General features: G+C 44.2%; 1 protein-coding gene and 1 long non-coding RNA gene across 2 annotated transcripts in view; both read left to right on the forward strand.

Moving 5' to 3' along the window:
• Positions 1-16,889: 16,889 nt before the first annotated feature.
• On the forward strand, positions 16,890-45,926 carry LOC140458805 (scavenger receptor cysteine-rich domain-containing protein DMBT1-like). The gene is made up of 12 exons (XM_072553455.1): positions 16,890-16,941; positions 17,524-17,838; positions 19,128-19,442; positions 20,622-20,936; positions 23,447-23,761; positions 24,997-25,311; positions 26,600-26,914; positions 32,201-32,515; positions 34,027-34,341; positions 34,847-35,131; positions 36,521-36,790; positions 44,619-45,926. Coding segments are annotated over exons 2-12 (2,877 nt in total). The 5' UTR covers positions 16,890-16,941; positions 17,524-17,723; the 3' UTR covers positions 44,621-45,926.
• Positions 45,927-62,490: 16,564 nt separating this feature from the next.
• Positions 62,491-72,089, forward strand: part of LOC140458807 (uncharacterized) — a 10,577-nt gene continuing 978 nt past the window's right edge. Inside the window, exons 1-2 of the long non-coding RNA XR_011953712.1 lie at positions 62,491-62,650; positions 63,116-63,238. This is a non-coding gene — a long non-coding RNA (uncharacterized lncRNA). The remainder of the gene's footprint in view (positions 62,651-63,115; positions 63,239-72,089) is intronic.

Consider the following 72,089-nt stretch of genomic DNA (forward strand, 5'->3'; position numbering starts at 1 on the left):
AGCCCTCCACACTATCAACCACTCCACCAACCTTTTTGTCATCGGCAAACCTACTAACCACCTTCCACGTCCTCGTCCCTTATGAAAATCACAAACAGCAGAGGCCCTAGAATTGATCCCTGCAGAACAGGGCGGCACGGTGACACAGTAGTTAGCACTGTTGCCTCACAGCACCAGAGACCCGGGTTCAATCCCTGCCTCAGGTGACTGACTGTGTGGAGTTTGCACATTCTCCCCATGTCTGCGTGGGTTTCCTTCGGGTGCTCCGGTTTCCTCCCACAGTCCAAAAATGTGCAGGTTAGGTGAATTGGACATGCTAAATTGCCCATAGTCTCACGTGAAGGGGTAAAATGTAGGGGAATGGGTCCAGGTGGGTTGTGCTTTGGCGGGTCGGTGTGGACTTGTTGGGCCAAAGAGCCTGTTTCCACACTGTAAGTAATCTAATCTAAAAAAAAACACTGATCCCCGAGCTCCAGGCTGAATACTTTCCATCTACGACCACTCTCTGTCTTCTATAGGCCAGCCAATGTTGTATCCAGGCAGCCAAATTTTTCTGTATCCCATGCCTCCTTCCTTTCTGAATGAACCTACCATGGGGAACCTTATCACACATCTTGCTAAAATGCATGTACCCCATATTCACTGCTCCTACCTTCGCCAACGTGTTTTGTCACATTCTCAAAGAATTCAATGAGGTTTGTGAGGCATGTCCTGCCCCTCATAAAGCCATGCTGATTATCTCTAATCAAACTATGGTTTTCCAAGTAATCACAAATCATGTCTCTCAGAATCCTCTCCAATAATTTGCCCACCACAGACGTAAGACTGACTAGTAATTCCCAGGATATTCTCACTGATATCTTCTCAGAAAGTTCAAAATGACACAAGTAGACACTTTGGCAAGTGTTCTTTTTATTGAATACACTATATGATTTTGGTAGGTTTAATTGTACATTTTTCAACAAACTTTTCTTATTTTTCACAGAGATTAGCGGCCACTTTTGTCTGATATTTGGGACATCCAGCAATAGCTAGGGAAGCTCAGAGCGACAGACTGATCCTGGAGATCCCTGAAGACAGTAGGACAAGTTATTAGGGGAGTTACAAAGGCAGGTGGGACACTGGAGGATGTCTGGTTATGGAGGGAGTGCACCAAAGGTTTACCAGACCGATTCCTGGGATGGAAGGACCAACATATGAGACAGACTGGATCCATTAGGTCTATACTCACTGGAGTTTAGAAGAATGAGAGGGGATGTAATAGAAACTCATGAAATTTGATCAGAACTAAATGCAGAAGGGATGTTCCGGATAACCAGAGAATCCCAATAATGTTGAAGCAGGCCATTCGGCCCACTGGATCCACATGGACCCTCTAAAGAACACTTGTCAGTCCCTGTAACTCTGTATTTTCCATGGCTAACCCACCAAGCCTGCACATCTCTAGACACTTTAGCATGGCCAATCCACCCACACCTGCACATCTTTAGGAGGAAACTGGCGGACTTGGAGGAAACCCACACACACATGGGAAGAAAGTACAAACTCCACACAAAGAGTTGCCCGAGACTGGGATTGAACCTGGGTCCCTGGCACCGTAAGGCAACAGTGTTAACCACAAGAGTCATTGTGCTGTACAGGGGGAGTGCATAATCAGGTTGTCACGTTCTGAAGGAGATGGGAGAGGACTGAGATGTGGAGAACTGTCTTCAATCAGAGAGCAGGGAACGTGTGGAATTGTCTGCGACGGAATGTGGTTGGGGTTAAAACACTGAATTTTGTTCAAGAAGACATGGGTTAGAATTCTTGGGGCTAAAAGGATCAAAGGGAAATACACAAGCATAAGGGACTGAGTTGGATGGTCATTCCTACTGAATGAGTTGACCAGGCTTGAAGCACTGAATGGCCTTCTCCTGCTCCTATTTTTCATGTTTCCTTTCCCAATAACTGCTGTCCTCCCAGGAATTCTCCCTCAATCTTCTAAACTGCACTGATTGAAGACATTCCTCCTCATCTCAGTCCTAAATGGCTGACCCCTGTGTCATTAGACTGTAACCCCTGGCTTTGGACTCTCCTGGTCATCAGGAATACTCTTCCCGCATTTACCTTGTGTAGTACTGTTTGAATTTTATCGGTCTCCATGATATCAGCCCTCCTTCTTGTAAACTCTGGTGAATATTGGCTTAAATAATCCAGTTTCCCTTCAGACACCAGTCCTACCATCTGAGAAATCAGTCTGGTAAACCTTTGCTGCACTCGCTCCATCGGCAGGACATCCTTCCTCAGATAAGGAGACCCAAAAGCCCAGGGTGCTCTCACCATGTACAATTGCAGGAAGACATTCATACCCCTGTGCTCAAATCCACAGGCCAAAATCCCATTTGCCTTTTTCACCAATTGCTGGTCCTACAATGCTTATGTTCAGGAATTGGTGATGGTGGAAATGCCTCCATCGGCCAGAGGTCAATATGGAATATATGAAATGTAAGTGAGGGGAAGTCAAAGGAGATGTGAGGGATGAGTTTTTTTTACACAGAAAATGGTAGGTGCCTGTGACACATGGCCGGGGTGGTGGTGAAGGCAGATACGATAGGAGCATTTAAGGGGCTTTTCGATAAGCACATGAGTATGCAAGAAATGGAGGAATATGGATCAAGATTGGCATAAAGGATTAGTTTAACTTAGCTTCATGGGGGGCAAGTCCATTCCTGTGCTGTACTGTTCTATGTTCTAAGAAGATGTTGGAGGTCTCATCTTCTACGTGAAGTACTTTTTCTCCTGACTCCCCAAATCATCTGTAGCATCATTGGCAATTGTGTACTGCTTCCCAAAGGGCATTGTGGGTCTACCTATAGTACATGGACTGCAGTAGTTCAAGAAGGTAGCTCAACACCACCTCCTCAAGGGGCAACTAGGTACAAAGGGAGCGCGGTGATAAACGATGGGCCCAGTCAGTGACGGTCATGTCTCATGAGGGTTTGAAAGAAATGAGTATCCTACGGTTGCCAGATGGATTGGGTATCCAACTGCAGTATAGAGAACAGTCCAACTACCCAGCAGAGCATTGAGACCATTTGATCACTACAATTTGGTCCCCAGTAGAAAAATAACAGTGAGTATCACACCTAATATGCAAACTGTCCAAATGACCTAGACAACAACTCCAAAACCATCAATCTCTACCAACTGTAGAAAACAGGAAAGCAAGTACAATACCCCAAAGGGCTTGCACTGAATTGGACACTGTTCTATTGCCTCAAAACTTTTAGGTTTAAGCAAAAGGTCAGGAAGAATCGTTAGAGTCGAAAAGTGTGGCGCTAGAAAGGGACGGCAGGCAGGTAGCATCAGAGGAGCAGCAGAGTCGACGTTTACGATGACAAGCTTATGCCCGAAATGTCGATTCTCTTGCTCCTCGGATGCTGCTTTTCCAGCACCACACTCTCGACTCTGATCTCCAGCATCTGCAGTCCTCACTTTCTTCGACATTGTTATAACTTACTGTTTACGACGATAAACTATATACAAGTAGATGGAATTGTCCTGGAGTGAGCAATGCTTAATAATGAAAAAAAAGACACGGTGGCACAGTGGTTAGCACTGCTGCCTCACAGCGCCAGAGACTGGGGTTCAATTCCCGCCTCAGGCAACTGACTGTGTGGAGTTTGCACATTCTCCCCGTGTCTGCGTGGGTTTCCTCCGGGTGCTCCGGTTTCCTCCCACAGTCCAAAGATGTGCAGGTCAGGTGAAGTGGCCATGCCAAATTGCCCATAGTGTTAGGTAAGGGGTAGATGTAAGGGTATGGGTGGGTTGCGCTTCGGCGGGGCGGTGTGGACTTGTTGGGACGAAGGGCCTGTTTCCACACTGTAAGTAATCTAATCTAATCAATGATGTTCTGTTATTTTCTGTATATCAATTTAAAACATGTGTGCGTCAGTAACAGAAATGTGAATGGCCAACAAAGGGAAATCAAAGACAGCATGATTTGGAAAGGTCCGCTCTCATTCTCAGTAGGAGTAATGGATCCACTATGTTCTCTCAGGATCGGATGTGAGATTGGTCAATTCAGACGATCGTTGCTCTGGAAGAGTGGAAATCTTTCACGATGGAAGTTGGGGCACGATTTGCGATGATGGCTGGGATTTGACAGATGCCACTGTTCTTTGCAAGGAGCTCCAATGTGGACCCGCCCTGTCAGTGCATGGTAGCGCTTGGTTTGGTGAAGGTACTGGCAAGATTTGGATGGATGATGTTTCCTGCGGGGGGACAGAGTCCCATCTCCGGTCTTGCTCCTTCTCTGGTTGGGGAACCAACAACTGTGGTCATGGTGAGGATGCAGGTGTAATCTGTAACCCAGGTAAGACACAGCCGTATAAAAAAATGAATAACATCTGTACAACTCAGTTTCCTTAACAGGATTAGAAATCAGAGAGAGGATATCTCTATTTTTATAAACTAAAATTAAAGACTCTTGTACTGTTTTACTTATCATATAAAGCTCCCACGAAACCTGTCTCTCATCAAACACTCCCAGGACAGGGGCATCATGGCGTTAAAGTTACCTTTACACAACCCTCATCTACTCTTCCCAGGATAGAGACAACTAAGGACGATACAAATATTGAAAGATATTTGCTTTTGCTTAACTGAAAGAATATTTGTTGGGGAAAATATAAAGAAATCTTTACTTTGTATGTACCCGTGTCCTGGGGGTTTAAATGAGGGATGTCTCTGCCCCCGTTCTGTCCCTGTCCTGGGAGTGTTTGATGGGGTCAGTGTCAAGGACACATAACACAGTATCTTCCTTAGTTGTCTCTATCCTGGGAAGAGTAGATGAGGATTGTGTAAAGGTAACTTTAACACCATGATGCCCCTGTCCTGGGACTGTTTGATGGAGACAGTGTAGAGGGAGCTTTGTACTGTGTCTAACCCCGTGCTGTTCTGGACTGGGAGGGTTTGATGAGGTCAGTGTAGAGGGATCTTTGTACTGTGTCTAACCCAATGCTGTCCTGTCCAGGAAGTATTTGATGGGGACAGTGTAGAAGAGCTTTACTTTGTATCTGTCAGATTACATCAAGATTCAAACAGCAAAGGGAGATTTAATCTGAAAATACAAATAACACATAAAATAAAACAAAGGCTTAGTATTGCCTTCCTAAGGTTGGCTGGTTGGTGGTTTTCCGATACACAGACACACACCCAGTGTAGATTCATTTCATTCACACAGGCTGAGATTAAAGAAAACACTCCAGTTTCTCACCTTATCCATCGTTTGCTCCCTCTAATACAAGAGCAGAAACTGGGATTGTGCCGCACTTACGTTTTACCTGTGCATCATTATAACTTACAGTGATTAATGATGGAAAGTACAACTAGTCAATGGTGTTCTGTTCTCTACATCTATATAAAGCGTATGTGTATCAATCAGAATCATGAAACAACAACGGGTAATCAAAAGGGAATGATTTGGAAAAGTCCGTTCTCATTACCAGTAGAAGTAATGGATCCACTCTTCTCTCAGGATCGGGTGTTAGATTGGTCAATTCAAACGATCGTTGCTCTGGAAGAGTGGAAATCTTTCACGACGGAAGTTGGGGCACGGTTTGTGATGATGGCTGGGATTTGACAGATGCCACTGTTCTTTGCAAGGAGCTACAATGTGGACCCGCCCTATCAGTGCATGGTAGCGCTCGGTTTGGTGAAGGCACCGACAAGATTTGGATGGATGATGTTTCCTGTGAGGGGACAGAGTCCCATCTCCGGTCTTGCTCCTTCTCTGGTTGGGGAACCAACAACTGTGGTCATGGTGAGGATGCAGGTGTAACCTGTAACCCAGGTAAGAGCCCAGCCGTACAAATGAATGGATACCTTCTGTACAACTCAGTTCCCTTAACTGGATCAGAAATCAGAGCGAGGATATAGGAAAATATTGAAAAATGTTTGCTTTTGCTTAACTGAAAGATTATGTAAAGAAATGTTTACTTTGTATCTGCCTGTGTCCTGGGGTTTTTTAAATGGGGGTTGTCCCTGCCCACGTTCTGACCCTGTTGTGGGTGTGTTTGATGGGGTCAGCGTCGAGGATGCAAAACAACATATCTTGCCTGAGTTGTCTCTATCCTGGGAATAGTAGATGAGGTTGTTTAAAGGTAACTAACGCCATGATGGCCCTCTCCTGGGAGTGTTAAATGAGGGACCATTTATTGAAGGTTTATACTTTAACTAAAACAGTACAGGAGTCCTTAAGTTTAGTTTATAAAACTGGAGGTAGCATTCCTCTGTATCTAACCCCATGTTGGGTATGCCGTCACAGTGTTTGATGGGGGACTGTGACAATGGCAGGTTTTCTTTGAAGTTAAAAGTGGAGAGGCTTTTTACATCTAAACCCACGTTGTCCCTGTCCTGGGACTGTTTGATGGGGACAGGGCAGAAAGAGCTTTACTCTGTATCTGTCAGATTACTTCAAGATTCAAACAGTAAAGGGAGCTTTAATCTGAAAATACAAATAAAGCATAAAGTAAAACAAAGGCTCAGTGTTGTTGTCCTGACTGGGATCAGTTTGCAAGTTTGGCTGGTTGGTGGTATCCGATACACAGACACACAACTAGTCTGGGTTCACTTCATTCACACGGGCTGAGATCAAAAAAAAAATTCCACTTTCTCACCTCATCAATCGTTCGCTCTCTCTAATAGAAGAGCAGAAACTGGGATAGTGTTGCCCTTAAGTTTTACCTGGGCATCATTATAACTTAAAGTTAACAAAATAAAATGTGCACATGTTGACAAATTTGCCAATGAGTGAGCAATGATTAATGATGCAGAGTACAACTAGTCAATGGTGTTCTGTTCTATACATCTAAAATGTATGTGCGTCAATCACAGAAACAACAACGGGCAATCGAAAGGGAAAGATTTGGAAAGGTCCGTTCTCATTATCAGTAGAAGTAATGGATCCACTCTGTTCTCTCAGGATCGGGTGTGAGATTGGTCAATTCAGACGATCGTTGCTCTGGAAGAGTGGAAATTTTTCACGATGGAAGTTGGGGCACAGTTTGTGATGATGGCTGGGATTTGGCTGATGCCACTGTTCTTTGCAAGGAGCTGCAATGTGGACCCGTCCTATCAGTGCATGGTAGCGCTCGGTTTGGTGAAGGTACCGGCAAGATTTGGATGGATGATGTTTCCTGTGAGGGGACAGAGTCCCATCTCCGGTCTTGCTCCTTCCCTGGTTGGGGAACCAACAACTGTGGTCATGGTGAGGATGCAGGTGTAATCTGTAACCCAGGTAAGAGACCAGCTGTACAAATGAATGGATACCTTATGTACAACTCGGTTTCCTTAATAGGATCAGAAATCAGAGGGAGGATACAGGACAGTATTGAAAGAGATTTGCTTTTGCTTAACTGAAAGAATGTTTGACGGGGATTATGTAAAAAGATCTTTACTGTGTTTCTACCTGTGTCCCGGTTTTTTTTTAAATGGGGGTGTCCCTGCCTCCGTTCTGTCCCTGTCCTGGGTGTGTTTGATGGGGCCAGTGTCCAGGACGCATGATGCTGTACCTTGCCTCAGTTGTCTCTATCCTGGGAATAGTAGGTAAGGGTTGTGTAATGGTCACTTTAACTCAATGCTACTCCTGACCTGGAAGAGTTTAATGAGAGACACTTTAGTGGGAGCTTTACGTTTTAACTAAAACAGTAGAGCAGTCCTTAATTTTAGTTTATACAACTGGAGGTATCATTACCCTGTATCTAACCCCATGTCGTGCATGCCTTCGCAGTGTTTGTTGGGGGACTATGACATGGCAGCTTTTGTTTTAAGTTAAAAGTGGAGAGATTCTTTACTCCACATCTAAACCCATGTTATCCCTGTCCTCGGAGTGTTTGATGGGGACAGTGTCTAAAGAGCTTTACACTGTATCTATCCCATGCTGTCCTGGCCTGGGAGTGTTTGATGGGGACAGTCTTGAAAGAGTTTTACTCTGTATCAGTCAGATTACTGGGAGAAAGTGAGGACTGCAGATGCTGGAGATCAGAGTCGACAGTGCAGTGCTGGAAAAGCACAGCAGGTCAGGCAGCATCCCAGCAGCAGGAGTATCAACGTTTGGGGCATAAGCCCTTCATCAGGAATCTTCATCCTGAGGAAGGGTTTATGCCTGAAACGTCGATACTCCTGTTCTTCAGATGCTGCCTGACCTGTTGTGCTTTTCCAGCACCGCACTCTCTCTGTCAGATTACTTCAAGATTTAAACAGTAAAGGGAGCTTTAATCTGAAAATACAAATAAAGCATAATCTAAAACAAAGGCTCAGTGTTGTTGTCCTGACTGGGGTCAGTTAGTAAGTTTGGCTGGATGGTTGTTTTCTGACACACAGACAAACATCCAGTGTAGATTCACTTCATTCACACGGACTGATTACAAAGAAAGCACTCCACTTTCTCATCGCATGAATCATTCGCGCTCTCTAATAGAAGAGCAGAAACTGGGATAGTGTTGCCCTTAAGTTTTACCTGGGCATCATTATAACTTACAGTTAACAAAATAAAAAGTGCACAGATTGACTACCTTGCCAATGAGTGAGCAATGACTAATGACGGAAAGTACAACCAGTCAATGGTGTTCTGTTCTCCACATCTATGTAAAATGTATGTATGTCAATCACAGAAACACGAACAACAGGCAATCAAAAGGGAATGATTTGGAAAGGTCTGTTCTCATTCTCAGAAGTAATGGATCCACTCTGCTCTCTCAGGATTGGATGTGAGATTGGTCAATTCAGACGATCGTTGCTCTGGAAGAGTGGAAATCTTTCACGACGGAAGTTGGGGCACGGTTTGTGATGATGGCTGGGATTTGACAGATGCCACTGTACTTTGCAAGGAGCTGCAATGTGGACCCGCCCTGTCAGTGCATGGTAGCGCTCGGTTTGGACCAGGTACCGGCAAGATTTGGATGGATGATGTTTCCTGCGAGGGGACAGAGTCCCATCTCCGGTCTTGTTCCTTCCCTGGTTGGGGAACCCACAACTGTGGTCATGGTGAGGATGCAGGTGTAATCTGTTACCCAGGTAAGAGACCAGCTGTACAAATGGATGGATACCTTCTGTACAATTCAGTTTCCTTAATAGATTCAGAAGTCAGAGCGAGGATTCTGGACAGTATTGAAAGAGGTTTGCTTTTGCTTAACTGAAATAATATTTGATGAGGAAAATATAAAGAAATCTTTACCCTATATCTACCTGTGTCCTGAGGTTTTTTTTTAATAGGGGTTCTCCCTGCCCCTGTCCTGCCCTATCATGGGTGTGTTTGATGGGGTCAGTGACAAGGATGCTAAGTTGTCTCTATCCTGGGAATAGGGGTTGAGGCTTGTGTACAGGTAACTTCACGCCACCCCTCTCCTGGGAGTGTTTAATGAGGGACACTTTAGGGAGAGCTTTATATTTTAATTAAAACAGTACAGGAGTCCTTATTTTTTAGTTTATAACAATAGAGGTAGCATTACCCTGTATCTAACGCCATGTCTTCAGAGTGTTTGATGGGGGACTGTGACATGACAGCTTTACTTTTAAGTTAAAAGTGGAGAGGTTATTTGCTCCACATCTAAACCCATGTTATCCCTGTCCTGGGAGTATTTTACAGGGACAGTGTGGAAAGTCTTTACTCTGTAATCTGTCAGATTACTTCAAGATTCAAACAGTAAAGTGAACTTTAATCTGAAAATACAAATAAAGCATAAAGTAAAACAAAGGCTCAGTGTTGTTGTCCTGACTGGAGTCAGTTTACAAAGTTGGCTGGATGGTGGTTTTCCGACACACAGACACACACCCAGTGTACGTTCACTTCATTGAATTGAATTGAATTTACCAAGGCAGAGTGAAAAGCTTTGTCTTGCCAGCAATATAGACAGAATTAAGAAGCATAGATAAGTAAATAATTCACACAGGCTGAGATCAAAGAAAAGATGCCACTTTCTCATGTTATCAATCATTCGCTCTCTCTAATAAAAGAGCAGAAACTGGGATTGTGTTGCCCTTAAGTTTTACCTGGGCATTAGCACTGCTGCCTCACAGTGCCAGGGACTCCAGTTTGATTCCCGCCTTGAGCGAATGTCTGTGTAGTGTTTGCACATTCTCCCGTGTCTGCGTGGTTTTCCTCTGGATGCTCCGGTTTCCTCCCGCAATCCAAAGATGTGCAGGTCAGGTGAATGGCTGTGCTAAATTGCCCATGGTATTAGATGCATCATATAAATATGGGGTAGGGGAATGGGCTTGGGTGGGTTGCGCTTCAGAGTTTCGGTGTGGACTTGTTGGGCCGAAGGGCCAGTTTCCATGTTGTAGGGAATCTAATCTAATTAAAGTTTACAAAATAAAGTTTGCACACATTGACAGACTTGCCAATGAGTGACCAATGATTAGTAATGGAAAGTACAACCTGTCAATGGTGTTCTGTTAGACTAGATTAGATTCCCTACAATGTAGAATTCTATATAAAAGGTATATGTGTCAATCACAGAAACAGGAAACAACAATGGAAAGGTCCGTTCTCATTATCAGTAGAAGTAATGGATCCACTCTGTTCTCTCAGGATCGGGTGTGAGATTGGTCAATTCAGACAATCGCTGCTCTGGAAGAGTGGAAATCTTTCACAATGGAAGTTGGGGCACGGTTTGTGATGATGGCTGGGATTTGACCGATGCCACTGTTCTTTGCAAGGAGCTGCAATGTGGACCCACCCTGTCAGTGCATGGTAGTGCTCGGTTTGGAGAAGGTACCGGCAAGATTTGGATGGATGATGTTTCCTGCGTGGGGACAGAGTCCCATCTCCGGTCTTGCTCCTTCCCTGGTTGGGGAGCCCACAACTGTGGTCATAGTGAGGATGCAGGTGTAATCTGTAACCCAGGTAAGAGCCCAGCCGCACCTTCTGATACCTCCTGAGCAACTTATTTTCCTTCATAGGATCAGAAATCAGAGTGATGATACAGGAAAGAATTGAAAGATGTTTACTGCTGAACAAAGAAGAACAAAGAACAAAGGAAATTTACTGCCCAGGAATATGCCCTTCGGCCCTCCAAGCCTGTGCCGATCCGAAACCACTGATTAAACCTATCGCCCAATTCCTATGTATCCCTCTTCTCCTCCCCCCCGCCCCAACTTATGCATCTGTCCAGACGCACCTCAAATGAATCTACCTTGCCTGCGTCTATTACCTCTGCTGGCAATGCATTCCAGGCACCTACCACCCTCTATGTAAAAAATGAAAGAATGTTTGATCTAACCCCATGTTGTGTACGCCGTCACAGTATTTGATGAGGGACTGTGACATGGCAGCTTTTAAGTTAAAAGTGGAGAGATTCTTTACTCCACATCTAAACCCATGTTGTCTCTGTCCTGGGAGTGTTTGATGGGGACAGCGTAGAGGAATGCCTTATACTGTATCTAACCCCATGCTGTCCTGACCTGGGAATTGTTGATGGGGACAGGGTAGAAAGATTAGTGCCTGTCAGATTACTTAAAGATTCAAATTGTAAAGGGAGCTTTAATCTGAAAATACAAATAAGGCATAAAGTAACACAAAGACTCAGTGTTGTCTTCCTGTCTGGGATCAGTTAGTAAGTTTGGCTGGATGGCAGTTTTCTGACACACAGACACACACCTAGCGTGGGTTCACTTCATTCACACAGGCCGAGATCAAAGAAAACACTCCACTTTCTCACCTCATCAATCTTTCACACTCTCTAATACAACAGCAGAAAGTGGGATTGTGCTGCCCTTAAGTTTTACCTGGGCATCATTATAACTTACAGCTATCAAAATGAAGTGTACACACATTGGCTAACTTGTCAATGAGTGAGCAATGATTAGTGATGAAAAGTACAACTAATCAATGCTGTTCTGTTCTATACAACGATATAAAACGTATGTGTGTCAATCACAGAAACATGAAACAACAACGGGCAATCAAAAGAGAATGATTTGGAAAGGTCCGTTCTCATTATCAGTAGAAGTAATGGATCCACTCTGTTCTATCAGGATCGGATGTGAGATTGGTCAATTCAGATGATCGTTGCTCTGGAAGAGTGGAAATCTTTCACGATGGAAGTTGGGGCACGGTTTGTGATGATGGCTGGGATTTGACCGATGCCACTGTTCTTTGCAAGGAGCTGCAATGTGGACCCGCCCTATCAGTGCATGGTAGTGCTCGGTTTGGACCAGGTACTGGCAAGATTTGGATGGATGATGTTTCCTGCAAGGGGACAGAGTCTCATCTCCGGTCTTGCTCCTTCCCTAGTTGGGGAACCCACAACTGTGGTCATGGTGAGGATGCAGGTGTAACCTGTAACCCAGGTAAGAGCACAGCTGTACAACTGAATGGATATCTTCTGTAGAACTTAGTTTCCATAATGGGATCAGAAGTCAAAGCAAAGATACTGGAAAATACTGAAATATGTTTGCTTTTGCTTAACTGAAAGATTATGTAAAGAAATTATTATCTACCCATGTCCTGGGTGTTTTTAATGGGGGTTGTCCTTGCTCCTGCTCTGCACCTGTACTGGGTGTGTTTGATGGGGTCAGTGTAGAGGAGACATAACTATCTATCTTGCCTGAGTTGTCTCTATCCTGGGAATAGAACATGAGGGTTGCGTAGTGGTAACTTTAACGCCATGAACCCCCTGTCCTGGGAGTGTTTAATGAGGGACAGTTTACAGGGAGCTTTACATTTTAATTAAAACAGTACAACAGTCCTTAATTTTAGTTTATACAACTGGAGGTAGCATTATTCTGTATCTAACCACATGTTGTGTACGTTGTCACAGTGTTTGATGGGGGACTGTGACATGACAGCTTTTCTTTTAAGTTAAAAGTGGAGAGATTCTTTACTCCACATCTAAACCCACATTGTCCCTGTCCTGGGAGTGTTTGATGGGGACAGCGTAGAGGAAGCTTTGTACTGTATCTAATCGCATGCTGTCCTGTCCTGAGGGTGTTTGATGGGGACAGTGTAGAAAGAGCTTTACACTGTATCTAATCCCATGCTGTCCTGGCCTGGGAGTGTTTGATTGGGACAATTTTGAAAGGATTTTACACTGTAACTAACCCTACGCTGTCCTGGCATGGGAATGTTTGATGGGGACAGTTGGCAAGAGCTTTATACTGTATCTAATCCCATGCTGTCTGGCCTGGGAGTGGTTTACGGGGACAGGGTAGAAAGAACTTTACTCTGTATGTGTCAGATTACTTCAAAATTCAAACAGTAAAGGGAGTTTTAATCTGAAAATACAAATAAAGCATAAAGTAAAACAAAGACTCAGTGTTATCTTCCTGTGTGAGGTCAATTAGTAAGTTTGGCTGGATGGTGGTTTTCCGACACACAGACACACCCAGTGTGGTTTGCTTCATTCACACAGGCTGAGATCAAAGAAAACACTCCACTTTCTCACCTCATCAATTGTTCACTCTCTCTAATAAAAGATCAAAAACTGGGATTGTGTTGCCCTTAAGTTTTACCTGTGCAGCATTATAACTTACAGTTAACAAAATAAAGTGTGCACACATTGACTACCTTGCCAATGAGTGAGCAATGATTAATGACGGAAAGTACAACCAGTCAATGGTGTTCTGTTCTATACATCTAAAACGTATGTGTGTCAATCACAGACACAGGAAACAACAACAGGCAATCAAAAGGGAATTATTTGGAAAGGTCCGTTCTCATTTTGAGTAGAAGTAATGGATCCACTCTGCTCTCTCAGGATTGGATGTGAGATTGGTTAATTCAGACGATCGTTGCTCTGGAAGAGTGGAAATCTTTCACAATGGAAGTTGGGGCACGGTTTGCGATGATGGCTGGGATTTGACAGATGCCACTGTTCTTTGCAAGGAGCTGCAATGTGGACCCGCTCTGTCAGTGCATGGTAGCGCTCAGTTCGGACAAGGTACCGGCAAGATTTGGATGGATGATATTTCTTGCAATGGGACAGAGTCCCATCTCCGGTCTTGCTCCTTCCCTGGTTGGGGAACCCACAACTGTGGTCATGGTGAGGATTCAGGTGTAACCTGTTACCCAGGTAAGAGACCAGCTGTATAACCGAATGGATATCTTCTGTACGACACAGTTTCCTTAATGGGACCAGAAATCAGAGCAAAGATACACAAAAATATTGAAAGATGTTTGCTTTTGCTTAACTGAAAGATTATGTAAAGAAAATTTTACTCTGTATTTACCCATGTCCTGGGGGTTTTTAATAGCGATTGTCCATGCCCACTTTCTGTCCCTGTCCTGGGTGTGTTTGATGGCATCAGTGTAGAGGACGCATAACTTGGTATCTTACCTGAGTTGTCACTATTCTGAGAACAGTAGATGAGGATTGTTTAAAGGTAACTTTAACATCATGATGACCCTGTCCTGGGAGTGTTTAATGAGGGACAGTTTACAGGGAGCTTTACCTTTTAATTAAAACAGTACAGGGATCCTTACTTTTAGTTTATAAAAATAGAGGGAGCATTACTCTGCATCTAATGTCATGTCGTGCATGCATTCACAGTGTTTGTTGAGGTATTCTGACTTACCAGCTTTTCATTGAAGTTAAAAATGGAGAGGTACCTTGCTTCACATCTAAAGTTATCCCTGTCCTGGGGACAGTGGGGACAGTGTAGAAAGAGCTTTACACTGAATCTAACCCCATGCTGTCCTGGCCTAGGAGTGTTTGATGGGAAAAATGCTGAAAGAGCTTTCCACTGTACCTAACCCCATGTTGTCCTGGCCTAGGAGTGTTTGATGGGGAGAGGGTAGAAAAAGGTTTCCACTGTATCTAGGCCCGAGCTATCCTGACTTGGAAGTGTTTGACTGGGACAGTGTAGAAAGAGCTTTACTCTGTATCTGTCAGATTACTTCAAGATTCAAACAGTAGAAGGAGCTTTAATCTTAAAATACAAATAAGCATAAAATAAAACAAAGGCTCAGTGTTGTTTTCCTACTTTAGCTGGATAGTGGTTTTCTGATACACTGCTACACACCCAGTCTGGGTTCACTTCATTCATACAGGCTGAGATTAAAGAAAATATTCCACTTTCCCACCTCATCAATCGTTCACATTCTCTTATAAAAGAGCAAAAACTGTGATTGTGTTGCCCTTAGTTTTACCTGTGCATCATTATAACTTACAGTTAACGAAATAAAGTGTGTACACATTGACAAACTTGCCAATGAGTGAGTAATAATTAATGAAAGTACAACCAGTCAATGGTGTTCAGTTCTATACATCTCTATAAAACGTACATGTGTCAATCACAGAAACATCAAACAGCAACGGGCAATCAAAAGGGAATGATTTGGAAAGGTCCGCTCTCATTCTCAGTAGAAGTAATGGATCCACTCTGCTCTCTCAGGATCGGATGTGAGATTGGTCAATTCAGACGATCGTTGCTCTGGAAGAGTGGAAATCTTTCACAATGGAAGTTGGGGCACGGTTTGCGATGATGGCTGGGATTTGACAGATGCCACTGTTCTTTGCAAGGAGCTGCAATGTGGACCCGCTCTGTCAGTGCATGGTAGCGTCCGGTTTGGACCAGGTACCGGCAAGATTTGGATGGATGATGTTTCTTGCAATGGGACAGAGTCCCATCTCCGGTCTTGCTCCTTCCCTGGTTGGGGAACCCACAACTGTGGTCATGGTGAGGATTCAGGTGTAATCTGTACCTCAGGTAAGAGCCCAGCTGTACAAATGAATGAATACCTTCTGCACAGCTAAATTTCCTTAATAGGTTCAGAAATCAGAGCAATGATACAGCACAGTATTCAAACAGGTTTGTTTCTGCTTAACTGAAAGAATATTTGACGGTTAAAATATCAAGAAATCACTACTCTGTATCTACCCGTGTCCTGGGGGCTTTTAATGGGGGATGTCCCTGTCCCTGTTCTGCCCTGGTACTGGGAATGTTTGATGGGGTCAGTGACGAGGACGCATGATACTCTATTTTGCCTCAGTTGTCTCTATTCTGGAAACAGTAGGTGAGGGTTGTGCAAAAATAACTAATTCCATGCCGTCCCTGCCCTGAGAGAGTTTAATGAAGGATAGTTTAGAGAGAGTTTTACATTTCGATTAAAACAGTACAAGAGCCTTTATTTTTAGTTTATACTAACAGAGGTAGCATTATTCTGTATCTAACCCCATGTTGTGCATGCCTTCACCGTGTTTGATGGGGGTATGTGACATGGCAGCTTTTCTTTTAAGTTAAAAGTGGACAGATTCTTCACTCCACATTTAAACCCATGTTATCGCTGTCCTGGGAGTGTGTGATGGGGACAGTGTAGAGATAGCATTACACTGTATCTAACCCCATGCTATCCAGGCCTGGGAGTGTTTGATGGGGACAATGTTGAATGAGCTTTACACTACACCATGCCCCATGCTGTCCTGGCAGGGGAGTGTTTCATGGGGACAGGGTAGAAAGAGCTTTACACTGTATGTAACCCCATTCTGTCCTGGTCTGGGACTGTTTTACAGGGACAGTGTAGAAACAGCTTTACTCTGTATCTGTCAGATTATTTCAAGATTCAAATAGTAAAGGGAGCTTTAATCTGAAAATACAAATGAAGCATAAACTAAAACAAAGGCTCAGTGTTGTCGTTCTGACTGGGGTCAGTTTGCAAGGTTGGCGGGTGGTGATTTTCTGACACACAGACACACACCCAGTCTAGGTTCACTTCATTCACACAGGCTGAGATTAAAGAAAACATTCCACTTTCTCACCTCATCAATCATTCACACTCTCTAATACAACAGCAGAAACTGGGATGGTGTTGCCCTTAAGTTTTACCTGGGCATCATTATAACTTACAGTTAACAAAATTGGTTAACAACGTTGGTCGGTGAGCTCAGATTGTCAGAGCGTGGTGCTAATAACGCCAATGTCGTGGGTTCAATCCCCACACTGACCAAGTATAAGGCCGAGGTTGGCAAGCGTGTGATGTTTACGGTGCCGTGTCAGGGTTGGTGATTACTTTAAAAGTGGCAGCACGGTGGCTCAGTGGTTAGCACTGCTGACTCAAGTACCAGGGTCCCAGGTTCAACTGCAGCGTCGGGTGACCGTCTGTGTGGACTTTGCATATTCTCCCCGTGTCTGCATGAGTTTCCTCACACAGTCCAAAGATGTGCAAGTCAGGTAAATTGGCCATGCTAAATTGCCCATAGTGTTAGGTGCATCAGTCAGAGGGAAATGGGTCTGGATGGGTTACTCTTCGGAGGGTTGGTGTGGACTTGTTGGGCTGAAGGGCCTGTTTCTACACTGTAGGGAATCTAATCTAATCTAATCAAAATAAAGTGTGCACACATTGACTAACTTGCCAATGAGTGAGTAATGATTAATTATGCAAAGTACAACCAGTCAATAGTGTTCTGTTCTATACAACTATACAAAACGTTATGTGCATCAATCACAGAAACATGAAACAACAACGGGCAATCAAAAGGGAATGATTTGGAAAGATCCGCTCTCATTCTTAGTAGAAGTAATGGATCCACTCTGCTCTCTCAGGATCGGATGTGAGATTGGTCAATTCAGACGATCGTTGCTCTGGAAGAGTGGAAATCTTTCACAATGGAAGTTGGGGCACAGTTTGTGATGATGGCTGGGATTTGACAGATGCCACTGTTCTTTGCAAGGAGCTGCAATGTGGACCCGCCCTGTCAGTGCACGGTAGCGCTCGGTTTGGACAAGGCACTGACAAGATTTGGATGGATGATGTTTCCTGCGGGGGGACAGAGTCCCATCTCCGGTTTTGCTCCTTCTCTGGTTGGGGAACCCACAACTGTGGTCATGGTGAGGATGCAGGTGTGATCTGTTACCCAGGTAAGACCTAGCCGTACAAATGAATGAATACCTTCTGTATAACTCAGTATCCTAAATGGAATCAGAAATCAAAGCAGGGCTGCAGGTAAGTTTGTAGGATGTTTGCTTTTGCTTAACTGAAAGAATACATAAAGAAATCTTTACTCTGTACCTGCCCGTGTCCTTTTTAATGAGGGTTGTCCCTGGCCCCGTTCTGTCCCTTTTCTGGGTTTGTTTGATGGGGTGAGTGTTGAGGAGGCATAACTTGTCTGACTTGCCTCTAACCTGAGAGAAGTAGACGAGGGTTGTATAAAGGTAACTTTAATGCCATGCTACCGCCTGACCTGGGATGGTTTAAATGAGGGACAGTTTCTTGGGAGCTGTTCATTTTACTTTAAACAGTGCAGCAATAAAGGTAGCATTACTCTCCATCTAACCCCATGTTGTGTACACAATCACAGTGTTTGATGGGGGATTGTAACAAGGCAGCTTTTCTTTGAAGATAAAAGTGGAGAGGTTCTTTACTCCACATCTAAACCCATGTTGTCCATGTCTTGGGAGTGTTTGATGAGGACATTGTAGAGACAGCATTACACTGTATCTAACCCTATGCTGTGCTAGCCTGGGAGGTTGATGGGGGGAACATTGAAAGAGCTTTACACTGTACCTAAGCCTATGCTGTCCTGGCCAGGGACTGTTTGATGGGGACTGTGTATCTAACCCCATGCTGTCCTATCCTGGGACTGTTTGATGGGGACACGGCAGAAAGACCTGTATGTGTCAGATTACTTCAAGATTCAAACAGTAAAGGGAGCTTTAATCTGAAAATACAAGTAAAGCATCAAGTAAAATAAAAGCTAGGTGTTGTCTTCCTGACTGGTGTCAGTTAGTAAGGTTGGCTGGATGGTGGTTTTCCGATACACGAACACACACCCAGCGTGGGTTCGCTTCATTCACACAGGCTGAGATCAAAGAAAACACTCCACTTTCTCACCTCATCAATTGTTCACTCTCTCTAATAAAAGAGCAGAAACTGGGATTGTGTTGCGCTTAAGTTTTACCTGGGCATCATTATAACTTACAGCTATCAAAATAAAGTGTGCACACATTGACTAACTTGCCAATGAGTGAGCAATGAATAGTGATGGAAAGTACAACCAATCAATGATATTCTGTTCTATACAACGATATAAAACGTATGTGTGTCAATCACAGAAATTCGAAACAACAACAGGCAATCAAAAGGGAATGATTTGGAAAGGTCCGCTCTCATTGTCAGTAGGAGTAATGGATCCACTCTGTTCTCTCAGGATCGGATGTGAGATTGGTCAATTCAGACGATCGTTGCTCTGGAAGAGTTGAAATTTTTCACAATGGAAGTTGGGGCACGGTTTGTGATGATGGCTGGGATTTGACAGATGCCACTGTTCTTTGCAAGGAGCTGCAATGTGGACCCGCTCTATCAGTGCATGGTAGCGCTCGGTTCGGACAAGGCACCGACAAGATTTGGATGGATGATGTTTCCTGTAAGGGGACAGAGTCCCATCTCCGATCTTGCTCCTTCCCTGGTTGGGGAACCCACAACTGTGGTCATGGTGAGGATGCAGGTGTAATCTGTTACCCAGGTAAGAGTCCAGCTGTACAACTGAAATGATATCTTCTGGGATCAGATATCACAGCAAGGATACAGGAAAAAAATGAAAGATGTTTGCTTTTGCTTAAATGAAAGATTATGTAAAGAAATCTTTACTCTGTATCTGCCCGTGTCCTGGAGAGTTTTAATGGGGATTGTCCCTGCCCACGTTCTGTCCCGGGCCTGGGTGTGTTTGATGCAGTCAGTGTAGAGGATGCATGACTCTGTATCTTGCCTGAGTTCTCACTATCCTGAGAATAGTAAATGAGGATTGTGTAAAGGTAACTTTAATACCAGGTTGCCCCTGTCCTGGGAGTGTTTAACGAGAGACAGTTTAGTAGGAGCTTGACATTTTAATTACAATGGTACATGAGTCCTGAATTTTGGTTTATAAAAATAAAGTTAGCATTACTCTGTATCTAACGCCATGTTGTGCATGCCTTCACCGTGTTTCATGGGGGACTGTGAGTGGTAGCTTTACTTTTCAGGTAAAAATGGACAGATTCGTTTACTCCACATCTAAACCCATGTTATCCCTGTCCTGGGAGTCTTAGATGGGACAGAGTAGCAAAAGCTTTCCACTGTATCTAACCCGATGCTATCCTGGCCTGGGAGTATTTGATTGGGACAGTGTGGAAAGAGTTTTACACTGTATCTGTCAGATTACTTCAAGACTCAAACAGTAAAGGGAGCTTTAATATGAAACTACAAATAAGCATAAAGTAAAACAAAGGTTCAGAGTTGTCTTCCTATAGTTGGCTGGATGGTGGTTTTCACACACATAGACAGACACCCAATGTGGGTTCATTTCATTCACACAGGCTGAGATCCAAGAAAACATTCCACTTTCTTATGTCATCAATCATTCACTTTCGCTAATAAAAGACCAGAAACTGGGATTGTTTTGCCCTTAGGTTTTACCTGTGCATCATTATAAGTTACAGTTAACAAAATAAAGTGTGCACACATTGACTAAGTTGGGAATGAGTGAGCAATGACTAATAACGGAAAACTACAACCAGTCAATGGTGTTCTGTTCTCTACATCTATGTAACACATATGTATGTTAATCACAGAAATATGAAACAACAACAGGCAATCAAAAGGGAATGATTTGGAAAGGTCTATTCTCATTCTCAGGAGAAGTAATGGATCCACTCTGTTGTCTCAGGATCGAATGCGAGATTGGTCAATTCAGACGATCGTTGCTCTGGAAGAGTGGAAATCTTTCACAATGGAAGTTGGGGCACGGTTTGCGATGATGGCTGGGATTTGACAGATGCCACTGTTCTTTGCAAGGAGCTGCAATGTGGACACGCCCTATCAGTGCACAGTAGCGCACGGTTTGGACCAGGTACCGGCAAGATTTGGATGGATGATGTTTCCTGCAATGGGACAGAGTCCAATCTCCGGTTTTGTCCCTTCTCTGGTTGGGGAACCCACAACTGTGGTCATGGTGAGGATTCAGGTGTAATCTGCACCTCAGGTAAGAGCCCAGCTCTACAGAAGAATGAATACATTCTGCACAACTCAGTTTCCTTAATAGTTTCAGAAATCAGAGCGAGGATATATGACAGTATTGAAAGAGGTTTGCTTTTGCTTAACTGAAAGAATGTTGGAAGGAGAAAGTATAAAGAAAATTTACTCTGTATCTACCCGAATCCAGGGGCCTTTAAATGGGGGATGTCCCTGCCCCCATTCTGCCCCTGTACTGGGAGTGTTCAATGGGGTCAGTGTCGAGGACGCATAACACTATATCTTGCCTCAGTTGTCTCTATTCTGGAATAGTAGATGAGGGTTGTGTAAAGGTAACTTTAGATCCATTCCATCCCTGTCCGGGGAGTGTTAAATGAGGGACAGTTTAGAGGGAGCATTTCAATTAAATCAGTACAGGAGTCCTTATTTTCAATTTATAATAACAGAGGTAGCATTACTCTGTATCTAACCCCATGTTGTGTACGCTTTCACAGTGTTTGATGGGAGACTGTGACATAGCAGCTTTTCTTTTAAGTAAAAAGTGGACAGAATCTTTATTTTACTTCTAAACCAATGTTATCCCATGTCCTAGGACTGTTTGATGGGGCAGCGTAGAAAGAGCTTTAAACTGTATTTAACCCCATGCTGTCCTGGCCTGAGAGTGCTTGATGGACAAGTGCAGAAAGAGCTTTACTCTGTACCTGTCAGATTATTTCAAGATTCAAACAGTAAAGGGAGCTTTAATCTGAAAATACAAATAAACATAAAGGAAAACAAAGGCTTAGTGTTGTCTTCATAAGGTTGGCTGGGTGGTGATTTTCCAATACACAGACACAAACCCAGTCTGGGTTCACTTCACTCACACAGGCTGAGATTAAAGAAAAGATTCCACTTTCTCACCTCATCTTATAAAAGAGCAAAAACTGGGATTGTGTTGCCCTTACGTTTTACCTGTGTATCATTATTACTTACAGTTAACAAAATAAAGTGTGCACACATTGACTAAATTGGCAATGAGTGAGCAACAATTAATGATGGAAGTTACTAGTCAATGATGTTCTGTTCTATACATAGAACATAGAACATAGAAGAATACAGCGCAGTACAGGCCCTTCGGCCCTCGATGTTGCGCCGATCAAAGCCCACCTAACCTACACTAACCCACTATCCTCCATATACCTATCCAATGCCCGCTTAAATACCCATAAAGAGGGAGAGTCCACTACTGCTACTGGCAGGGCATTCCATGAACTTACGACTCGCTGAGTGAAGAACCTACCCCTAACATCAGTCCTATATCTACCCCCCCTTAATTTAAAGCTATGCCCCCTTGTAATAGCTGACTCCATACGTGGAAAAAGGTTCTCACTGTCAACCCTATCTAACCTCCTAATCATCTTGTACACCTCTATCAAGTCACCCCTAAACCTTCTTTTCTCCAATGAAAACAACCCCAAGTGCCTCAGCCTTTCCTCATAGGATCTTCCTACCATACCAGGCAACATCCTGGTAAACTTCCTCTGCACCCGTTCCAGTGCCTCCACATCCTTCCTATGGTATGGCGATCAAAACTGCACACAATATTCCAGATGCGGCCGCACCAGAGTCTTATACAACTGCAGCATGACCTCAGTACTCCGGAACTCAATTCCTCTACCAATAAAAGCCAGTACGCCATATGCCTTCTTCACTGCACTATTTACCTGGGTGGCAACTTTCAGAGATCTGTGTACATGGACACCAAGATCCCTCTGCTCTTCCACACTACCAAGTAGTCTACCATTAGCCCAGTAATCCATCTTTTTATTACTCTTACCAAAGTGAATCACTTCACACTTAGCTACATTGAACTCCATTTGCCACCTTTCTGCCCAGCTCTGCAGCTTCTCTATATCCCGCTGCAACCTGCCATATCCTTCCTCACTGTCTACAACTCCTCCGACTTTCGTATCATCCGCAAACTTGCTCACCCAACCTTCTAACCCTTCCTCCAGGTCATTTATAAAAATGACAAACAGCAATGGTCCCAAAACAGATCCTTGCGGAACACCGCTAGTGACGGCACTCCAAGATGAACCTTTGCCATCAACTACTACCCTCTGTCTTCTTCCAGAGAGCCAATTCCTAATCCAAACCTCCAACTCACCCTCAATGCCATATCTCTGTATTTTCTGCAGTAGTCTACCATGGGGGACCTTATCAAACGCCTTACTAAAATCCATATATACCACATCTACCGCTTTCCCTTCATCTACCTCCTTAGTCACCTTCTCAAAGAATTCAATAAGGTTTGTGAGGCACGACCTGCCCTTCACAAAACCATGCTGACTATCCTTGATCACATCATTCTTATCCAGATGTGCATAAATCCTATCCCTTACAATTCTCTCTATATCTATACAAAACGTAAGTATGCCAATCACAGAAACATGAAACAACAACAGGCAAGCAAAAGGGAATGATTTGGAAAGGTCCGTTCTCATTATCAGTAGGAGTAATGGATCCACTCTGTTCTCTCAGGATCGGATGCGAGATTGGTCAATTCAGACGATCGTTGCTCTGGAAGAGTTGAAATCTTTCACAATGGAAGTTGGGGCACGGTTTGTGATGATGGCTGGGATTTGACCGATGCCACTGTTCTTTGCAAGGAGCTGCAATGTGGACCCGCCCAATCAGTGCATGGTAGCGCTCAGTTCGGACAAGGTACCGGCAAGATTTGGATGGATGATGTTTCCTGCAAGGGGACAGAGCCCCATCTCCGGTCTTGCTCCTTCTCTGGTTGGGGAACCCACAACTGTGGTCATGGTGAGGACGCAGGTGTAACCTGTTACCCAGGTAAGAGTCAGCCATACAAATGATTGAATATTTTCTGTACAACTCAGTTTCCTCAAAAGGATCAGAAATCAGAGGAATGTTACAGGAAAGTATTGAAAGATGTTTGCTTTTGCTTAACTGAAAGAATGTTTGATGGGGACTATGTAAAGAAATCTTAAGTCTGTATCTACCCGTGTCCTGGGGTTTTTTAACGGGGGTTGTCCATGTCCAACTTCTGTCCTTCTCCTGGAAATGTTTGATGGGGGTCAACGTTGAGGAAGCATAACTCTGTATCTTGCCTGAGTTGTCTCTATTCTGGGAGTAGTAGATAAGATTGTGTAAAGGTAACTTTAATGCCATGCTGTCCTTGTCCTGGGAGTGTTTAATGAGGGATTATTTACAGGGAGCTTTACATTTTAATTAAAACTGTACAGGAGTCCTTATTTTTAGTTTATACAACTGGAGGTAGCATTACTCTGCATCTAACGCCATATTGTGCATGCCTTCAGAGTGTTTGATGGGGGACTGTGACATGACAGCCTTACTTTTAAGATAGAAGTGGAGAGATTCTTTACTCCACATCTAAACCCATGTTATCTCTGTCTTGGGAGTGTTTGACGAGGACCGTATAGAGGGACCCTTGTACTGTGTCTAATCCCGTGCTGTCCTAGCCTGGGAATGTTTGATGGGGCCAGTGTAGAAAGAGCTTGACTCTGTATCTGTCAGATTACTTCAAGATTCAAACAGTAAAGGAAGCTTTAATCTGAAATACAAATGAAACATAAAATAAAACAAAGGCTCAGTGTTGCCTTCTTGACTGAGGTCAGTTAGTAAGTTTGGCTGGTTGGTGGTTTTTCTGACACACAGGCACGCACCCAGTCTGGGTTCACTTCATTCACACAGGCTGAGACTAAAGAAAATACTCCACTTTCTCACCTCATCAATCATTCGCATTCTCTAACAGAAGAGCAGAAACTGGGATTGTGTTGCCCTTAAGTTTTACCTGGGCATCATTATAACTTACAGTTAACAAAATAAAGTGTGCACACATTGACAAACTTACCAATGAGTGAGCAATGATTAAAGAAGGAAAGTACAACTAGTCAATGGTGTTCTGCTCTATACATCTATCTAAAGCGTATGTGTGTGTGTCAATCACAGACACAGGAAACAACAACAGGCAATCAAAAGGGAATTATTTGGAAAGGTCCAAGCTCATTCTCAGAAGATGTAATGGATTCATTCTGTTCTATCAGGATCAGGTGTGAGATTGGTCAATTCAGACGATCGTTGCTCTGGAAGAGTGGAAATCTTTCACAATGGAAGTTGGGGCACGGTTTGCGATGATGGCTGGGATTTGACAGATGCCACTGTTCTTTGCAAGGAGCTGCAATGTGGACCCGCCCTATCAGTGCACAGTAACGCTCGGTTTGGAGAAGGTACTGGCAAGATTTGGATGGATGATGTTTCCTGCGGGGGGACAGAGTCCCATCTCCGGTCTTGCTCCTTCCCTGGTTGGGGAACCAACAACTGTGGTCATGGTGAGGATGCAGGTGTAATCTGTAACCCAGGTAAGACCCAGTTGTACAAAGGAATGAATATCTTCTGTACAACTCAGTTTCCTTACAAGGATCAGAAATCAGAGCAAGAATATAGGAAAATATTGAAAGATGCTTGCTTTTGCTCAACTGAAAGAATGCTAGATGGAGATTATGTAAAGAAATCTTTCCTCTGTATCTAACGTGTCCCAGGGGTTTTTAATGGGGTCTGTCCCTGCCCATGTTCTCTTCCTGTCCTGGGATTGTATGATGTGCTCAATTTCAAGGAGGCATAATTCTGTACCTTGCCTGAGATGCCTCTATCCTGGGAGCAGGAGATGAGGATTGTGTAGAGCTAACTAATGCCATGCCTGTCCTGGGGCAGTTTAATGAGAGACAATTTAGTGAGAGCTTTACATTTTAATTAGAACAGTACAGAGTACTTAATTTTGGTTTATAAAAATAGAGGTAGCATTACTCTGTATTTAACCACATGTTGTGTACGTCGTCACAGTGTTTGATGGGGGATTGTGACATGCCAGCTTTTCTTTTAAGTTAAAAGTGGAGAGGTTCTTTACTCCACATCTAAACCCACATTGTCCCTGTCCTGGGACTGTTTGATGAGGACAGTGTAAAGAAAATATTGCACTGTATCTAACCCCATGTTTACTGGCCTGGGAGGCTTTCATGGGGATAGGGTGGAATGAGCTTTACACTGTATCTAATCCCATGCTCTCATGGCCTGGCAATGTTTGATGGGGACAATATAGAAAGAGCTTCACACTGTATCAGTCAGATTACTTCAAGATGCAAACAGTAAAGGGAGCTTTAATTTGAAAATACAAATAAAGTATGAAGTAAAACAAAAGCTCTATGCTGTCGTCCTGACTGGGATCAGTTTGCAAGGTTGGCTGGATGGTGGTTTTCCGACACACAGACACACACCCAGTGTACATTCACTTCATTCACACAGACCGAGATCAAAGTAAAAAATTCCACTTTCTCACATCAGCAATCATTCACTCTCTCTAATAAAAGAACAGAAACTGTGATAGTGTTGCCCTTAAGTTTTACCTGTGCATCATTATAATTACAGTTAACAAAACAAAGTGTGCACACATTGACAAACTTGCCAATAAGGAGCAATGATTAATGATGCAAAGTACAACTAGTCAATGGTGTTCTGTTCTGTACATCTATATAAAACATATGTGTGTCAACCACAGAAACATGAAACAACAACGGGCAATCGAAAGGGAATGATTTGGAAAGGTCCGCTCTCATTCTCAGTAGAAGTAATGGATCCACTCTGTTCTCTTAGGATCGGGTGTGAGATTGGTCAATTCAGACGATGGTTGCTCTGGAAGAGTAGAAATCTTTCACAATGGAAGTTGGGGCACGGTTTGTGATGATGGCTGGGATTTGACAGATGCCACTGTTCTTTGCAAGGAGCTGCAATGTGGACCCGCCCTATCAGTGCATGGTAGCACTCAGTTTGGACCAGGTACCGGCAAGATTTGGATGGATGATGTTTCCTGCGAGGGGACAGAGTCCCAACTCCGGTCTTGCTCCTTCTCTGGTTGGGGAACCCACAACTGTGGTCATGGTGAGGATGCAGGTGTAATCTGTAACCCAGGTAAGAGACCAGCTGTACAAATGAATGAATATTTTCTGTCCAACTCAATTTCCTTAAAAGGATCAGAAATCGGAGGGATGTGACAGGAAAGCTTTGAAAGCGGTTTGCTTTTGCTTAACTGAAAGAATGTTTACAGGGATTATGTAAAGACGTCTTTACTCTGTATCTATCTACGTCCTAGGGGTTTTTAATGGGGATGTCACTGTCCACGTTCTGTCCATGTCCTGGGAGTGTTTGATGGGGTCAGTGTAGAAGATGCACAATGCTGTATCTTGCTTGAGTTGACTCTATCCTGGGAATAGTAGATGAGAGTTTTGTTAAGGTAACTTTAATGCCTGTCGAGTGAGTGTTTATTGAGTTTAGAGTGGACATTACATTTGAATTAAAACAGTAGAGAAATCCTTATTTTTAGTTTATAAAAATAGAGGTAGCACTACTCTTTATCTAAACACATGTTGTGCATGCCTTCAGAGAGTGTTTGATGGGGGACTGTGACATGACAGCTGTATTTTTAAGTTAAAAGTTGAGAGGTTCTTTACTCCACATCTAAACCCATGTTGTCCCTGTCCTGGGAGTTTTGATGAGGACAGTGTAATGGGACTTTGTACTGTATCTAACCCAGTACTGTCCTGGCCTGGGACAGTACAGAAAGAGCTTTACTCTGTATCTGTCAGATTACTTCAAGAATCAAACAGTAAAGGGAGCTTTAGTCTGAAAATACAAAGAAATACAAATCCTCTGACCAAAAAAAAGCACTCATGTGTTGCTAAGGTAAGGCATTTCAACTGATATTTTTTGTGTATAGTGTGATTGATTAAAGGTTTAGTGTTAGTTGATTAGTTGAATAAGACCATAGAGAAGTACTAGAAAATATTTATTTAATTAATTTGTACAAATTTATGAGTGAAGTAGAGACGGATGGACAGGTGAAGTGCTGTAGCTGTATGATGTGGGAGCTGGCTGATCCCATTGTGAATGGCAGTGACCACATCTGCAGCAAGTGTAGGTCCTGGATCAGAATTGATGATCTGGAATTTGAGCTTCAAACACTGCGACACATCCAGGAGGGGGAGAGGTACCTGGGCACTTTGTTTCAGGAGGCAGTCACACCCAGTAGATTAAGTAATTCAAATTCACTTAGTGATCAGGGACAAACAGGGCGTGACTGTATGTGAGGCATGCAGGGGGATCCTGAGTTCAGAAGTGGAGGAGCCTCAGTCCTTGACCTTGTCCAGCAGTTATGAGATTCTTGCTCCCTGTACACATGAGGGAAAGGGCTATGGACAGGATGACCCAGCTGACCATGGCACCATGGTGCAGAAGGCCATTCAAGGGGAGGGAAAGCAAAAAAGACAAGTAGTTATTATAGGGGATTCCATGATTAAAGGGACAGAGTGCAGGCTATCGCCTACTATCTTGAAAGGATATTGGAGCGGGAGGGAGAAGATCCAGTTGTTGTACTCCATGTTGGCACTAACAACAATGGCAAGGCTAGGAGGGAGGACCTGAGGACTTTTTTGGGGATTATCAAACACTCAGAAGGAAACTGAAGAACAGGTCCTTGAGCGTCATAATCTCTCGATTACTGTCTGAGCCATGTGCTAATTGGCACAGGGATAAGAAAATTAGGGAAGTCATCATGTTGCTAAGAGATTGGAGTGGGAAAGAGGGGTTACATTTCAAGGAACGGGGGAAGTCTGTACTGATGGGACAGTCTCCACCTGAATCGATCTAGAGCCAGTGTTCTAGCGAAAAGGATAAATAGGATAGTCACTAGGACTTTAAACTTATGAGTTGGGGGGAAGGGAAGGGAAATGGAAGGCAACAGGGAGTATGGAGTGAAGTAGAAAGATAAGCAGCAGGTGACCATGTGCAGGGTTTAAGTTCAAGGCAGATTAGGAAACAAGCAAAAAGGAAGGATAATTTAGGATCTATCACTCGTCATGCTGGAAATCATGAGGATAAGAAAATTAGCATTGGGGTACTTTACCTGAATGTTTGTAGTATTTGTAACAAAGTAGATGAATTAACAGCACAAATCAATGCGAATGATTATGATATGGTAGGCATCACAGAGACGTGGTTGAAGGGGCTTCAGGATGGGCAGTTAAACATCAAAAAGACAGGGAGGTGGGCAGAGGGGGTGGGGCTGCCTTGAGTTAAGATTGAAATTAAATCTACGGCACTGAATGACATTGGGTCAGAGGATATGGAGTCTGTGTGGGTGGAGTTCAGGAACCACAAGGGCAAAAAAAACCATAATGGGAGTTATGTACAGACCTCCTAACAGTGGTCAGAATCACGAGCGAAAGATGTACCAAGAAATAGATACGGCATGTCAGAAAGGCAAGGTCATGGTGATCATGGGGGACTTCAATACACAGGTAGACTGGTGGATTCAATGTTGCTGGTGGATTCAAAGAAAGGGAATTCATGGAATGCTTACAGGATAGCTTTTTGGAACAGCATGTGATGGAGCCCACAAGGGAGCAGGCTATTCTGAACTTAGTGCTATGTAATGAGCCAGACTTTAGAAAAGATCTTAAAGTAAGGGAACATTTAGGAGGCAGCCACTATAATATGGTCGAGTTCGGTCTGCAGTTTGAAAGATAGAAGGCAAAATCAAATGTAATGGTGTTACAGTTAAATAAAGACCATTACAGGGGCATGAGAGAGGAACTGACGAAAATCGACTTGAAGCAGAGCCTAGTGGGTAAGACAGTAGAGCAACGATGGCAGAAGTTTCTGGATGTAATAGAGGACACAGTACAGAGTTCATCCCATAGAAAAGAAAGATTATACGGGGTGGAGAGGGTGGGTGGGTGGGGAGTTAGACAGCCATGGAAGGAAGTCAGGAAATGTATCAAAGAAAAAAAGAGAGATCCTATAAAGTGGCTAAGAGCACTAGGAAATCAGAAGATTTGGAAGGCTACAAAATAAAACAGAGGATAACAAAGAGAAATTAGAAAGGAGAGGATCAAATTTGAGGGTCGGCTAGCCAGTAATATTAGAAATTATAGTAAAAGATTCTTTCAATACATAGGAAACAAACAAGAGGCAAAAGTAGACATTGGGTCGCTCCAAATTGATGCAGGAAGGTTCGTGCTGGGAGATAAGGAAATAGCTGAAGAACTTAATAAGTACTTTGCGTCAGTCTTCACAGTGGAAGACATGAGTAATATCCCAACAATTAAGGAGAGTCGGGGGGCAGATTTGAGTATGGTAACCGTTACAAAAGAGAAAGTGCTAGAAAAGCTAAAAGGTCGAAGAATTGATAAATCTCCTGGCCCCGATGGACTACATTCTCAGGTTCTGAGGGAGGTGGCTGAGGAAATAATGGAGAAGTTGATTGTGATCTTTCAAAAGTCACTGGAGTCAGGGAAAGTCCCAGATGATTGAAAAAAAAAACACTATTGTAACACCCTTGTTCAAGTAAGGATCAAGACAAAAGACAAAAAATTACAGGCAGATTAGCCTAACCTCGGTTGCTGGTAAAATTCTAGAATCCATCGTTAAGGATGAGATTTCTAAATTCTTGCAAGTGCAGGGTCGGATTAGAACAAGTCAGCATGCATTAAATAAGGGAAGGTTGTGCCTGACAAACCTGTTAGAATTCTTTGAAAAGGTAGCAGGTAGGTTAGACCAAAGAAACCCACTGGATGTTATCTATCTAGACTTCCAAAAAGCCTTTGGTAAGCTGCCTCACAGTAGGTTGCCGAATAAAGTGAGGGCCCATGGTATTCGAGGTGAGCTACTGGCATGGATTGAGAATTGGCTGTCTGATTGAAGGCAAAGAGTTAGGGTAAAAGGTTCTTTTTCAGAATGGCAGCTGGTTGCAAGTGGTGTCCCACAGGGTTTATTGTTGGGGCCGTAGTGTTCACTTTATATATTAATGATCTGGATGAAGGGACTGGAGGCATTCTGTCGAAGTACATCAATGATACGACATTAGGTGGACAGGCAGATAGTACTGAGGAGGTGAGGAGGCTGCAGAAAGATTTAGACAATTTAGGAGAGTTGTCCAGTAAAATGTCTGGTGAAATTCAACATGAGCAAATGTGAGGTCTTGCATTTTGGGAAAAAGAATACTTGCATGGACTACTTTCTAAATGGTGAGAAAATTCATAAATTTAAAGTAGAAAGAGAGTGAGAGTCCAGGATTCTTTAATGGTTAACTTGCAGATTGAGTCTGTGATTAAGAAAGCAAATGTAATGTTGTTATTTATCTCAAGAGGGTTGGAATATAAAAGCAGCAATGCATTTCTGAGACTTTATAATGCCCTAGTTAGGCCCCATTTAGAATACTGTGTTCAATTTTGGGCCCCACACCTCAAGAAGGACAGATTGGGACTAGAGAGTGTCCAGTGGAGATTTATATGGATGATCCCTGGAATGGTAGGCCTAATATACGATGAACAGCTCAGGATCCTGGGATCGTATTCATGAGAGTTTACAAGGTTGAGGGGAGATCTAATAGAAATTTACAAGATAATGCACGATTTAGAAAGGGTGAATGCTGGGAAGTTGTTTCCATTAGGTGGGGAGACTAGGATCAGTGGGCACTGCCTTAGAATTAGAGGGGGCCAATTTAGAATGGAAATAAGGAGACCTTTCTTCAGCCAGAGTGGTGGGCCTGTGAAATTCATTGCCGCGGAGTGCAGTGGAGGCCGGGAAGTTAAATGTCTTCAAGGCAGAGATTGACAAATTCTTCATCTCGCAAATGATTAAGGGCTACGTGGAGAGTACGACTAAATGGAGTGTTGAAATGCCCATCAGCCATGACCAAATGGTGGAATGGACTTGATGCGCCAAATCTACTCCTGTGTCTTATGGTCTAAATAAAGCATAAAGCAAGGCTCAGTGTTCTCTTCCAGACTGGGGTACATTAGCAAGGTTGGCTGGATGGTGCTTTTCCAATCCACAGACACACACCCAGCATGGGTTCACTTCATTCACACAGGCTGAGATCAAAGAAAAGATGCCACTTTCTCACCTCATCAATCGTTCACATTCTCTAATAAAAGAGCAGAAACTGGGATTATGTTGCCATTAGGTTTTAACTGTGCATCATTATAATTACAGTTAACAAAATAAAATGTGCACACACTGACAAACTTGCCAATGAGTGAGCAATAATTAATGATGGAATGTGTCTCTACATCTATATAAAATGCATGTGTGTCAATCACAGAAACACGAAACAACAATGGGCAATCAAAAGGGAATGATTTTGAAAGTTCCATTCTCATTCTCAGGAGAAGTAATGGATCCACTCTGTTCTCTCAGGATCGGATGTGAGATTGGTCAGTTCAGACGATGGTTGCTCTGGAAGAGTGGAAATCTTTCACAATGGAAGTTGGGGCACGATTTGCGATGATGGCTGGGATTTGACCGATGCCACTGTTCTTTGCAAGGAACTGCAATGTGGACCCGCCCTATCGGTGCACAGTAGCGCTCAGTTTGGACCAGGTACAGGCAAGATTTGGATGGATGATGTTTCCTGCAAGGGGACAGAGTCCCATCTCCGGTCTTGCTCCTTCTCTGGTTGGGGAATCCACAACTGTGATCATAATGAGGATCCAGGTGTAATCTGTTCCTCAGGTAAGAGCTCAGCCATACAAGTGAATGAATACCTTTTGTATAACTCTGATTTCTGATCCTGTTAAAGAAACTGAGCGAGATACAGGAAAGTATTGAAAGAGGTTTGCGTTCGGTTAACTGAAATAATATTTGACGGGGAAAATATAACAATATCTTTATTTCATATCTACCCAAGCCCTGGGGGTTTTTAATGGGGGGGTGGGGGGTGTCCCTGCCCCTGCCCCTGTTCAGTCCCTGGCCTGGGAGTGTTTGATGGGGTCAGTGTCAAGGACGCATAACACAGTATCTTCTGGAGTTGTCTCTATCCTGGGAATAGTAGATGAGGGTTGTGTAAAAGTAACTTTAATGACATGCCGCTCCTGTCCTGGGAGGGTTTAATAAGGGTCAGTTTAAAGGGACAGGAGTCCTTAATTTTAGGATATAAAAAGAGGTAGCATTACTCTGAATCAAACCGCAATTTGTGCATGCCTTCAGAGTGTTTGATGGGCCACTGTGACTAGATCACTTAGTGTGGAAACAGGCCCTTTGGCCCAACAAGTCCACACCAACCCTCCAAAGAGCAACCCACCCAGACCCATTCCCCTACATTTACCCCTTCACCTAACACAATGGGCAATTTGGCATTGCCAATTCACCTAACCTGCACATTTTTGGACTGTGGGAGGAAACCAGAGCACCCAGACGAAACCCATGCAGATACAGGGAGAATGTGCAAACTCCACACAGACTGTTGCCTGAGGCGGGAATTGAACCCGGGTCTCTAGTGCTGTGAGGCAGCAGTGCTAACCACTGTGTCACCGTGACATAACAGCTTTATTTACAAGGTAAAAGTGGAGAGGTTCTTTACTCCACATCTAAACCCATGTTGTTCCTGTCCTGAGTATGTTTGATGAGGACAGTTAAGAGGGAGCTTTGTACTGTATCTAACCCTGTGCTGTCCTGGCGTGGGAGTGTTTGATTGGGAGAGTGTAGAAAGCTTTATTCTGTATCTGTCAGATTAATTCAAGATTCAAACAGTAAAGGGAACTTTAGTCTGAAAATACAAATGAAGCATAAAATAAAACAAAGGCTCAGTCTTGTCATCCTGACTGGGGTCAGTTTGCAAGGTTGGCTGGATGGTGGTTTTCCACACACACCCAGTGTACGTTCACTTCATTCACACAGGCCGAGATCAAAGAAAAGATTCCACTTTCTCACCTCATCAATCATTCGCGCTCTCTAAATGAAGAGCAGAAACTGGGATTGTGTTGCCCTTAAGTTTTACCTGGGCATCATTAAAACTTACAGTTAACAAAATAAAGTGTGCACACATTGACAAACTTACCAATGAGTGAGTAATGATTAATGATGGAAAGTACAACCAGTCAATGGTGTTCTGTTTGCTAAATCTATATAAAACATACGTATGTCAATCTCAGAATCATGAAACAACAACGGGCAATTAAAAGGGAATGATTTGGAAAGTTCCATTCTCATTCTCAGTAGAAGTAATGGATCCACTCTTCTCTCAGGATCAGGTTTGAGATTGGTCAATTCAGACGATCATTGCTCTGGAAGAGTTGAAATCTTTCACAGTGGTAGTTGGGGCACGGTTTGCGATGATGGCTGGGATTTGACCGATGCCACTGTTCTTTGCAAGGAGCTGCAATGTGGACCCGCCCTATCAGTGCATGGTAGTGCTCGGTTTGGACCAGGTGCCGGCAAGATTTGGATGGATGATGTTTCCTGCAAGGGGACAGAGTCCCATCTCCGGTCTTGCTCCTTCCCTGGTTGGGGAAGCCACAACTGTGGTCACGGTGAAGATGCAGGTGTAATCTGTTACCCAGGTAAGAGCCCACCTGTACAACTGAACGGATATCTTCTTTAAAACTCAGGTTCCTATATAGGATCAGCAGTCGCATTGAAAGAGAGAGAGAGAGAGGCAGAGAGGCAGAGAGAGAGAGAGATAGAGAGAGAGAGAGATTGGACGCTATTTAATCTCGAATTATGTAGTACTAATTTGGGTGCAGCTAAAGAAACAGCAAGGGAATAAAGGCACATAAGAGCAAAGAGATTAAGCTAAATGATCAGCTTGATCATTATGAATGTTGGAGCATTCTAAAAAGGCCAAATGGTCTACTCCTGCTCCTAATTTCTGTCATTCTACATTCCTAATATTTCAGTAGACTTGAAATACGGAGACATTTTAAAAAAATGGCAAACGGGTCTCCAATCACACAATTGAGACGCTACCCTTTATAGTTGGCAATAACAAGAACAACCCACACATTAATCACACAGAATACAATTGCAGATTTCTGAAATCTACCTTGCTGATTTTATTCTTTTTAGATTCTTCAATGGAGCCAACAATCTCGGTCAGCCCTTCATTCACACTCTACGTGGCTGGAGATTCACTCACTATTAATTGCACAGTTCCACAGAGCAACTTGACTGGACATCTGGAGTTGCTGAAGGACTCGAATTCTGTCACCATTGGACAAGGAGCCCTGACATATGTCATTGAAAATGTCTCCACCAGTGACCAAGGGAGCTACCAATGTTCCTATCGGATTGAAGTGGCAAAGCAATGGTCACCCAGCTCTCTGAGTCAACCTGTTGAAATTGTTGTTACAAGTGAGTGAGTCTTGTGTCAGTTTTGGAGAAAGTGAGGACTGTAGATGCTGGAGATCAGAGTTGAAAAGTGTGGTGTTGGAAAAGCACAGCTGGTCAGGCAGCATCTCAGGAGCCAGACAGTCAACGGTTTTGAGCAGGAGCTCTTCATCAGGAATTAAGATGCTGCCTGACCAGCTGTATTTCTCCAGCACCACACTTCTCAAACTGTGTCAATTTTGTCAAATTTCCAATTCTTAAACTGTTCCAATGTTTTTCAGACCTATTCTGGGGCGGGATCTCCAAGGTAGGACTGGAATTCATTTTCAGCTGTGCTTTATTTAAGCACACATTGTTCAGAAAATGAAACATTTACTTCTTTTGCTTTATGGTTTCCATGTTTTCTGAGATCGTGACCCCTTGGTTCTTGACTGCCCCTCCATCCGGAACACCATTACTAGGTTTACCCTGTCTAGTCCTGTTATAAGATTTACTAGCTTTTGTTCAAACACCTTATTGCTGGGTCATGTAGTCACATTACAGAAAGATGCCATCACACTGATACTCAGTTTGTCCAAGTCACGCTGAATGTAAGTGGCAAATGTACGGCAGATGCAGTTTAATGCGGATAAGCGAGAGGTTATCCAGTGCGGTGTAAAGTGACAGGAAGGTGGATTATTATCCAAGTGGTGATAGATGGGGAAAGCAGGGAGGTAATAATGAACCTGGGTGTTCCTCCTATACCAATCGCAAATAGTAATCGTTGCCAGTGCAGCAGGCAATGAAGAAAGCAAATGGGATATTGTTCTTCATAGCAAGAGGATTCAGAACCAGGACGGGATAGCTTGATACCACACCTGGACTTGTGTGTGCACTTTGGATCTCCTTATCTGCAGAAGGGTGTTAAACAATCTCTGCAGCCAGAACAAAGTTTTACCAGATTGTTTGCTGGGATGGCAGGACTGATGTATCAGGAGAGACTGGATTGGTTAGGACTATGATCATGGAGTTTAGAAGAACGATGAGGAATCTCATGGAAACTTACAAAATTCTAAAACAACTAGATAAGGATAAACCACAGGAAGGATGTTTCCCGATCACTGGCGGAGTCCAGACCCAAAGTCTAAAGAAGACAGAGTGGAATTGAGAAAAGGACTCATGTCTTCACTCAGAGTGGGGAGTTTATGGGATTCTCTGCCACAGAAAGCGGTCAAGGCCAAAATATTGAAAGCCATTCCAGTTGGAGTAGAATAGATGTTTTAGAGATTACAGTGAGAAAGCAGGGAGCAGTAGACGGAGTTAAATGATGACCCATAATTTTATTGAATTAGCGAAGTAAACTTGAAGGGCTGAATGGCCTATACTTGCTCCAATGTTAAATATTAAAATGAGATTAAATGTTTTATTCGTCAGATCCTGCAGCCCAGCCGAACATCTCCATGACAGCTAACAGCAAATCAGTCAACATCAGCTGCACAGTTCCAGACGGTGTCCCCACTGGCCGCTTTCAGTTGCTAAAGGACACGATTCACATCATCAATAGCACCATTAGCCAGCAGTCTTTCACGTACACCATTCCAAACATTACTGTCAGCAACCAGGGCCAGTACACATGTTCCTACAAGATCCAAGTTTCAGATCGTTGGGTACCATCATTTCAAAGTCGCCCAGTAATTGTCGCATGTGAGTAAGGCTTCCAGTGGCTCTGTTAGATGTTAATATTCGGAAACCATTTCCCAGACCTTGCCTAACTGTGTAAGGTAGATACTTACAATGTATTTCCAACATGAGAGTAGCTTTCCTGTGAAAGATGGAACAGTAACAGTATGTTTGCCTTTCCTACTACCTGCTATCTGAATAACTCTCCCCACATGTCTACAATATATCAGCTGGCAAAGTCTCGATGTTCTGCTTTTGACCGAGATGGGTTAGCAAAGTTGGCTGGATAGCTGGTTTGCAATGTACAGGGGCACCCAATCCGTGGTTTTACTTAGGTCAAAGTGAGGATTCAGCCTTCTCAAACTTTGACTGTAGTAATCCGCCACCGGTCAGATGCCACTCTTCTTTAAAAGGACCTGCAGTGTGGTCACCCCCACCACATCCCCAACCCCATCAGTGCATGGTAGCGCTCGGATGAGGTACCAGCAGCATTTAGATGGATGATGTTTCCTGCAAGGGGACAGAGTCCCATCTCCGGTATTGCTCCTTTCCCGGTTGGGGAATCCACAACTGCAGTCATGGTGAGGACGCAGGTGTGATCTGTTACACAGGTAAGACCCAGCTATAGAACTGAATGGCCATCTGATTTTGTTATAGGTTCACAGTGTATTACAGCAAAATACACTTTGGCCCATCAACTCCACACCGATGAAAACGTCCATCTATTCTAATCACCATGTCCTCAGTACCGAGACCGTATTCTTCTTCAATGTGGTGAGGGTTTCTGCTTCTCCCACCCCAGCAGGCATTGAGTTCCAGATTCCCCACCATTTTTTGGGTGAAAATGGTTTCCCTCACATCCACCTCTAAACCTCCAGCCTCTTACAAACAATCCATTATGCCTCTTCCTTTGACACTGATCCCTCTATCAAAGAGGAAACATTTCTTCTGGTCTGCCCTATTTATACTCATCATCATTTTATACATTTATATCCTGTCCCCCTTTATCAACCTCGTCTGCTCTAAAAAGAAAACATCCCCAGTCTGTCCAATTTCTCTCCATCACTGAAACTCTCAAACCCCAAGGCAACATTATGGTTAATCTTTCTGTGTATCCTTTCCCAGTGCTATCACATCCCTCCACGAATGTAGATTCCAGGATGGCACACAATACCCTCAACTGACATTTCAGGGAGAAGAGCAGCATTTAAAGGTGAAATCTTTCTCAGTGACCTGAACAAACAACAATTCTAATGGATTGTTTGGTCGCTCACAGGAATAGGACAGAGCAGCAAGCTCATAGCATCACAACAGCTCTCCCTTTGAAGTTTAGCAGCATTTCACTTCAACAATGAGGTGAAGATTTATGTTGTGCTAACTCAACACCTCCATCATAAATGTCCAACACCATTCTAGCTTTCACAGATTTAGCATGTTTGCAGGAATGAGTTCTTTTTCAATTTATATACCTTCAAACTGATGGAGGGGATATTTAGATCTGTCGTTACAATGAATGCATCTTTCCATGCACTGTGTAGAGTAAAAGTGTGGGACTGCGTAATAGTGATCATAGTACAAATACCTGACCATTGTATACAGTTTGGTATAGAGTGATACACTAAAACACCTCACAGCCCAACCTGTCCATACCAACCAGGTACCAACTAAACTGAACTAGTCCCATTTGCCTGTGTTTGGCCTGTATCCTTTAAGCCTTTCTTATTCATGTATCTGTCCAAATGTCTTTTAAACGTTGCAATTGTAACCATTTTTACCCTCTGGCAATGTATTCCATATACACAATATACACACCACCCTGTATGAAAAAGGCTGCCCTCAGGTCTCCTCTCACCTTATACCTATGTCCTCTAGTTAAGGTCACCCCTCAGCCTCTTATGCTGAAGGGAGCAAAGTCCCAGACTATCCAGCTTCTCCTTATAACTCAAACCTTCCATTCTCACTCGGATTCACCTTATTTGCAGCCTTTCCAGTTGAATAACATCCTTCCTTTAGCAGGACGACCAGAATTGTTCATGGTACTGCAAATGTGGCCTTACCAATGTCAATAACGTCACAACTCCTGTACTCAACTGCTCTGATTGATGAAGGCAACTGTGTCAAATGCCTTCTTCACCACCTCCTTAAAGGACTCAAATTAATGATGAAAGTAGCAGAAACAGCATGAGTGACTGAAAAGATGTCCAATCACAGTTCACATCTGGGAGTTTGGAGAAGAACCAGCAACTCAAAGATTATCAATGTCAGTAGCTTGAGGGAGTCAGATGTTAGATGCACAAGGGTGAGTATAGGTCAGCTGCTCAAAGAAAAAGGGAATGAATCATGATTTCAACATTTCCCAGACCTCCAAGACTCCAAAGAAAGGAGCAATCTGAAAAACCAGATGATGGCCTACTGGTATTACCATTGGACTATTAATCCAGAGACCTAAATTAACATTCAGGGCTCCAGGGTTCAAATCGCTGAACAGTAGATGGATGACTTTGAACTCAATAAAACCCTGGAATTAGAGTATAATGATGACCATTGTTGGAAAACCACATCTGGTTCAGTAATGACCATTAAGGAGGGAAACCTGCCATCTTCCCTGGTCTGGCCTACACATGACCCCACAGCGATATGGTTGACTCTTAACTGCCTCCTGGGCAATGATGATAATAAATGCTGGCCCAGTCAGAGACAACCACATCCTAAACTCAAGGGAGAGGAGGGTGTGCTATGGGGAAAGTAACAGATTTAAATCTTGAGGGCAATGTGACCCTTAGATGAAACAGTAGGAGAATGAAAAGTGCACAGAATATTTTCTTTTAAGGAGATAATTGTCATAATCTGGGAGAGAGTGAATGGAGAATTGGTCTGATTTGGAAATCAAGACAATATGATGGTAATGCTTTGCAGACACCAAAAGTTCTTATCACATCTAACCGGAATGTAGTCTTAGTCACACAGAAACTTTGTTGCTGTAAAGGAGGATGCAGAGACGTTTCAGTGTGATTTGGACAAGACGAATGAATGGGCAAATGCACAGCAGATGCAGTTTAATACTGGTTAGTGTGAGGTTGCCCACTTTGGAAACAAAAACAGGAAGGTAGATTATTATCTGAATGGTGATAGATTTGGAAAGGGAACAGCAAGATAGGACTGTTCCTCGTACCTTTGGGTTCATTAATGTCCTTGAGGGAAGGAGACTGCCATCCTTACCTGGTCAGATCTACACATGATTCCAGACCCATTGCAATTTGATTAATTCTTAACAGCAAACTGGGATGGGTAATAGCCAGCTGCACCATCATCCTGCGAATGAATTTTTAAAAAGTAAAGCAGTGACTGAAAGTAAGCATTGCAGATGCAGCAGGTGGTGAAGAAGGCAAATGATATGTTGTCCTTCATAGCGAGAGGATTCAAGTCCAGGAAGTCTTGCTGCAATTGTACAGGGTGAGGCCACACCTGGAATATTGTGCACGCAGTTTTGGTCTCCTTATCTGAGGAAGGATGTTCTGGCTATGAGGACAGTGCAGCGAAGGCTCGCCAGACTGATTCCTGGGATGGAGGGACCCATGCTTGTTGGCACAGTTGATCGTAGATCATAGAACCCCAACGGAGTGAAAAAAAGGCCATTTGGTCCAACAAGTCCACACCAACACTTCAAAGAGTAACCCACCCAGACCCATTCCCCTACCCTTTTACTGTACACTTACCCCTGAATAATGCACCTAAACTAAACATCGCTGAACACTATGGGCAATTTAGCATAACCAATTCACTTAACCGGCACATCTCTGGATTGTGGGAGTAAACCGGAGCACCTGGAGGAAACCCACACAGACACGGGAAGAATGTGTAAAGTCCACACAGATAGTTGCCTGAAGCTGGAATCAAACCCGGGTCCCCGGCGCTGAAAGGCAGTAGTGCTAACCAATGAGCCACCACAGTGCCAGGGACCCAGGTTCAACTCAATACTCAGGTGACTGTCTGTGTGGAGTTTTCAAGTTTTCTTCATGCTTTATGGGTTTCCTCTGAGCGCTCCAGTTTCCCCCCAATTTATCTGTCCACCCTGGAGGCTTCCTGCCTCTATTCCTGATGAAGGGCTTTTGCCCGAAACATCGATTTTTCTGCTCCTCGGATGCTGCCTGACCTGCTGTTCTTTTCCAGCACCACCATGATCTAATCTCTGGTTTCCAGCATCTGCAGTCCTCACTTTTGCCTATTTCCATACTGTTGCCATTCTGTGTATGAAGAGAGACTGAATCAGTTAAGATTGTATTCACCTAATTCTCGAAGATTCTTTGCAAACCTTGACTTATCCTGCATAAAGGTCTCAGATACAGCAGCCTGCCTTATTCAAATCAAGTTCATTTGACCAGTACAGGTCATTCTGCATTTCGTTACCACAAATTTGTTATAACTCAATGGATGAATTGGGGAATTGGGGACACTGTTTATAAAGCGTGAACTTTTAAAATGCATGTTGGCTGTAACACAATTATGTCACCAACACTTCAGCACTGTTTCTGAAGTGTCATTTTTCTATTACACGTAGCTGCACAAGAATGCAACCATCGTGTTATCGAAGAACTACCTATATTCAGAATGCTATCTCTGCCTCTCTGAACTCCCCCCCCTCCCTGCTCTTTCTACTTCCATTCTCTGGACGAGCTGCTCCATTTGAAAGTATGGTCACTGACGAGACAGTAGATTCAGAGAGGTTTACAGTCACCACTGAGAATAAAAGGCCAATCATGTTCATCCTGGTCAAAACAAATCCATGAATTCCAATCCCATTTGCCCAGCATTTGACATCATAGCTTTGGCATCGTAAGTACATATCTAAATCCTTCTTCAATGTGATGAAGGTTTCTGAATGTACCATCCTTATAGGCAGGGAGTTCCAGATTCCCCTCCACCCTCTGGATGAAATCTTATTACTCAAATACCGTATAAACCTACTCGTCTTTGCATTAAATTTCTGCTCCCCACTCCTGGTTATTGATCCCTCCTTCAAGATAAAATATTCTTCTTGTCTATGCCCCTCAGATCCCTGTGCACATCTATTAGATCCTCACTCTGCTCCAAAGGAAACAAGCTGAGCTTATCCAGCCTGTCTACATCGCTGAAATGCTCCATCCCAGGCAATATCCTGGTGAATCTTCTCTGCAACCCCCTCCAATACAATCACCTCCTTCCTGTAGTGCGGACACCAAAACTGCACACTTGGCCTCACCAGAGTCCTGTATAGTTCCACTATCAGCTCTCAGCTCTTCTCATCCAAACCACTACAGATAAAGACAATTGTCCCATATGCCTTCTTAACCATCCTATTTAAGTGTCTTGGCATGGAGGGACTATCACATGAGCAAAATTTAAAAAGGTTGGGACTCTACTCCCCATAGTTCAGAAGAATGAAGGTGATCTCATTTATACATATAGGGGTATGACAGGGTCAATGCGGAGAGGATTTTTCCACTCATTGGAAAGTCCAGGACCGGAGGGCACAATCTCAGTACAAAGAGACACCAATTAAAGACAGAGATGAGGAGGAAATTTTTCTCTCAGAGGGTTGAGAATCTTTGGAACTCCTTGTCGCAGAGGTGTGTGTGTGTAGAGTCCTTGTCTATATTGAAGGGTGAGATAGCTAGATTCTTGATCAGTCAGGGAATCAAGGGAAAAAGCAGGAAGGTGGATGTGAAGAATAAGTGACTGGCCTACACTTATTCCTATTTCTCATGATTTTATATACAAGAGAAAACATTTTGATGTGTGGGGATTTTATAGATCCATAGAATCCTGACAGTCAGAAAGAGGCCTTTCAGGCTATTGAGTCTGCACTCACCCTCTGAAAAATATCCCACACAGACCCCATCCCCATATCCCCTCATTTCCGATGCCTATCCAACCTAGTTTATATATCCCTGGATACTATAGGGAAGTTTACCATTGTCAATCCACCTAACCTGCAAGTCTTCAGACTGTAGGAGAAAACTGGAACACTTAGCAGAAATCCCTGCAGACATGGGGAGAACGTGCAAACACACACAGTCACGCTAGACTGAAACTGAACCTGGCATTGAGGGAACACTGTACTAACTACTGAGCCACCATGCCGCCCTCTTACAGATCCCTACACCCAATAAAAACTGTTTGCATCATCTTCAGACAGCCTGCTTCTAGTAAAATTCATGATGCTACACTCTACTTATTATGATTTCCATTTAGTTATCATGAAGGCATTTCTTAAAATCTATGGCTGGTGTTTCATGCAAAGCCTGTTGTGCTTTGGAATTGAACAATGGATAATAAAGCAGCTGTTGATAAATCAGATGCTCAAAGGCAGTTGGGATACCACCCTTTGCGGGATGCCAAGGTTCCACCTGTATAAATGACCCCAAGCTGCAAGTTGCCTGCTCCTTAAACATAACACTGTGCTCCCCCACCCAACATTTGTGTCTCAGGGCCTTATCACAAGGCTCAGCACAAGCTGAAAGATCAGCATCTCATCTCCCCTTGGGAGCCATGCAACCTTCAGGACTTAATATTGAGTTCAATCATTTCAGAGCCTGATAACCTGCAACATCCTCTCTCTCTCTCCCGCAACAAATGCTGCCAGACCTGCTGAAATCCACCAGCTCTTTCTGTGTTTATAGCTTGCAATGTTAACTCTGTTCCCCACTCTCTCTACTAGATGTTGCTAGACTTGCTGAGTCTCTCCAGCCATTTATGTTTCTACTTCATATTTCCAGCATCTATTGTTCTCTATTTTGCAAACACACAATTTGATTCAATTGCTTTTAATTTCACAGAAAACCACTGGACTTAAAAGCTGACTCACTATCCTTGGGTGACGGGAATAGCACTGTTCATTGCTGTTGTAGCAGCTGCAATAGTGATGAAATTGAGAAATGGGAAGGAAAGAGGTTGGAGGAGGATACATTATTGTTTAATATTGTGAGACTGAATTTTCTATGGCTATAGTTTTTAAAAATTTGAACAGCATTCAAAAGACTGCCCCTTCGGCCTGATAAATTCAGGTTAAGACAACAAATAGCACCATGAGGAATCGGAAAAGGAGTAGGCCATTTAGCCCCTCATGCCCCAATTCATAGAGATCATGGCTTTCCTTTGATTCCCTGATTGATCAAGAATCTATCTGTCTAGGCCGTAAATATACACATCCCGCCCCACCACAGACAGGCAAGGGGTTCCAAAGACTCTTAACCCTCCGAGAGAAGAAATTCTTCCTCATCAGTCTTAAATTGGCATCCTTTTGTTGAAGATTGTGCCCTCTGGTCCTAGACTCTCCCATCACAGGGAAACATACTTTTAGCCTTGAGCCTGTGAAGCCCCTATATTCTTCTATATTTCAGTGAGTAGAGTTCTAACCTCTTTAGCCTTTGCCCAGTAATTGATCACTGAATCCCTATCGCCTATTGTTGAACTCAAAGGTAAGGCATCTGTTTGATGTTAGTTTCCCACTCTTGCTTATGGCAATACAGTGAGTCAGAAGAAAAAAAATCATTGTTTACATTATTCTCATTATGAATTTTCATTAATTACTAATTACTAAGAGGACAAGACAGGCTGACCACAGGAAGGATGTTTCCATTGACTGGGGGAGTTCAGTGGCCGGGGGAGGGTGGTTACAGTCTGAAGAAACACAAGATAGGACTGAGAGGGAGGTATCATCCGAGAATACAAATTATTCCAATGGGCACCAATGCATCTCTATTTGGTAATATTTGGGTGTAAATGAGTGAAACGGCATTAGATTAGTGATGAGGTTGGGTGTGTTCAGTAGCACCTATGTTAATGGAGACAATTTTTTTTTCTCTATTTAAAGGACATGCTACATCCAGAGAATATACTTCCGAGCCCAAGATGCAAAATATTGCAGCCACAATCAATCCATAGTGTTCAGAGCTGACACACTGTGCAACTGAAGATTGAAGACTGGTTGTACGTTGTTGGTTCATAGAGGGAAACACTGCCCTTGTCATAATCTACTTTTCACTCCGAGAATTTTGCAAATTTTTGACAACACATTGAATGCATGAACTCTGATGCTTTGGAGAGAATACAAAATTAGAATCATAGTGTTCTTACAGGGCAGAAAATTGTCTTTGGCCCATTAAATCTGCACTGACATTACTTTCCCACACTACACTCCCATACCCTTGAATATTATAACACTTCAAGTGCTCATCCAAGCACTTCTTAAATGTTGGGAGGTTTCCTGCCTCAATTATCCTCCCAGACTATCCATTCCAGACCCCCACCACACTGAGGGAAATAATGCTCAAATCCCCCTCGAAACCTTCTGCCTTTCACTTTAAAATAATGCACCCCCTTGTTATTAACCCTTCGATTAAGGGGAATAACTGCCTCCTATCCACTCTATCCATGCCCCTCATAATCTTGTATTCGATTTCATCATCTTGGAGTCTTCACCATTTCCTCTGGCAGCTCATTCCATACATGCATCATACTCTGCATTTGAAATGTATTCCTTGGGTTCTTTTTAACCCTTTCCTCTCTCATCTTAAACCTATGCTCTCTAGCTTTGACCTCCTCCACCCCAGAAAAAGACCTTGGCTATTCACCCTAACCATGCACCTCAATTTTATGGCTCTGTAAGGTCACCCCTCAACTTCCAACGCTCCAGGAAAAAAAGCCCCAGGCTATTCAGCCTTTCCCTATAACTCATATTCTCCAGTCCTGAATTGTGTGTAAAAGTGTCCTGTATAGCTACAACATGACGTCCCAACTACTGTAATCAATGTTTGACAAATGAAGGCAAGTGTGCTAAATGTCTTCTTCACAATCCAGTCTACATGCAACAGAGTCAGAGCCCTACAGCACAGAGACAGGTCCATGCCGACTAAAGTGTCCATCAATGCTCATCCCATTTCCCCTCTAAACCTTTCCTATCTATGTACTTATCCAAATGCCTTTTAAATGTTGTTAAATGTACCTGCCTCAGCCACTTCGTCTGGCAGCTCATTCCATATGCGTACCACCCTTTCTGTAAAATAGTTACCCCTCTTGTTCCCTCATATTCTTTATCCTCTAACCTTAAACTGTTGCCAATTTCAAGGACTTCAAGGTGCTGGTGTTGGACTGGGGTGGACAAAATTAAAAATCACACAAAACCAGGTTATAGTCCAACAGGTTTATTTGGAAGCACCTTCATCACAACCACCTGATGAAGGAGCGGCGCTCCAAAAGCTAGTGCTTCCAAATAAACCTGTTGGACTATAACCTGGTGTTGTGAGATTTTTAACTTTGTCTACTTTCAAGGAGCTATGCATCTCACATTTATCTAAATTCAACTCCATCTGCCACTCCTAGCCTAATGGCCCATCTGGTCAAAGTGCCATTGTGTTCTGAGATAATCTTCATTGTCCATAACATCATCTATTTTGGTGTTACCTGCAAACTTACTAACCATGCCACCTATATTCACAACCAAATCGTTTATATAAATGACAAAAAGCAGTGGACTCAGCGCCAATTCATGTGGCACACTGCTGGTCACAGACCTCCAGTCCAAAAAGCAACCTTCTATCACAAATGAATTAAACAGAATAATTTGATTAAAAATGTGTGTTGTATCTCGTTATATTCAATGAATATTGCAGTTTTCTGTGGAGTAACTGGGATTTATACTTGGACTCCTGGCTCAGAGGTAGAGACACCACCACACTATGACCATAATGTGTGCATACGCACAGTGGTGTGAGGTGCTGCATTTTGGTAAGGCAAACCAAAGCAGGACTTATACATTTAATGGTAGGGCCATGAAGAGTGTTGCCAATAAAAGAGACCTGGGTGCATCGTTCCTTGAAAGTAGACAAAGTTAAAAATCACAACACCAGGTTATAGTCCAACAGGTTTATTTGGAAGCACTAGCTTTTGGAGCGCCGCTCCTTCATCAGGTGGTTGCGATGAAGGTGCAGCGCTCCGAAAGCTAGTGCTTCCAAATAAACCTGTTGGGCGGCACGGTGGCACAGTGGTTAGTACTGCTGCCTCACAGCACTAGAGACCCAGGTTCAATTCCTGCCTCAGGCAACTGTCTGTGTGGAATTTACATATTCTCCCTGTGCCTGCGTGGGTTTCCTCCGGGTGCTCTGGTATCCTCCCACAATGCAAAAATGTGCAGTTTAGGTGAATTGGCCATGCTAAATTTCCCATAGTGTTAGGTGAAGGGGTAAATGTAGGGGAATGGGTCTGGGTGGGTTGCGCTTCGGAGGGTCGGTGTGGACTTGTTGGGTCAAAGTGCCTGTTTCCACACTAAGTAATCTAATCTAATAAAACCACAAGCAGACATACAGGCACACACAAGCACAGAAAAGCATTAAGTACACCTCCAAACAAAATAAAATCACAAAGAAAAAAATCAAGTATACACACAAATACAAATAAGTACATCTTTATAAGCATTCATAAAAGAAAAACAAGCAGACACTCGCACATAATCATATATAAATATACAAGTGCATGGAGACAAAAGCACCAGTGCACACACAAATAAAACAAACATGAAGCACCAAAACAGTTTCAGACACAAACACAGGTACCACATAATAAAGCACAAGCAAACATACACATGTTTGTGCAGATACACACTGAAAAGTATTCAAACAGAAGCCACACACAAAAAAAAGGTAAGCGCACACACAAAATCATAAGCGCACATTAACACAAACATACAAAGTAAAATGCAGACATGCACAAAAACACAAGCACACAAAAATAGAAGGACACAAGTAAAAACAGGCATGTACAGAAATACCACAAATGCAAGTTCACACACATAAGTGCACACACAGGCACAAGCACGCATAAACACAAACACAGGCACACTCAAATACAAGCACCAAAAAAATCAAGCACGTGTTTTGCTGTTTATTCGGGGCGTCACTGCTCCCGGTTGCCTGGTGCAGTGGTGTGATGAGTATTGCGTGGTTGCTGGACTGGGCCTCTCACAATGTCCAGTGTATCTAGATTGGGAGTCAAGAGGTTCTGTGAAGTCAACCTTCCATGACTAATGTTATGTCCCAAGAACGTCACCTCTGCTTTCGCGAGTTCAGTTTTGTTTTAAGTTTATTGCCAGTTTTGCTTCTCATAGTCATTGAAAGAGCTCTGTCAGCTGTACCAAGTGATCTTTCCAGGACTTACTAAAAATCAGTACATTGTCCAAATAGACTGCACAATTTGTTAACTCAGCCACTATTCTGCTCATAAGTCTTTGGAATGTGGGGGTACGTTCTTCATTCCAAAGAGCATCACTTTACATTGTTATTGCCCATTTGAGATTACAAACGTAGGTATTTCTTTTGCCGTCTCTGATAAAGGCACATGCTAGTAAGCATGCAGTAAGTCCAACTTAATGATGTAACCAGACTGTGTTGCCGGTAGCATTTAGACAGGAAGTGTAATGGGTAGCACATGAACTACCTAGGGTCACCAAGGGGTATGAAAGACTCAGGCTAAAAGTACAAAAACCATTTTTACTGGCCTGGAATGCACAAAGATGTAGTTAACTTTTGCTGTATGTATCATACATGCCAAATGGGAGGTAAGCTACAGGTGGCAACAAAGGTGGTGGTTTTATTACCAATTCCCATATTTGAAGAACCTTTTAGATGAGATGAGATTAGATTACTTACAGTGTGGAAACAGGCCCTTCGGCCCAACAAGTCCACACCAACCTTCCGAACAGCAACCCACCCAGACCCATTCCCCTACACCGAACACTATGGGCAACTTACCATGGCGAATTCACCTAACCTGCAAGTCTTTGGACTGTGGGAGGAAACCCACGCAGACAAGGGGACAATGTGCAAACTCCACACAGACAGTTGCCCGAGCCGGGAATTGAACCCTGGTCTCTGGTGCTGCGAGGCAGCAGTGCTAACCACTGGGTTTACATGGGTTATAAATGAAAGTGTAGGCTGCCTCCAGAGAACTAGAAAAGAGGAGGAACTGGAGAAACAGGTGTTAGTTACTGCCCCGCAGAGTGAGGAATCAAATCCAGACGGTCTGGATTTTGATGCATCTCAAAATATGATTAAAAAACAAAGGAGGAGGAGTGGGATAGGTTACTAAACTATCTGTCTCAGGAGCAAAGAACGTAGTTGAGAGGTTTGTTACTGCAGTATGAAGACATAAGCAGAAATCAAATGGGGAGGACTAATGCTATTGTACATAAAGTAGACGCAGGGAATACTGTTCCAATAAAACAACAGCCCTATCAGCTTAATCCTTTCATAGCCAGACAAGTCCAGAGGAGGTAGAGATCATGCTCAACAACAATATCATCATGCCAGAACGAATGGAGTTCGCTAATCGTCTTAGCTCCCAAACCGGATGGGACTCAACGATTTTGCATGGATTATTGGAAGGACAACATCATTACAAAATCAGATTCACATCCAATACAGGAGATTGGAGAACTACATCGAGAAAGTTGGACAAGCCAGTTACATCACCAAGTTGGACTTTCTGCATGGTTACTGGCTGGTACTTTTATCAAAGACGGCAAAATAAATTCTGCATTTGTAACCCCAAATGGGCTATACCATTTCAAAGCAATGCCCTTTGGAATGAAGAACACACCCACCACATTCCAAAGACTCATGAACAGAGTTGTGGCTGGGTTAACAAACTGTGCAGTATATTTGAACTATGTAGTGATCTTTCGTAAGTCCTGGAAAGAACACATGGTACAGTTGGTAGCACTCTTTGAACAACTACAAGAAGCAATACTGGTAATAAACTTAAAACAAAACTGAATTCGTGAAAGCAGAGGTGACGTTCCTAGGACATAACATCGGTCATGGCACATTAACCCCACGGAATGCAAAGATGAAGGCCAATGAAGGATTTCCTTGATCAACCTCAAAGAAAGAGGTGCTTCGATTCTTGGGACTAAGCGAATTCTATTGGAAATTTGTTCCAAACATCAACAATGTAATGGCACCTGTTCGGATGAGGAAAAGGGCTCTGGACAGGATGAGCCAACTGACCAAGGCACCATGGTGCAGAAGGACATTCAAGAGGGGGGAGTTAATAGACAAGCAGTGGTTATAGGGGATTCTATAATTAGGGGGACAGATAGTATCCTTTGAAAGCCGGATCGGGAGTCTCGCAAGGTGTGTTGCCTGCCCGGTGCCAGGGTGAGGGACATCTCCGACCGGCTTGAAAAGGATATTGGAGCGCGAGGGGGAGGATCCACGTTGGTACTAACAACATAGGCAAGACTATGGTGGAGGACCTGTTTGGGGATTACGAAGCACTAGGCAGGAAATTGAAGCACAGGTCCTCAAGGGTCATAATCTCCGGATTATTGCCCGAGCCACGTGTCAATTGGCATAGGGACAAGAAAATTAGGCAAGTAAACACATGGCTAAGGGATTGGTGTGGGAAAGAGGGATTCCACTTCATGGGGCATTGGCATCAGTTTTGGAACAGGGGGGAATCTGTACTGTTGGGACGGTCTCCACCTGAACTGGTCAGGTACCAATGTTCTAGTGGAGAGGATAAATAGGGTGGTCAGTAGGACTTTAAGCTTCTGAGTTGGGGGGTGGGGGGGGGGGGGGGGGGGGAGGAAGGGAAAGTGAAAGCGACAGGGAGTATGGCGTTAAATGGAAAGACAAGCAGCAGGATAGCATGTGTCCAGGCGGATTTAAAATTGAGGCAGACTGGGAATGCAGAAAAAAGCAAGGATAACTTAGGACATCATATGACTTCCAATATCTCTAATGATAAGAAAGTTAGCATTAAGGCACTTTACTTGAATGCTCGTAGCATTCATAACAAAGCAGATGAACTAATGGCACAGATCATAGTGAATGATTATGATGTGGCAGGCATCACAGAGACTTGGTTAGAGGAGGGTCAGGACTGGCAGTTAAACCTCTGAGGATTTTCAACTTATTGAAAAGACAAGGACGTCGGCAGAAGGGGTGGGGTTGCCTTGTTAGTTAAGAACAATATTAAATCTATGGCACTGAATGACATAGCGTCAGATGATGTGGAGTCTGTGTGGGAGGAATTGAGGAACCACAAAGGCAAAAAATACATCATTGGAGTTGTGTACAGACCTCCTAACAGTGGTCAGGATCAGGGATGCAACATGTACCGGGAAATAGAGAAGGCATGTCAGAAAGGCAAGGGCACAGTGATCATGGGAGACTTCAATATGCAGGTGGACTGGGTAAATAATGTTGCCAGTGGATCCAAAGAAAGAGAATTCATGGAATGCTAACAGGATGGCTTTTTGGAACAGCTTGTCATGGAGCCCACAAGGGAGCAGGCTATTCCGGACCTAGTGCTTTGCAATTAACCAGACTTTATAAAAGATCTTAAAGTAAGGGAACCCTTAGGACACAGCGATCATAATATGGTAGAGTTCAGTCTGGAGTTTGAAAGAGAGAAAGCAAAATCGGATGTAATGGTGTTACAGTTAAATAAGGGCATGAGAGAGGAACTGACAAAAATAGACTGGAAGCAGAGGCTTGCAGGGAAGACAGTAGAGCAAAAATGGCAGGAGTTTGTGGGTATAATTGAGGACACTGTACAGAGGTTCATCCCCAAGAAAAGAAAGATTATCCAGGGAGGGATTAGACAGCCATGGCTGACAAAGGAAGTCAGGAAATGTATTAAAGAAAAAGAGAGATCCTATAAAGTGGCCAAGAGCAGTGGGAAATCAGAAGATTGGGAAGGCTACAAAAACAAACAGAGGATAACAAAGAGAGTAATAAGAAAGGAGAGGATCAAATATGAAGGTAGGCTAGCCAGTAATATTAGAAATGATAGTAAAAGTTTATTTCAATACATAAGGAACAAACGACAGACAAAAGTAGACATTGGGCCACTTCAAACTGATGCTGGAAGCCTCGTGATTGGAGATAAGGAAATAGCAGGAGAACTTTACAAGTACTTTGCATCAGTTTTCACAGTGGAAGACATGAGTAATATCCCAACAATTAAAGGGAGTCAGGAGGCGGAGTTGAATATGGTTGTCATTACAAAAGAGATAGTGCTAGAAAAGCTAAAAAAGTCTTAAAATTGATAAATCTCCTGGCCCAGATGGGATACATCCTAGAGTTCTGAGAGAGGTGGCTGAGGAAATAGCGGAGGCATTGGTTGAGATCTTTCAAGAGTCACTGGAGTCAGGGAAAGTCCCGGATGATTGGAAGATCGCTGTTGTAACCCCATTGTTCAAGAAAGGATCAAGACAAAAGATGGAAAATTATAGGCCAATTAGCCTAACCTTGGTTGTTGGTAAAATTGTAGAATCCATCATTAAGGATGAGGTTTCTAAATTTTAGAAGAGCAGAGTCTGATTAGAACAAGTTAACATGGATTTAGTAAGAGGAGGTCATGCCTGACAAATCTGTTGGTATTCTTTGAAGAGGTGACAAGTAGGTTAGACCAGGAAAACCCAGTGGATGTGGTCTATCTAGACTTCCAAAAGGCCTTTGATAAGGTGCCACACGGGAGGCTGCTGAGCAAGGTGAGGGCCCATGGTGTTCGAGGTGAGCTACTGGGATGGATTGAGGATTGGCTGTCTGACAGAAGGCAGAGAGTTGGGATAAAAGGTTCTTTTTCAGAATGGCAGCCGGTGACGAGCGGTGTCCCGCAAGGTTCAGTGTTGGGGCCACAGCTGTTCGCATTATATATTAATGATCTGGATGAAGGGACTGGGGAAATTCTAGCAAAGTTTGCAGATGATACGAAGTTAGGTGGACAGGCAGGTAGTACTGAGGAAGTGGGGAGGCTGCAGAAGGATCTAGACAGTTTGGGAGAGTGGTCCAGGAAATGGCTGATGGAATTCAACGTGAACAAATGCGAGGTCTTGCACTTTGGCAAAAAGAATAAAAGCACAGACTATTTTCTAAACGGTGAGAAAATTCATAAAGCCAAAGTACAAAGGGATCTGGGAGTGCCAGTCGAGGATTCTCTAAAGGTCAACATGCAGGTTGAGTCTGTGATTAAGAAAGCGAATGCAATGTTGTCACTTATCTCAAGAGGGTTGGAATATAAAAGCACCATTGTGCTACTGAGACTTTATAAAGCTCTGGTTAGGCCCCATTTGGAGTACTGTGTCCAATTTTGGTCCCCACACCTCAGGAAGGACATACTGGCACTGGAACGTGTCCAGCGGAGATTCACATGGATGATCCCTGGAATGGTAGGTCTAACATATTAGGAACGGCTGAGGATCCTGGGATTGTATTCATTGGAGTTTAGAAGATTAAGGGGAGACTTAATAGAGACGTACAAGATAACACATGGCTTGGAAAGGGTGGACGCTAGGAAATTGTTTCCGTTAGGTGAGGAGACTGGGACGTGTGGACACAGCCTTAGAATTAGAGGGGGTAAATTCAGAACAGAAATGCGGAGACATTTCTTCAGCCAGAGAGTGGTGGGCCTGTGGAATTCATTGCGGCAGAGTGCAGTGGAGGCCGGGACGCTAAATGTCTTCAAGGCAGAGATTGATAAATTCTTGTTGTTTCGGGGAATTAAGGGCTACAGGGAGAATGTGGGTAAGGGGAGTTGAAGTGCCCATCAGCCAAGATTGAATGGCGGAGTGGATTCGATGGGCCGAATGGCCTTACTTCCACTCCTATGTCTTATGATCTTAACCAATTTGCTGAAAAAGAACACAAAGTTTTGGTGGACAGAACAATGGCAGGAGGCATTTGACCATTTGAAAGCAATATTAACCAGCAAACCAATTTTAGCTATACCAAACTTCTCAAAACCTTTCAAAGTTGCTATTGATGTTAATGTCATAGGAGTTCGCTGTACTGCAGCAGAAAGAGGAGGATGGGATTGAACTGCCAATTGGTTACTTTTCAAAGAAACTCAACATCCACCAGAGGAAATACTCCACAATCAAAAAAGAACTATTGAGTTTGGTACTGGCCTTACAACATTTTAATGTGTATGTCATTAACAAAGTGTCGGCAATGGTTGTGTACACGGATCACAATCTTCTTATATTCTTGGAACGCTTTAAAGACAAGAATATGAGACTATTTTGTCGGAGTGTTATGTTACAAACTTTTAATTTACATATCATACATATTGCAAGTTGCAATAATCGCAGATGCGTTATCGAATATTTAACTGATAACGCATAGATAAGGTTAGTATCTATTCAATATATACATGTGGGAAGAAGTTAATACGAATTTAGATTAAAGTCATGTATGTCATGATAATGTGGTTGAGGAATAGAGGAAAAAAAAACTGAAGGCATCTTTTCATTATGATGGTTCATTTTTTTCTTAAGGGGGAGAGGTGTTATGAAGGTGTAAAAGTGTACTGTACCTATCAGAGAACTGAAAAGCTCGCAAGGACTGAAAGCAAGAATGTAACACTTGGGAAACAAATAGCTGTAACTGAATTGCCATGAAACAAAAACAAATTCAAATTCGGCCAATCAGTTTAAATACTAGGAGAAAGTGAGAACTGCAGTTGCTGGAGGTTAGAGTTGAGAGAGTGTGGTGCTGGAAAAGCACAGCCAGTCAGCAGCATCCATGGAGCAGAAAAAAAAAAATTGACGTTTTGGGCATAAGCCCTTCATCAGGAATAAGGCTTGTGGGTCAGGGCTGAGAGATAAATGGGAGGTAGCTGGGAAAGCGATAGGTGGAAAAAGGTGAAGAAGAAGGTGATAGATCGGGGGGGCAGTGATGGACGGGTCTGTAAGGTGGGGCCGAGTTGGAGGCTTGGGACTGGGATAATGTGGGTGGTGGGGAAATGAGGAAGCTGTTGAAATCCATATTTATCCCATGTGTTTACAGGGTCCAAGGCAAAATATGAGGCATTCCTTCACCAAGCGTCGGGTGGTAATGGTTTGGCAGTGGAGGACGCCCAGGACCTGCATTTCCTTGATGGAGTGGGAGAGGGAGTTGGAGTGGGAGGGGGAGTTGAAGTGTTTCACCATGGGGCGGTGGGTTGGTGGGTGCAGGTGTCCCAAAGGTCTTCTCTGAAACGATCCATAAGAAAGCATCCTGTCTTCCTAATGTAAAAGAGACCATACCAGGTGCAGCGGATGACGTGATACCTACCTTGTACGTCACTTCCACCCCTGCAGTTGTCGCCCCACTAGAAGGCTGTATCGTTGACGTCACTTCGGCTGCTAGTAACATTGCCCTCGCTGCCTGTGATGTCACTTCCAGCCCCATTAATACAACCGTAAACACTACTTCCACCCCCTTTGTGAGTATCACTTCCTTTGGTAATGTCACTCCTGACCCTACAACCACGCCCACTCAAGCAACTGTCTCTGCCCCAACTTCAAAATCCAGCCCCACTCCAGGTCCTAGCTCCCATCTCTGCTGTGTCTTTTCACCATTCCCAGACCTCCCCCTCACTGTGGATGAATGTTTAGTCCTCTGTAAAGGCCTCACCTTTATCCCTCTATGGTCCCACATCAATGATTTCAACACATGCTGCGACCTTGAACGTTTTTGTCCGCTGCCTCCACTTCCGTGCCTACTTTTTTAACCAAGATGCCTGCCCACCCACCAAGGAACCCTTCTCCCGCCTCCAATACATTCCGTCATGCTGGACACCCCATGCCGGCCTGCTACCCGCCCTTGACCTCGTCATTCCAAACTGCCGGTGTGACATTGGACACGTTGAGGCAGTCAACCGCCTCACCCACTCCAACCTCTCGCCCTCACAACACGGCGCCCTCTACTCCCTCCATTTCAACCCCAAGCTCACCATGAAACCCACAGACAAGGGGGAGGGGAGGGTGTAATAAAATTGTGGCACACTGACCTCTACACTGCTGAAGCCTGGCGCCAACTTGCAAACCTCCTCCTACTGTCCCCTTGATCACGACGTCACCTCTCATCACCAAACCATCATCTCCCATCCACCCGGGGATCTCCCATTCACAGCCTCCAACCTCACAGTCCGTGAACCCCGCACTGCTAGACTCTACCTCCTTCTTAAGACTCATAAACCTGACTGCCCCAGTCGACCCATTGTCTCAGCCTGCGCCTGTCCCACCAAACTTATCTCTTCCTACCTCGACACCTGTTCTCTCCCCCCAGTCCAGAAACTCCCCACCTATGTTCTCATTTCCCCGACCCCCAACGCCACATCTTCACCATGACATCCAGACCCTGTACACATCAATGCGCCACAATGAAGGTCTCCAAACCATCAGTTTCTTCCTCTCAACCAGTACCCTTCTACTGACACCCTCATCCGCTTGGCTGAACCGGTCCTCACCCTCAACAAATTCTCCTTCCAATCCTCCCACTTCCTCTAAGCCAAAGGGGTAGCCATGGCAGCCGCATGGGACCCAGCTTTGCCCGTTTGTCAGATATGTGGAACAGTCTGTCTTCCACAGTTACATCCGAAACACCCCAACCTGTTCCTCCGTTACATTGATGACTGTATTGTCACCGCCTCATGCTCCCACGAGGAGGTTGAACAGTTAATCATCTTTACCAAATTCACCTGGACCATCTCAACAACCTCCCTCCCCTTCCTGGACCTCTCCATCACGGTCTCTGGCAACCAGCTAACCCAGACATGTACTACAAGCCCACCGACTCTCACAGCTACCTAGACCACACCTCACCCCACCCCACCTCCTGTAAAAATGCCATCTCTTATTCCCAATTCCTCCACCTCCACCACATCTACTCCCAGATGGCCTCCTTCTTCCATGATCGCAATTTCCCTTCCCACGTGGTTGACGATGCCCTCCAGCGTATTTCCTCCACTTCATGCACCACTGCCCTTAAACCCCACCCCTCCCAACGCAACAAGGACAGACCCCCTCTGGTCCTCACCTTCCACCCCACCAACCTCTGCATACAACCCATCATCCTCAGCCACTTCTACCATTCCCTCCGCAATTCCCTCATCAGGTCCACATCTCCCATCACCCCACTCCTGGCACATTTCCCTGCCACCGCAGGAAGTGCAAAACCTGAGCCCACAGTACTCCCCTCACCTACATTCAAGGCCTCAAGGGATCCTTCCACATCCGTCAGAAATTCACCTGCAGTTCTAACAATGTCATCTACAGCATCTATTGCACCGGTGTGGTCTCCTCTACAATCGGGGAGACAGGACTTCTGCTTGTGGATTGTTTCAGAGAACATCTCTGGGACGCCCGCACTCACCAACCCCACCACCCCGTGGCTGAACACTGCGATGCTGCCTGACTGGCTGTGCTTTTCCAGTACCACACTCTCGAGTTTAAATTATGGCCCAAGATACCAAAATCCAATCGAATATGAATTTAGTATTTGGATAATGTTAAAACCAATGGAACGATCAGATGTTTTAGGGTATAAAACCAGACCTTTTGAACAGTTAGAAGGAGAACTGCCAAGGACATCCACAAATATAGACTGCTAGTTGAACAGCTCTCTGAGATGTTTGCCAGCAGAACATCAAAACCAACCTAGAGAAAATCTATGAAGTAGAATTGACAAAGCTGACTGGTTTTGAAATGTTTTCTTCTGTAAATCTTAATCAGGATTTTTTTATCAGACCAGTATTGTAGAGTGGAAGGTAAAAGACAGGTTTAAGAGAAAGGAGTTGTAAATAATTGTTGGCTTTAATATTCTCAGTGGACTTAAAAAAAAACTGTTTATTTTTACTTTAAATAGTGACCTCTGGGATAGTTCTTTGCCCCTCGAATTTTAACAGATGTTAACTTTTTTCTATGTGGCTGGTTTAAATTAGTAGAGGTGTTTACCCAGTGTTGTAACATTACTGTACTTCTCACTGGCTAACTTTCCCTCCTCTATGGCCTGTCTGTCCTAGGTGTCCCTAGTTTCAGTATTTTTTGTGCAGGGTGGCACCTTCCTGTCCTTTGGGGTTTGCGATGCTATTTCCAGCCATCTGAGCATATGCTTCTCCGCCACCCCTTTATCGTCTTGGGCAGGCCCTGTACAGGTTGCCTATGTCCCCACACAGGTTGCAACTCTTGTATTTCTTTGGCTGGCGGCCCTCCTGTTTCCAGTTCCTGCAGAGGGTCACTTTACTGTCCAATGCCCTAACCTCCCACAGGTTCTGCACACTCTAGTCAGCCAACAGTATGTCAAGCAACCTTGGTTCCCTCCAATTGTGAAGGTGGAGGATGTCCCCCACTGGAGTCCATCTTCAGCGTCACATTGACTTGCCATTTGCTGGTCCATATTTCGAATGGGTCCACTACATCGGTGCTGGCTGCTTTTGGCTGCACGTACCTTCTCGGGAAGGTCAAGACATTTGCTGCTGGGACATAGCGGCTGTACGTATGGACTGTAACAACCCTACTCCTCTGTACAAGGAGAACGAATAATGGTGACACAGACAGAACAGACAGGGGACCCTCACCTCCTTTCTCCTAAAAATATCTTCAAGAGATGTTCACACTGCTTCACTCTCCCGAAGGTCTTGTCCAAACAGCCCATGCTGGGGAAATCTTGCAGACAGAAAATACCTTCTGCTTGGAACCCACAGCAATCCAGGAGGACTCTCTTCACGAAGGTCTGGTCGACTGGGAACCCTTCCTCCAACTTCCTCACAGTCACTCTGCCTGTATTATGGACCCCTGGCTTGGGGTGCAGGGACTAGCACAGGCCATAGCTCTGCTTGGCTGGTCACTGGTTTTCAGCCAAAGCCAGCATAAAGATCCACAATTGCAGCTCACCTTTACTGAGACCGTCCAGTTATTTTTGCAATCACAATCCAACAATGATCTCAAGATCTGATAATGATCGGTTCTCAGTTCAGACTTGGCCTGAGAGAACCAGTTTCCTGATCATGGTGACCCCTTGCCAGGTAGTTCTCAATTTGATTTTTAAAAATTAAGTGAATCAAATGGAGATGGCAGGTCAGATGAAGTGTTGTAACCCATTGTGATTAATTGTGACCATAATCGGTTAGCAGTCACACTGCTTAAAATGAACTACCTCAAATTTGGTCAGTTATCAGCGACAGAAGGGTGTGACTATGAGTGAGACAGGTAGAGGTATCTAGATGTTATTCCTAGACATCACAGTAGAGCAAACAGCCAATGGAGAACTTCAAACCAGCTTCTACAGAAAAACAACACATACAGACCAAATATTGAACTACAGAAGCAATCATCCCAACACCCACAAACGAAGCTGCATCAGAACATTATTTCAATGAGCCAACACACACTGCAGCACAAAAGGAACTATGCAGAGCAGAGGAAAATCACCTATATCGTATGTTCAAAAAGAATGGTACCCAACGAACACAGTCCACCAATTTCTCTGCAACAAACCCAAACAAGCAGGCAAAATACGTGCAGAAACCCTAGCCACTCTCCCCTACATGAAAGACATCTCAGAAATGTTTGCCAGACTACTCAGACCCCTTGGCGTCATGGTAGCCCACAAACCCACTAACACACTAAAACATTAGCTAATGAACTTGAAAGACCCTCACAGACAATGAACAAACTAACGTCATTTACAAAATACCATGCAAGGACTGTAATAAACAATACATTGGACAAACAGGCAGAAACTAGCCACCAGGATAAATGAACACCAACTAGCCACAAAAAGATATGACCCTCTCTCACTAGTAGCCTCACATACGGACGAGGAAGGACACCACATCGACTGGGACAAGCCAAACAAAGACATGCACGAGAATTCCTAGAAGCATGGCATTTCAACTGGAACTCTATCAACAAACACACCTACCACCCCCTGAGAAAAGGAACAGGAAATGACTTCACAACAGGAAATAACATCACCAACCCAAAGAAACTCAAACATATAAATAGAAAATAGCTAAGTGTGAGGTGATTCACTTTGGTAAGAGTAACAAAAAGATGGGGTACTGGGCTAATGGTCGGATACTTGGTAGTGTGGAAGAGCAGAGGGATCTTGGTGTCCATGTACACAGATCTCTGAAAGTTGCCACCCAGGTAAATAGTGCAGTGAAGAAGGCATATGGCGTACTGGCTTTTATTGGTAGAGGAATTGAGTTCCAGAGTCCTGAGGTCATGCTGCAGTTGTATAAGACTCTGGTGCGGCCACATCTGGAATATTGTGTGCAGTTTTGGTCGCCATACTATAGGAAGGATGTGGAGGCACTGGAACGGGTGCAGAGGAGGTTTACCAGGATGTTGCCTGGTATGGTAGGAAGATCCTATGAGGAAAGGCTGAGGCACTTGGGGTTGTTTTCATTGGAGAAAAGAAGGTTTAGGGGTGACTTGATAGAGGTGTACAAGATGATTAGGGGGTTAGATAGGGTTGACAGTGAGAACCTTTTTCCACGTATGGAGTCAGCTATTACAAGGGGGCATAGCTTTAAATTAAGGGGGGGTAGATATAGGACTGATGTTAGGGGTAGGTTCTTCACTTAGCGAGTCGTAAGTTCATGGAATGCCCTGCCAGTAACAGTGGTGGACTCTCCCTCTTTATGGGTATTTAAGCGGGCATTGGATAGGTATATGGAGGATAGTGGGTTAGTGTAGGTTAGGTGGGCTTTGATCGGCGCAACATCGAGGGCCGAAGGGCCTGTACTGCGCTGTATTCTTCTATGTTCTATGTAAAATAGGAAGTTTCAGCATTGCTTTGCATAAAGTCCACTGAAGGTGTTACCTAGTAAGGTAATGAAACGTCTGGAAATGAACCTTTCAGCCCAGTGAGCAAACCTACATCCAAAACCTCAACCTGAGCTACAAATCTTCTGAAAACTCGCTAAGACCTATGGGCGTAATATGCTAAAAACTGGCCTGAAAATGGGAAACGAATGCCAAGTATCTTGAATATAGTGTTTTTCACACTTGAGGGGAAATTTATGAGTTTTCCTTGACATTGAAAACCTAGTGTTTTCATTCTTGCTGTATTTATCCACCACACTCACTATAATTCTCATCACATTAGGGCAGAGGAAATGCTACCACTGAATCTACTTTTTCAAACGAAGTATCACCGTTAGATGTCCAACTGCTTGAAGAGCAGATGAAGGTCGTTCTGGCAATTAAAGCGTTGAGCTCTATGAAAAAAACCTGCCAATACCTTGTATTCAAATGAAGTTTGTTTGTGACTATATCCTTGTATATGAAATTGTGACCTTGCAAACTCTTCAGTGGGAAGCTCATCGGTCTAGCAGGGTCGAATGTGCTTTGAAACAAAAACAGGATTTGGAGAAACTCACCAGATCCTAAAAAGTAGGAGCAGAATTAGGCCATTCAGCCCGTCAAGCCTGCTCTGCCATTTGGCTTGTGGCTAATGTTTCTCAACCCCGTTCTCTTGCTTTCGCCCTCTAACCCTTGATTCCCTTACCTATCAAGAACCTACCTGTTTTAAATACACTCAATGCCTTTTGCAGCAACAAGTCCCACGGGATCACCACCGTCTGGCTGGAGAAGTTTCTCCTCATCTCAGGTCTAAAGGGCTGTCCCTTCACCCTGAGGCTGTGCCCTTGGATCCTAGTGGTTAGCACTGCTGCCTCACAGCGCCTGAGACCCAGGTTCAATTCCCGCCTCAGGCGACTCTCTGTGTGGAGTTTGCACATTCTCCCCGTGTCTGCGTGGGTTTCCTCCGGGTGCTCCGGTTTCCTCCCACACTCCAAAGATGTGCAGGTCAGGTGAATTGGCCATGCTAAATTCCCCATAGTGTTAGGTAAGGGGTAAATGTAAGGGTATGGGTGGGTTGCGCCTCGGCGGGTCGGTGTGGACTTGTTGGGTCGAAGGGCCTGTTTCCACACTGTAATCTAATGTAATGTAATCTAGTCTCTCCGACCCTTGGAGTCGTCTCCACCTCCACGTCTCTCAGCTTCAATCGGATTCCCCCCTCAGACTCCATCGAGTACAGACCCAGAGTCCTCAACCCTTCCTTACCTCACAACAGATTCATCCTCTGGGATCTTTCCTATAGGAGCCCTCAGGACAATCTCCAAATTCAGCACGTCCTTGCTGAGAGACTGAGCCCGAAAACACTCACAATACTCCAAATGTGGTCTGACCAGAGCCTTCTCCAGCACATCTCCACTCTTGTATTCTCTCGAAATGAATGCTAACATCACGTTTACCTTCCTCACTGGACGCTCTCTGGGCGGTCCGAAACCTGTTGATCTTCCAGCTGAAGGAGTTGACCCCGACTGAGTGTTGCAGACTGGCACATTCCAAGGTCCAGGACTACGTGTTGAGGGACGCGCTGAAGCTTGGGGCAGCTGCCGCCAAGGCGCGGTGGGGAAAGACCACCGTGTACGATCGGCCCGCCTAAAGAAGAACAGGGGGCCCATGCGGACGTTTTTTTGGGCTCTGCTGATGCCTCAGCCAAATATATGCATAAGATTGAGAAATGCACAGACCTGTATATGACAAGGATAAATTCTGATCTGTGTTTGTAAATGTGGACATAGGTATGGCATGACCAAATGTACAGACCATCAAATCATTTTATGAATAAAGTATATTTTTGAAATTCAAAAAAAAACTTCCTCACCGTGAACCTGGAGGGAATCCTGAACTCGGACTCCTAATTCCTGTCGGTGTTACAGATTTCTGAAACCTTTCCCCATTTAGAAGCCGGTCCACGCCTCTGTTCTTCTCATCACAGCGCCTCACCTTCACACACTTTCCCGAAGTGTCACCCATCTGACAACCAAAACATCATAAAATCTTCAACTTAGGACTCACCCCCCACTGAGGACCTTAATTGTGCTTCATCCCTGGCATCGTCTGTCCAGACACAGAGAGAGAGCAGAGTCGACATGTCGAGTCCAGGGGGACCCATCCTTCGGAAGAGTTTGCTTTGGACTTGATGTTGTGACACAAACTTTCATCATTCCTTCCCACTCTGTCAGTGTGAGTCTTTCTCATGATGATGATGATGATTGAGTTTGGTGAGTCCCGGAGCCGTCCCTGTTGTTTCTCTCCCCTGAAAAGGGTTGTCCCTTTAAAGAGTCTTTCCCCTGAAGCAGCTGCTAACGGTCACTTGGGGCACGAGGCGGCCGTTAACCGCCATCTCGCGCGGGGCCTGAGGGGGCGGGGCCTGAGGATCAAATGGCGCCGGCGACACGCGGGAAGGAAACGCGCCGAGAGAGAGAGGGGAGTGTGTCAACATGTCCCGTTCCCCAGGGTCATGGTCACTGGGAGGGGGACAGGGAGAGATTCCAGCCGTTCGTGTTTATTTAATGTTCCCCCTTCACCCAGCTGTCATTAACGGGGAGGTGTGTTGTTTTTGCAGAAATAGAAAAGCAAGAGCGTGTGTGTGCAGGAAAGGGGGACAGGGAAATATATCAGCTAGGCAAGCATTAGGGAAACGTGTCTTTAAGGTATAATTGTGGATAATTGAATGCCAACTTTAGTGCATTTCAGGCTCTGTTCTTTGCCCTGTCCACATGTCAGCAGAACAGCAAGCTGGGCACTCTTCAACATGACATTCAATCTTCACCTCATCGCCAACCCGGGACAGAAGGATCCAGGAGGTGGTGAGTGATCCATAGAATCATAGCATTCCTACAGTATGGAAACAGGCCATTCAGCCCAGTGACTCCACATGGACCCGCCAAAGAGTATCCCACCAGATCCATTCCCCCACCCATCTGCAACCCAAAACATCCATGAACACTGGGTAATTTAGCATTGCCAATCCACCTAACCTATATATTTTTGGCCTGTGGGAGGAAACTGGAACACCCAGCAGAAACCCAGGCGTTTTTTTTATTATTCTGTTAGCCTGAGTCAGTAGAATCCTTACAGAATGGAAGCCGACTATGTAGGTGTAGTTTCAGAGTCACACAGCGTCACCTGACTGAAGCATTGGCAGTCGCCTGTGGAAACTTTCAACTTCTTATTTGACCTGATCATGTTCCTAGTGTCAAGAATGTTCAGCAGCACTTGGCCTTTGATGGAGCTATTCACTGATGAAGACAGGCTGGATAAAGTCGTGTTGTTTTGTTTGGGGCAGAGAAGGCTGAAGGGTTCCTGATAGAGGTTTATGAAGTTGTGAGGGGGCTTGACCATAATATCACTGAAACAAGCACAAAGTGCTAGGGAAACTCAGCAGGTCTTGTGGAGAGAAAGGAGAGATAATGTTTCAAGACCAGCTATGCTCCATCAGAACATCCCAGTCTGTCCAATCTCTCTCTATCAGTGAAACACTCCAGACCCAAGGCAGCATCTTGGTAAATCTCCCTTTGCAACCTCTCCCCGTGCTATCACGTTTCGCGGAGAATGTGGATTCAAGAATTGCACAGAATACTCTCACTGTGCTCCCAATTGTCATCTGATCCAGTCACCTTACTCAAATGCCCCCTGCCTTGCACTATCTGATACTTTTGCATGTTTAAGCACATCATTCTTGTTTTCTGCCTTCAAATGCTTGTAATATTGGCGACCACAAGAATGAGCCTTAACACAAGGCAACAGTCCTAAAGAACCAAGCAAGGGTCACTGGACCCAAAACACTATCTGTCCTCAGATGCTACCAGACCTGCTGAACTTTTCCAGCAATTTCTGTTTTCTTAAGGAATAGCTTCTTCCCAGCTGTTATCAGACTTTTGAACAGACCTCTCAAATGTTAGTTCTGATCTTGCTCTCAACAGCTGTAACACTGTACTTTGCATTCGGGTTTACTACCCAACGCACTTTGTATGGTATGACCTGCCTGTAGAGCATGCGATACAGCACTTTTCACTGTATTTCAGCGCATGTGACACAATAAATCAAATCAAAACCACTTTGGTGCTTGGTCTCCTCTCTCTCTCTCTCTCTCTCACACACACACACACACACAAACACATCGACCAGCAGAGCAGCAATAGATATTCTCAGTCAGCAACATTCATGTTCCATGAGTGAAGTAAAAGAAGCACACAATACAGAAGTATTTATATCCAAACTGGTGAATGGACCGACAGCAGATCATTTCAAACCGAAGTTGGAATGACACTTAAAGGTTTTCAAATGGCAACATGCCAGGGATATAAAGAGGGGAAGGTTCCTTGTGGTCGGACAGGAATTGCAATGAACTAAATTGCCTGATTGCTTCAGTTTTTTCGCTGTGACTCTGCAAAAGAGCCGTGATGTTTGTTTCTGTTGGGTAGCGATTAGATCACACTCTGATTTCTGCCTGCAGTCCTTTTTTGGTTAGACAGCATTCAGAGCATGGTATGCAGTTCTGCTGTGGTTAGTTGGCCTGACAGCTGGTTTCCAATGGAGAAAGTGAGGACTGCAGATGCTGGAGATCAGAGCTGAAAAATGTGTTGCTGGAAAAGCGCAGCAGGTCAGGCAGCATCCAAGGAGCAGGAGAATTCCTGAAGGGCTTATGCCCGAAACGACGATTCGCCTGCTCCTTGGATGCTGCCTGACCTGTTGCGCTTTTCCAGCAACACATTTTTCAGTTGGTTTCCAATGCTGACTTGCGTGAGTTGAGTTCCCGCATGGACTGGGGTTCCCAGGAAGGACTCTCCATCCCAACCTCTCCCCTCTCCTCAGGTTAAATCATCATTGATCGTCTCTGTGATAATGTAAACTTCAGAATTTTAATAACTGTTCATGGATTGGAAAATGAGCAAAGATAAACTTTTACACATGGATTTTAAAAAGCAGCAATAACTCTCTTTTGGGATGAAACTGTGCCTTGAGATGAAAGGGACAGTGAGAAGCTGTTATAAAAGTAGTTATAGCAACATGGGAAGGAGTTACAGAAGCAAACTTGTTCCAACAGCAGGAAGTGCGGGAGTGTCGAGCAGGAGGCAGTCGGAGAGGTCCAAGGTTACCTCTGTGGGCAGTTGCTTTACCCGAAACACCACTGGAGTAGTGTCTCCCACCCATCCTTCTCCTCTAACCAAAAAAACAGTTCTGTGCATTGATTGGTAAGATGCTAAGTGTTTTCTTTTGTGTTTCATTTTTTTCAGCAGTCTATTTGGGAATTTAGAATAGTGGGAATGGAGGTTAGGGGAATTGAATGTTCCTCCTGCAGTATTTGGGAGGTAAGGATCACCTCTAGTGACCCCGCTGACTTCATTTATGGAAAGTGCACCCAACTCCAGCTCCTCGAGAACCGTGTTAGGGAAATGGAGCTGGATGAACTTGGGATCATTCAGGAGGTAGAGGGGGTTATTGAGAGGAGTTACAGGGAGGTAGTTACTCCATAGCCATGTGAAGAAGGCAGATGGTTTACTGTCTGGGGTAGGAAAGGGAACTGCCAGGCAGTGCAAGGATCTCCTGTGGTGGTTCCCCTCAATAACAAGTATACTGTTTTGGATAGTGTTGTGGGGGAGGACCTACCAGGGGTAAGCAGCGGGGCATAAAGTCTCTGATGCAGAGATGCGGCTGCTTAGAAGGGACGGGGGAACAGGAGCAGAGCTTTCGTCATTGGGGACTCCATAGTTAGGGGGACAGATAGGAAGTTTTGTGGGAACTGGAGAGACTCATGATTGGTCTGTTGCCTCCCAGGTGCCGGGTTTGTGATGTCTCTGATTGTGTTTTCAGGATCCTTGAGGGGGAGCAGCCCCCAAGTCATGGTCCACATAGGCACCAACGACATAGGTAGGAAGTAAGATGGGGATATCAGGCAGAAATTCAGGGAGCTAGGTTGGAAGCTTAGTGCTAGAACAAACAGTTGTTACCTCTGGTTTGTTTCCTTTGTGATGTGCTAGTGAAGCAAGGAACAGGGAGAGCACGGAGCTGAACACGTGGCTGCAGGGATGATGCAGGAGGGAGGGTTTTGGATTCTTGGATAATTAGAGCTTTTTGTGGGGAAGGTGGGACCTCTACAAACAAGATGGTCCTCACCTGAACCAAAGGGGTACCAATATCCTGGGGGGGCGGAATTTGCTAACACTGTTAGGTGGGGGTTTAAACTAATGCAGCAGGGGGATGGGAACCTGAATTATAGTTCCAGTGTACAGGAGGTTGAGGGTAGTGAGGTCAGGGATCAGTTTACAAGTTTGCAAGAGGGCACCAGCAACCAGGATGTTGGTTTGAAATGTGTGTACTTCAATGCCAGGGGCATCTGGAATAAGATGGGTGAACTTGCAGGCATTGTTGGTACCTGAGATTTCGATGTCGTGACCACTTCAGAGACATGGCTAGAGGAGAGGCAGGAATTATTGTTGCAGATTCCGGGATTTAAATGTTTCAGCAAGAACAGAGAAGATGGGCTGAGGTTAGAATCAGGAAAGGATCAGACACCCTATTGGGAGTTTTCTGTAGGCCGTCGAATTGTTCCAGGACTGTAGAGGAAAGGGTAGCAAAGGTGATTCTTGATAGGAGTGAGAGTAGCAGGGTAGTTGTGATGGGGGACTTTAACATCCCCAATATTGACTGGGAATACTATAGTTCAAGTAGTTTGGAAGGGTCAGTTTTTGTTCAATGTGTGCAGGAGGGTTTTCTGACACAGTATGTAGACAGGCCAGCGAGGGGCAATGCCATATTGGATTTGGTGCTGGGTAATGAACCCGACCAGGTGTTAAATTTGGAGGTGGGTGAGCACTTTGCCAAGAGTGACCATAATTCAGTTACGTTTACAATAGCAATGGGCATGGATAGGTATATAGCACAGGGAAAGAGGTATAACTGGGGTAAAAGCAATTATGATATGATTAGGTAAGATTTTGGATGCATGGGATGGGGAAGAAAACTGCAGGGGATGGACACAGTTGAAATGTGGACCTCATTCAAGGAACAGATGTTGCGGGACCTTGATGTCAAGAGAAGAAGCCATGGTTTACCAAAGAAGTTGAAGTTCAAGAGAAAGAAGAAGGTTTATGTGAGGATGCGGCTTGAAGGCTCAGGTAGGGGGCTTGAGTGTTATAAGTTAGCCACAAAATATTTAAGGAGATGGCTAAGAAGAGCCAGGAGGGGACATAAGAATTTGTTGGCGGATAGGATCAAGAAAAACTCTAAAGCTTTCTATAGGTGTCGTGGAAATTAAATCAACTTGACTCAATACTTTGCAAGTGCAAAGCAAGGGTCTTTATTAAAAATCTTGCAAGATTGACTCATTACACTAGGTCAGATGCCTCAATGCAATGAGTACCGAAAAATTACACAGCCTTATAGCATTCCTTATCACACTCTTAAGGGCAGAGACTGGGGAAACTCAAGTTGTTATCCTCTCATCCCCTGGTCCTAGACATAACAGTTATTCAGCTTTCGTTGAGTTCAACTATCGCAAGGTCGAGTTGAATGCTTACAGAATTCAAACAGAGATAAGCGGCACGGTGGTACAGTGGTTAGCACTGCTGCCTCACAATGGTTAGCACTGCTGCCTCACAGCGCCAGAGACCCGGGTTCATTTCCCGCCTCAGGCGACTGACTGTGTGGAGTTTGCACGTTCTCCCTGTGTCTGTGTGAGTTTCCTCCGGGTGCTCCGGTTTCCTCCCACAGTCCAAAGATGTGCAGGTCAGGTGAATTGACCATGCTAAATTACCCGTAGTGTTAGGTAAGGGGTAAATGTAGGGGTATGGGTTGGTTGCGGGTCGGTGTGGACTTGTTGGGCCGAAGGGCCTGTTTCCACACTGTAATGTAATCTAAGCTAACTGCAAAGCATCGTTTACAAAGCTCAGTACAGCATTGATTTTAAATTGACTCATTCTCTTTAAATTTCACAGTAAATGGATAATTTTCCATTATATTTTCCCCCTTTTTGTCATTTTATGACAACAACGACAACTACAGCAACAATAAAAAAAAATACATGGCCAAAATAACTATACATCAGAAAATGTTGAGGAAACCCCAGGCCTTTCCTCAGATACCACCTGCATGAAACACAGCTTTGTGGTGGTATCATCACTTGCTCTGGTATGCCCTGTACACAGCACATGTTTACACGTCACACTTGTCAAAGCCATGGTAGGGTGGGTCCACGCAATGCCCCTGCCCTTATGAATAGTCCTACCAGGGCACTTGCTAAAAGTGTGAGCTGGGGCAGCTCCATATTCATATGAGGCTTCTTATCACTACTTGCACTTAATTGGTTCCGGTGCTGTCTGATGTCTCCTCAGGCCCAGCTACACGCTTGCAATGGCTGGTGTGTATTCACATGACTCTTTCTGTGATCTTAACTGCTGTCTATGTTATAAGGAGCACTTGGAACGGTTCCAGCCACTTCTTCGCCTTCCAGTTTTTCCTCCTGAAGTCTTTCACCATTATCCAGTCTCCAGGTTTTAGATCGTGCAGCTTCCCTTCCACTGGTTGGGGTAGTGCTGCTTTCACTTGATTCTGTATTTGAGACAAAAGTGTAGCGAGTTTTATACAGTAACACAACATCTCATCCACACAGTGGTCTGTTATCTGTCTTACCTTAGGTCTTGGGCCAATTCCTGTATTGGGCGGCCCATCAAACAAAATCTCAAACCAGCTAAGATTAGGTCTTTCTCTCCTCCTCGAACACATATACATTAGCACAATCGGAAGTGCTTTTGTCCATGTCACCCCTAGTTCCTCACAACATTATGTCAATTTATTTTTTAGGTTAGCATTTTCTCTTTCCACTGCCCCACCGCTTGCTCGATAACATATCGTTCACAATATTTCTGGGAGTAGTGAATAAATCCCTTACTCTACCAGTGTGCAGAAATACTGTCGTACATCCCCCCTTTTGACACATGGTCCTTACCGTGTGTCAGTTTGGCATAGGATGGAAATAATGATCGTGGTAGACAGGGTTTACCACTGGGGCCACATCATATTCCTTCCCTTACACTGCAACCTGCTTTTGTCCACTCACGCTCCAGGATTAGATGGGATTGAAGTTGACAAAGAGGAAGTTTTCGCAATTTTGGAAGATCTGAAAATAGATAAGAGCTCTAGGCCAGGTGGAGTTATTCTCTGATTTCTGGGAAGCCAGGGAGGAGATTGCAGAGCCTTTGGCTTTGATCTTTATGTCATTATTGTCAACAAGAGTAGTGCCAGAAAACTGGAGGATAGCAAATGTTGTTCCTTGCTTAAGAAGGGGAATCGGGACAACCCTGGTAATTATAGGCCAGTGAGCCTTACTTTAATTGTGGGTAAGGTGTTGGAAAAGGTTATAAGAGATCAGATTTATAATCATCTGGAAATAAATAATTTGATTAGGGATAGTCAACACGGTTTTGTGAAGGGTAGGTCATGCCTCACTAACCTTATTGAATTCTTCGAGAAGGTGACAAAACAGGTGGATGAAGGTAAAGCGGTTGATGTGGTGTATATGGACTTCAGTAAGACGTTTGCCACAGTTCCACACGGTCAGCTCTTGCACAAAATACGGAGTTTTGGGATTGAAGTGATTTAGCAGTTTGGATCAGGAATTGGCTAGCTGAAAGAAGACAGAGGGTTGTGGTTGATGGGAACTGTTCATCCTGGAGCTCAGTTACCAGTGGTGTGCAGCAAGGATCTGTTATGGGGCCACTGCTGTTTGTCATTTTTATAAATGACCTGGATGAGGGCGGAGAAGGATAGGTTAGTCAATTTGCAGATGAGACTAAGATAGTCAGAGTTGTCAATAGTGCCAAAGGATGTTGTGGGTTACGAGGGTCATAGATAAGATGCAAAGCTGGGCTGAGATGTGGCAAATGGAGTTTAATGTGGGAAAGTGTGAGGTAGTTCACTTCGGAAGAAATAACAGGAATGCAGAGTGCTGGGCTAATGGTAAAATTCTTGGCAGTGTAGATGAACAGAGAGATCAAGGTGTCCAGGTGCATAAATCCCTGAAAATTGCCAACCAGGTTGATTGGATTGTTAAGAAGTGTTGGCGTTTATTGGTTGGAGGATTGAGTTTTGGAGCCATTGGGTCATTCTTCAGCTATACACGACACTGTTAATACCACACCTGGAGTGTTGCATGCAGTTCTGGTCACTGCATTATAGGAAGGATGAGGAAGCTTTGGAAAGGGTTTAGAGAAGATTTACTAGGATGTTGCCTGGTATGGAAGGGAGGTCTAATAAGGAAAGGCTGAGGGAACTGAAGCTGTTTTCATTGGAGAGAAGAAGGTTGAGAGGTGTCTTAATCGAGGCGTATAAGATAATCAAAGGGTTAGATAGGGTGGACAGTGAGAGCCTTTGTCCTCAGATGGTGAAGGCTAACACGAGGGGACATAACTTTAAATTGAGGGGTGGTTGATTTAGGACAGATATCAGGGTAGTTTCTTCACCCAGAGTAGTAAGAGCGTGAAACGACCTGCCTGCAACATTAGTAGATTCACTGACGTTAAGGGCATTTAAGTGGGCATTGGACATGTGTAGAGTCATAGAGATGTACAGTACGGAAACAGACCATTCGGTCCAACTCGTCCATGCCGACCAGATAATCCAACTCATTCTCGTCCCACCTGCCAGCACCTGTCCCATATCCCTCTAAACCCTTTCTGTTTATATACCCATCCAGATGCCTTTTAAATCATACAATTGTACCAGCCTCCACCACTTCCTCTGGCAGCTCACACATGCCACCCTCTGCATGAAAAAGTTACCCCTTAGGTCTCTTTTACAGAGGAACCTCGATTATCCAAATATCAATTATCCAAATTTTGGATTATCTGAAGGAGATCTCAAGGTCCCGATAGAAACGTTACGTCAAAGAGCTGTTTCAACCCTGATCGCATCTTTTGTTTACAGGTACAATGATTAAAAATGAACTCGGCTCACTGAGATGCCGCCGAGAACAGTCCTGGACAGTCCAGGCACCATCTCCAAATTACTGACCTCGTGCCCTCTCTCTGTCCCCCCCCCCCCACATTTTCCCTAGAGTTTGATGGAGGGATGAACCCTAAACCCCCATAATCTCTCTAACATTGTCCTGTATGGGGCAGTGGTGGAACCTGTGAAATGTTGCAGTAAAAAGGTGTGTGTCTCGCAATTTGGAGAATCACCCCCCCCCCTCAAAGACAGTTGTAGTCTTATTGTTGGTGTACAGTCTGGCTGCACTGGGGGTGAGTCGACTGGGGGCGGACGGGGTTGAGAGTGGACTGGTTTGGGGGGGTGGTGGGGGGGGTGCGGGTTTTCACACGTGGTGTGCTACTGCCTCGTCTCCTGAACAGGGAGCAGATTTCAGAGAAAACTCCAAGCCCCAGAGGAAATCAATTAACCCAATAATCAATTATCTGAATGAAAAGGTGCCCGCCCATCTCGTTTGGATAATCGAGGTTCCTCTGTATATCTTTCCCCTCTCACCCTAAACCTATGCTCTCTAGTTCTGGACTCGCACACCCCAGGGAAAAGACTTTGTCTATTTACCCTATCCATGACCCTCATGATTTTATAAACCTCTGTAAGGTCACCCCTCAGCCTCTGACGCTCCAGGGAAAGCAGCCCTAGTGTATTCAATCTCTCCCTATAACTCAAAGCCTCCAA

The sequence above is a fragment of the Chiloscyllium punctatum genome, chromosome 34 (assembly GCF_047496795.1).
Source record: "Chiloscyllium punctatum isolate Juve2018m chromosome 34, sChiPun1.3, whole genome shotgun sequence".
Lineage (NCBI taxonomy): Eukaryota > Metazoa > Chordata > Chondrichthyes > Orectolobiformes > Hemiscylliidae > Chiloscyllium > Chiloscyllium punctatum.

Coding starts and splice junctions, on each gene's coding strand:
- LOC140458805 (XM_072553455.1), top strand. CDS start 17,724: ATGGATGATGTTTCCTGCGGGGGGACAGAGTCCCATCTCCGGTTTTGC. Junction 25,312..26,599: donor AGGTGTAATCTGTAACCCAG/GTAAGACCCAGT, acceptor CTGTTCTCTTAG/GATCGGGTGTGAGATTGGTC. Junction 34,342..34,846: donor AGGTGTAATCTGTTACCCAG/GTAAGAGCCCAC, acceptor TATTCTTTTTAG/ATTCTTCAATGGAGCCAACA.